Source organism: Xyrauchen texanus, chromosome 36 (assembly GCF_025860055.1).
Source record: "Xyrauchen texanus isolate HMW12.3.18 chromosome 36, RBS_HiC_50CHRs, whole genome shotgun sequence".
Classification (NCBI taxonomy): Eukaryota; Metazoa; Chordata; class Actinopteri; order Cypriniformes; family Catostomidae; genus Xyrauchen; species Xyrauchen texanus.
Genome location: NC_068311.1, coordinates 23,584,635 through 23,656,723, shown reverse-complemented (window position 1 = coordinate 23,656,723; position 72,089 = coordinate 23,584,635). Strand labels below are relative to the sequence as shown.

At 38.0% G+C, this 72,089-nt stretch overlaps 1 protein-coding gene across 1 annotated transcript; it reads left to right on the top strand.

Moving 5' to 3' along the window:
• The first annotated feature begins 44,019 nt into the window (after positions 1–44,019).
• On the top strand, positions 44,020–67,557 carry LOC127630285 (transcriptional adapter 2-alpha-like). Its single transcript, XM_052107785.1, has 15 exons — positions 44,020–44,298; positions 48,710–48,816; positions 48,914–48,973; positions 49,321–49,412; positions 52,191–52,354; positions 53,782–53,870; positions 54,004–54,076; positions 55,300–55,363; positions 57,626–57,669; positions 64,105–64,215; positions 64,525–64,596; positions 65,421–65,553; positions 66,525–66,568; positions 66,915–66,988; positions 67,090–67,557. The coding sequence occupies exons 1-15, from the start codon at positions 44,274–44,276 to the stop codon at positions 67,273–67,275; spliced, it is 1,338 nt and encodes a 445-aa protein (XP_051963745.1). The 5' UTR covers positions 44,020–44,273; the 3' UTR covers positions 67,276–67,557.
• The last annotated feature ends 4,532 nt before the right edge of the window (positions 67,558–72,089 follow it).

Sequence of the window (72,089 nt, the reverse complement as noted above, 5' to 3'; positions counted from 1 at the left end):
GTTAGCGTGCTTGAAATGGATTTAAGTTTTAAGCATTGTTTTTCAACTGTTTGGACCCCCTTCAGGGTCAGTGAATCTAGATAGAGACCTTTGCATGTTATTCGTTCATTCTGTGTGCCATAATACGAGTTGACAAGTGAGTCATTGTGTGTGTGTGTGTGTGTGTGTGTGTGTGTGTGTGTGTGTGTGTGTGTGTGTGTGTGTGTGTGTGTGTGTGTGTGTGTGTGTGTGTCAATCATATCTGTGTATGTGTGTCCTAGACTTTGTCCATGCAGAGAGAAGGTGAACTTGATAACCCTATAATCCTACAAGCATTATAATGGCACACTAGAATGGAGGTAAATACACATGACTGTTATTGTCATTTGAGACAATGTGAACACCTGAATATGTCATCACATTGTATATCTGCAGTATGTGCTGAGTGAAGTTAATGTGCCTTCCTGCAATCACAAGGACCATTCAGGAAGTCTCGAGAGGTCCGGCGCAGCTGTGGAAACCGAGAACAGGAAGTGAGTGATTGATGAAGTGTGGTTTAACGTGAAGAGAGTTTAACATCCACTCATTCACTGCAGCACAACCCATGCACTTTAGAGAACTGTGGGGGCAGCACAGAACAAGACAGGAGAGCTGAGTGGACAACTTTTAAAGTTTTATCACCCATGTCAGTAAGAACTGCCTAAGTAAGATGAAGCTTAAGCAATCATTCTCCTCTTTGAAGACCAGATTGGATGGACTGGCTTTGGAGTAATGGAATGACACAGAGTCAGTGAAATCTCTGAGAGATCAGCACGGTTTCCCAGCCCGTGGTGGTCTGTAGATCACAGGCACTTGTGTAGCTCAGCAAAGACAGGTGCTATGAGTGATAGCTCAGGACTTTGCATGTGCTGCTGACAGGGAAACTCTTCAGCAGAGCAGTACACCTGAAGCAAATTTTGAGGCCAATAGCCCTTCAGTGCATAGACTACAAGATTCTTTGCATTCTGCATTGCTAATCCAGTTTCATAACATAGTGACACATCTGTAACAAGCTCATTACCACCAGTGATCTGAGTGATGACCATATGCTAAGCTCATGACATTAACTACTTTTATCCTCTCTGTCAGACAGAAAACAACCCTCACTAAACAATCTCACACACTCAATCCAGTGCGACCAACGCTTGCAGAGGCAGAATCATTCATAATTACTTCAGGAGTTAATTCATTTACATAAGGGCCGGTCTAGTGGGCGGAAATGTTCTGCCTGTCACAGAGCTGAGGCGAATGGTAGGGACTGCAGCATGCTGGTAATGAGCTCTCTGCTGCGGAGGGATAAGTCAATTCCCCCAATGAAACACTGAAAGACTGGTGACACTCTTAAATGCACCTCATGTGTAATCTTACAGTCTGCACGTGATTTCTCTTCTTTGGGGTGTTGAGAGCGTATAGGCCACAGCTACCAACAGACACGCATGTCTCTGATCTTCTCATTAACTGTGTTAGCATGCATCTTAGATGCAACTTGAAAACAGACTAAAACGTATTTGTTATGGTTTCTGTGCTTGGTTGTGCTCTGTCATTGCACATGATGTCACAGCTGAGGAGGTTTTAATAGTTCATGACTTGGCGAAATCTGAAAGTCAAGCAATGTCATAAGGATGATTCAGAGCCAGAAGAAACAGTATGTGCCAGTGGACAGGGCAAATGAATTATAAATGTGTTGTTTTAAAAAGACTATATGTTTTGAGTTTGCTTGTGGATTAACTCTGACTGTATTGTGGAATAAGATTATCATACTTGATGGTCAGATGCTTCACAAAGTCAGAATTACCCAGCGGATACCTTGCTCTTTCATATTAGACTTCATTAGTTTTATCACATTTACATATTCACTTTGTCTCAGATGTTTCTCCTAAAATACCTTAGGAGAAAATAAATGGACATATATGAGACAATTGTTGAAATACAGTGAGAGTATAAAGCTACAGTATATAATGTGAATTCTGCTAGGTCGAAAGTTTTTCAGCTGAATTCAATCTGTGCTTACTGAAATTCGAACCACTGCCCCCAGTGGTTGAATTTGGAAGTGTAATTTAAAGTGTGGACATGTGTAAGGGTGCTTTCACACTTGGTTCGATTGCTTGGACTAAACTCAAATTCATTTCCACCCCTGCCCCCGCTGGTCTAAGATCACATCATATTATTTAGATCCGAACCGCAGTCCAATTACGTCACAAACGTGAGTACGAGTGGCAAATGTTTACCGCTGTAACTAGGTAACAACTATGGAAGACATCAGCTTCAATTTGTTATTAAAGTATTTGACTGTTTGGATTTACCACCAAAATTTGTATGCATGGAACGGCACTTGCATTTGTCTCCCACATTGAATGTGTCATGATGTAAATTTTTTTTTTGTCTGCTTCAAGCCCGCTGATGCATGCAAGAGATGTGAACAATGTGAGCTGCTCTTTGAAGGGGATTTATTTGGAGATAAGCAGGTATGAAAAATGCATTTCACCATAATAATTGCAACCGGGAGCCTTCAAAGATGCAAATTATCCGTCATCGCAAGTGGTTCACTTCCACAATTTGATACGATTGCGTTCATATCAGCAGCGAACTGTAACAGAGTTCTCATGAACCATAACTTAGACCATCTTTTCAAGTAGATCCGGTTCCGTTGTATGTAGAAAACAAACTGTAGCTCAGATCAAGTCAAGTCAAGTGGTTTTTATTGTCGTTCAACTATATACAGTTAGTACAGTAAACAGCGAAACGAGACAACGTTCTTCCAGGACCATGGTGCTACATAAAACAACATAAGACAAACACAGAACCACATGAGACTACACAGACTAAATAACATACCTATATAACGTGCACGTGCAAATGTGTGCAAGAATGTACGGGACAGTACAATAAATTTCTAAAAGGAACAGGACAATAGACATAGTATGAGACAATGCAGTGCCGACCAGTACACATACTGTATGTAATCAATAGTGCAAAACGATGACACTTTCTAAAAATGCCAAATGTAAACATAACATGCTATGAAATAGTGTTCGATGGACATAGCAGTTACTGAGGTAGCAGCCAAGTATAAAGTGTCAATGAATTAAAGTGCAACTCTGGACATGTGCAAAAGTTGGATGGTGTACACGTGTGTGTATGTGTGTGTGTGTGTGTGTGTGTGTGTGTGTGTTTGTCAGTCCAGTCTCTGTGTATTGAGGAGTCTGATGGCTTGGGGGAAGAAGCTGTTACACAATCTGACCTTGAGAGCCTGGATGCTTCGGTACCTCTTGCCAGATGGCAGGAGGGAAAAATGTTTGTGTGTGGGGTCATCCACTATGCTGGTTGCTTTGTGGATGCAGTGTTTTGTGTAAATGTCATTGATGGAGGGAAGAGAGACCCTGATGATCTTCTCAGCTGTCCTCACTATCCTCTGCAGGACTTTGCGGTCCGAAACGGTGCAAGTCCCAAACCAGGCAGTGATGCAGCTGCTCAGGATGCTCTCAGTAGTCCCTCTATAGAATGTAGTGAGGATGGGGGGTGGGAGATGTGCTTTTCTCAGCCTTCGAAGAATGTAGAGACGCTGCTGGCCTTTCTTGGTAATAGAGCTGGTGTTGAGGGACCAGGTGAGGTTCTCCGCCATTTGAACACCAAGGAATTTGGTGCTCTTGACGATCTCCACAGAGGAGCCGTCGATGTTCAGCGGAGAGCGGTCACTCTGTGCTCTCCTAAATTCAACCACCATCTCTTTTGTTTTGTCCACATTCAGAGACAGGTTGTTGGCTCTACACCAGTCCGTTAGCCACTGCACCTCCTCTCTGTATGCTGACTCGTCATTCTTGATGATGAGACCCACCACGGTCGTGTCATCTGCAAACATGATGATGTGGTTCGAGCTGTGCATTGCTGCACAGTCGTGAGTCAGCAGAGTGAACAACAGTGGACTAAACAGACAGCCCAGGGGTGCCCCAGTGCTCAGTGTGGTGGTGGTGGTGGAGATGCTGTTCCCGATCCGGACTGACTGAGGTCTCCCAGTCAGGAAGTCCAAGATCCAATTGCAGAGGGAGGTGTCCAGGCCCAGTAGGTTCAGCTTTCCAATCAGGTGCTGAGGAAGTATTGTGTTGAATGCTGAGCTAGAGTCTATGAACAGCATTCGAACATATGAGTCCTTTTTATCTAGGTGGGTGAGGGCCAGATGGAGGGTGGTGGCGATGGCGTCGTCTGTTGAACGGTTTGGATGATACGCAAACTGCAGTGGGTCTAGTGAGGGGGCAGCCTCAAGCCTCAGCCTTAATGTGCCTCATGACTCTCGAAGCACTTCATGATGATGGGTGTGAGTGCGACGGGACGGTAGTCGTTGAGGCAGGACACTGAAGACTTCTTTGGCAGATAATTTTGCCTTAGAAGAATTTGATGAGAAATGTTTTAGTTCTTTTAAAAATCTCTGACCTTTGATTGCAGACTTAGGAATTTTTGCAAACGGAGTGACTATTTGCACTAGGTGTAAATATCACCTGCTCTTTGCTCTAACACACACATTTAAACAAACTGCACAACCAGTATAATGATGTAACAATGTGCTTTTTTTGCATGGACAACCTGGGTTCGATTCTGCCTTTTGTGTCACTTTTTACCATCCTTTTTATTGTTTTCAGTCTTAATATTTCCTTTAATAAAACATTTGGCTTCCTTGCAGTGAGAGAAAGGGTTGATCTAGGTGAAATTAACCATGGTTTTACTATAGTAATATTGTAGAAATATGTTTTTTTGTGGAGGCCATAGTTTTACTGCAATTAACAATGGTATTACTACATTAATATGGTGTTAATATAGTAACCATGTTTAATTTTGTGGTTACTATGATTTTACCACAAAATACTGTGGTGATACTATTGTTAGTGTTGTGAAACTGTGGTTAATTTTGTAAGGGAAGATTTGGGTTAGGTGTAGGGGGTAGTGGTTGGTGTAGGGTGTCTGTGGGACTCTAAATAAACACAATAAACCTGCTGCAGTGATCCCACTATACCGTATGTTAGTATTTTAATAAGGTGGGAAAAAAGTATCTGCCACTATATTTGCACAGGGGTTTAAATAGTATCTAACACTATTTTCACTTAGAGCAAAGATGTTTCAGTTGCTGTTTACACTTAGTGTGTCACTATTTTCAGTCAGTGTAAAAGGCATCTATTACTATTTGCACTTGGTGCAAATAGTCTCTGTGTTTTGCAAATCAGAGTATATTGTTGAGATCTCTTCTGAAACTCTGAAAATAATCAAAATGTGAGGATACTTTTTCTCAGGAGAAACATCTGAGAGCCATGAGACTTAAAAAAAGTCTCCATTTGCTCCTCATGTCTTGAGTCATGTTTCCAGTTGTACCACTGGATTAAAGAGTATTTGTGGCCCCAGACAAGTGCTGGATTTACTTTCTGGCCACTCAAGTGGGATCTTGATACACACATACACAAACACATTTGGGTGTACAGCTGCAGCAGTGTTTAATTAGCTGGCCCCTTCTCTGCATGTGATTCAGTGCCGTAGTGAAAATGTTCAGGCTTATTAAACCGTCTAGATTATGTTTCATTTTCAGAAAGTGTGAAACACAACTCTTTAACCACACACAGCTTATGTTTTCATTGCAGTATTGCTGACACGGACGAATCTCACAGGGGCCTTGACTGTTATGAATCATACACTTGAAATTCAACATGTTACAACACGATTAACCATTTTATGTGGCAGCTCATATGCAGACAACTGGAGGGTTAATGAACATACGTCTATTGTATTTCAGAATGGTCTTTTTAAAATTTGGCATCAAACAGGATGCTTTTCACTGAAACTGTAATGACTGTGAATTAACCTTAAACTCAATGTAACACATTATTCTAAAATGACCATGTAGATTCAATGTGTATATGTAGGAGGGTCCTCCTCCCTTCTGTCAGCATCAATACTTCAGCACATGGCCATAAAATATGAGTGCATGATCGAGAGGAGAGACATATAAATGAAACATTGCTGGCAGCATGTTAAAAGGCACACCTGTTCGCTGTTGGACATTGTCACCACTACCATAAATTTACTATTGTGTTTTCCCTCCAGAGTACCTGGTTCCATGATTGTATGCATGAGGTTCAGTACAAGGTGAAGTATCTGGCCCACCTCTTACCTGTTGAAATATCCAGCTTGAACCAGTATGAACCATGCTGGTTTATGCTTGTTGGTCCTGTTCTGGTGCTGGCATCCTGAAAATGTTTTTTTTTTCAACAGGCCTGAAGAAGGCTTGGACACACTGGACTGACCTTCTGGATCACCCTGTCAATCAATGACCACACCGTGGCCCATTTTGTAACTACCCCACTTCAGAACCCATTTCCTGGACAATTCTGTCCCATTCAGCTCCTTTATTTATTTTTTGTAAATAAAAGCTTCTCAGGCACATCTTGACAAACACCACTGTGCCTGTCCTCACTCTATGCTCCCCATGTTATGACATCAAGTTAGAATCAATTTCTGGCCTATAGCTTTCTAATCCAATGTTGTCTCATTTGTATTACATTCAAAGTACAGTTATAGCAAACGTTTTCAAAGCACACACACAATCACAAATTCGCTTTATTAATCTGTATTCTGTTTGCTGACTCCCACAGGGGAACACTGGAAGGCACATTACCTGACCTAATCAGACCTCGCTACCGGTTACCTCAGTTTACCACTAAAGTGTTAAAACTAAACTAGGGTTTCCTGAAGGAATTAACATTCCTGTTGAACTGTACATTTTGTATCATTTTCAACAAAAAATACAACTCGCTTTTAGCGCCACTCTGTGAACATTTCACCTGGAAACTGGAGCTCCCATCCCATGTGCCCATACGTATAACAACACTTCTAGCTTCGCCCAAATACTTCATACAAACATGGAACCAGGTACTTTGGAGGGAAAAGACAATAGTAAATTCAAAAGTGTCAGATGGAATCCGAGAACATGTCCTATGAGAACAGGAAAGATCAATTAACTCAATTAAAAATAGTTTTTGACTGCAGACCAATGTTAGGCATATGTTCAAATATGTGGAATAAACTATAAATTGACTTCTATCAGGAAGACTCGCAGACATCAGTGAAATTTAAGATGACATTTATTTGCTGAATATAAAACAGAAAAGTAATGTCTCTCTTTATCGTAGGTCCCGTCTGGTGGTCCAAAAAAGTTGTCCTCGGAACCGTCATATCCTGCCGGAGATAGGAGGCAGGGAAGAGGAGCCTACCCCATGCAGGACCGGACTCAACTGGTGGTGGTGGGGTGGTGGAGGTTGCCGTGTTAGCACACTGAAACAGCAATGTGATAGATTGTGAGAAGACTTAAAAAGCAATGGCTTACATGTGATTGGCAGGGAATTATCCGGCTAATGATGTATGGTGTGTAAGCTGCTAGTCTTCCCGCTAGAACTAAGCTGCACTTACATTTCTACAGCCACTTTTTGAATTGTCTAATATAGGGATTTCCCAATACCATACTATTTTTTTGAGAATGAGTATGAGTATCGATACTTTTTTGGACTCGCCAATACCAAGTCCAATACCTGTTTTTTTTTTTTTTTTTGTTCTTTCCTGATTTCCATATTATCAGTTTATTTCAATTGTATCATCAAATGGTGTTTAAATAAATCCATTCATTACAACTTTAATCAAATGAAGATGTAACAATCATTTTCAACATAATCTTTTATTATTTTTATCAAATGAAGAGCTTTTATACAGAACCTCACAGCTCAATCCAAAATACAACATAGGAGTTGGTTTTGTCAAATAAAGTGGAGTATAACAGATGTGAGATATTGCTTAAATGTTATACAATAATTATTGATTAATTATTAGTAGAAGTGAATATTACATAACTGTGGCTGTAGTGATTTATTTCTGCTGTAGGTTTTTCCCTTTAAAAATGCTTTTATTTTGGCTGAGCTTTTATTTTGAAGTATTTGTATGTTATGACGGTAGCTTCTCAATCTGGTCGCCACATGACTCAAAGTGGTTATTAAACCGCAAAAGGCTGCTATAATATGTACTCTGCATGTGCATCACGCTACAAAGTGAATTTGCACTCTGCTCGCTGTCATCTGCTTCTAACAAGGTGTGCAATGTTCATGAATCAGAGCATGTGTGCGCTTAGTGATATGCTGGTTTGGGAATCTGCAAAATAAGCAATAAGCCTGAGGTTATGGAGTTCGTACCATGTTTTCGTGAAGTTGCAAACCTTATACATAAATGCTAAGTAAAAATCAAAGCTAAGAATGAGGAAGGAGAAGAAATCGAAAGGGATTGGAGAGACTGTGAGAGTTAGCAAAGATTTCCTTTGGAATCTTAAGCGTCAAATTGCCAGAAAGCACAAGGATGTTTTACGCGAACATTGTAGCACAGCAAAAGGTGAGCTAGTAGGCTACACTACCAATCAATAATAATTTAAGAGATAAGTAGCAAGGTATTTTGTTGTTTTGCAACCATGAGAGTGCAGCTGCCAGCTAGATACAAGCCTGGTTCTGTGGGGGTGTAAACGATAGAGCACCCTCAAATGAATATGTAAGCTTGATAACACTGTAAAATGGAAAAGCATATTTCCTAGAATCCCTGCAAACACATACAAAACATCCCTGCATCAAAACTAATAAACATGTATGATCTTGCAGATTAGTGTATCCTAATTTGCAGGCACAGCATTCTGCTTTCATGCCTCCCTTGTACAATTGAGCATTTGATTGGTAAAAATTTCCACTCTCGCATAGAGAATTTCACAGTGGAATTATCTCACTTAATTGACTGCCCGTTGCTTCCGATTTCTGCTCTGGGATAAAGTGCACATAACTGCTGTTTTTTTCTGGATAACTTAAAGGGTAACTAAACACCTGCTCAGAGTCTGACTCCACCCACTAGAAATATTTGAAAATGCAGGAAAAGTGGGCAGACCCCGGCGGGGATAGAGGGAACGAACCGAGTGCGGGGCTGAGCGGGGGGACTCGTAGTGACGGATTAATTGACAGCTGCTGTCAGACTCTATGTTATTATTATTCCTCACACGGTCGCAAGACGACATGTACATGAATCTGGCCTGGTGAGCTGGAACCTGCTTACGTCAGCTGTTACCGCTTACGTCACGAAGTACCGCAACAGCCAATAGGAAAATTCAACTGCAGTAGCCACCGTTCAACCTGAAGAGGGCAGCACTCAGACGTTTTTACACCATATATTGTAGAATTAAAACACTTTATACACAAATGTCAAAAAAATTACTTGAATCAATGACCAGTACTAATAAAGCCCCATGCTTACAGATCATTAACTAAAAAAAGTTGGTTTAGGGTTTAGTTACCCTTTAATATGTCCTTTAAAACTGAACACAAAATTAGGATGAGAAATTGTTCATTTTAATTAGCAGTCACTAAATCAGTATGTATCAAATCTACAGTGTAATCATTCCATGGAAACAACTGAAAAACAATTATGAATTTAATTTTACATGTAATATTTTCCAGGTACTAGTCCATGTTTTCTTTATTAAAATAAACAAATCTAAAAAAAACTTTAAAGTTGGAAAGGTTGTGTTTTTCAGGGTCTGTTGTGTTACTCAGATCCAGTTTAAACTGAAAAGTGTGAATTTGTGTGTATGCAAGATTCCATGCCACGTCACATATATGTTATCACTTGTAGAAGAGTGTTTGATGACTTCAATGAAGCATTTTTTACGAGCATGAATACAAGTACATGAGTGTGGTATCAGACCTGACATCCCTAGTCTAATTATTGCTTTACTCATCTGCCACAATATGCCACAAATCTAAATGATTTGATTAATTACATACAGTATATTATATGTATCATTATGTGGGTTATTATGTATTATTTATTATATAAAATTATCTTTATTTGGAGGCTTTAGCAAATATTGATAAATGCTATTAATTGTGATTAATTCAAATAATGAATCGTCATTTCATGTAGTTGATTTGATTATACATTTAATCAACTGACAGCCCTACAAATAACACAAAAAATATGGTTATGCATATTTGAATGTTTTTAAGAAAGAAACTCACAATTTAGTATGCCAGTAAATGCAGCAAAGTAAACCAACTGGAATTTAGCATGCTTATTTTACAACGAGTCATTGCTGTCGATTAGAGTCTTTACATTGAGTGATCTAAGTCTTTTGTGTGCCGTTTTATCCCCACTGCAGTAGCTGCATGACCGGAGGCATTATCTAAAGTACTTTTCCATAACAATGCACGCAAATCATTTCTCATCATATAAATGTTGTGGATTGTTAGAGGTATTCAGACAGCATAAGATAAGTCATTTCAGTGATTGTGCTGAATGCTAAGCTTCTTTTCAGTACTCAACATGAGAGAAAAAGAGATTAGATTTTTTACATTTCTTTTCTTTCTCTTTTCTTTCTTTCTTTCTTTCTTTCTTTCTTTCTTTCTTTCTTTCTTTCTTTCTTTATGGTTTGCTGTTGTGCTCACATTTGGCCTGTTTGCAGAAATGTTCATGGTTTTACTCTTGGCTAAGTGATAAACGTGAATCTGTCAAAAATCATATTGTGTTTTTCTCCCTTTGGACCAAAGGCTGTACAGGATATTACAAAAAATGTGGCTATGGGTACAAGAATGAAGGCCATGTGTTCACTGTGTTGCATCAGCCATGTAAGTGAACCAGTACAGCAGCAGTTTAATTTAAACAAACATGACAGTGTCTATTGAGGGAAGAGCCAACGCTCCATCTCCACAGACCTCTTATACACGTTTGCAGACACACTTGACAACATGTGGTTCTAATAAGCTTGTATGGTTTTAGTCAATAATGGCATCAATACACTGTGGTTATTTTCACCACTTTGCTATTAAAACTACATGCTACAATAAAAGCAATGCCTTAATCCCAATCAATGATTATAAGTATGAACAAAGAGAAATTCGCTGCCACAATGCTATGGGCATGGCCAGGACATTGCTATGCAGTAGCTAGAGTGTTCTAGGTGGTCGCAAGGGCATTACTAGGTGGTTGCTTGGATGATTTGGGTGGATTTTAAGGGGCTACTTAAGAGCCCACCCCCAAATCTCTATATTAATCATCCCATAGATGACTCAATCATGGGCGGCACCAGAATTTTTTCATTGCAGTAGCTTAATAGTTGCTATATGACCGCAAGGAGTTGCTAAGCCAATTTTCAACAGGTGAAGAGTTAGTCGAAGCCGAGATGTACAGAGTGGCAATCGTTCTTTAAAAGATCGCCACCAAACCGCAAACACACACACTCACACACTAAGTTAAGGTAATAAGGGCAGAGCCTACTCACCAATAGATGTCAGTCAAAGCAGGACAATGGGTCTGTTGTTGTGATTCATGACGAAAGCGTCTATGATGTCCTCCACATCAAGGGCTCTTGCACGTTCTGCGTTGATGGACAGCAAAGCCAAATTACTATTCCTTGAGCCCCCACTGTTGCTCCTCAAGTAGTTTTGAACACGCCATAAACATGAAAAGCTGCGTTCACATGTTGCAGACGTGACGGGCAGTGTACACGAGATACACAAAAGTCTGTGCAAATCAATAAATGCATCCTTGTATGGCCGGAGAACGGAGAGGATTTCATGTGTGGTGTTAACAGTTTGTCCCTGCTGCGTTTTTAGGTCAAGAAGCCATCAAACTTGGTGAAGTTCAGCATACTGGTTTTCTGTTGTTACCTCATAATGCTGGGCCATGGGTGATAGAACGCTCATCTGAAGGAATGACTTGTTTTGGGGGTTTAAGGCAGATGTGCCCTGTAGAACACCACAAGATTCAGGTGAAAACCGCCTTTTCATTTAATTGACAAGTCTATCAATGACAGAGTAGTAGCAGTTGACTGTACTTCTTTACCGGGTATTTTCTCAACTTAGAGCTCCTTGGTCCATCACTGGTTGACTGACTGATGTCTGATATAGCGGTGAGGATGGGGGCAGCGCTTGTTTCACTGCAGCTCGGGGTAGGGGCTAGCTGGTCCTGCTGTGGGTTAATTGGCGCAGGCACCTGTTCTTCATCATGGTCCCAATCGTGATCCTCACTGTTGCTCTGCTCCTCTTTGTCTACCAAATCCTTGGAGATGGCAGGGTTGTCCGTCTCTGTTGGATTTAGCATTTTACACTGACTTACCAGAAACTTCTCCATTTTCAAGCTCACCTTTCTTTCGCTATCTACATTAGCCAAGTTTACCGCCTCATTACATGAACCTCCCTGGCATACTCTCGCGAGACTGTCTAAAATGTTATAAATAGAATTATTTCTCAACGCTGTCTTTAAGATTTTCAAATTACTTAAATATGTGTATGTGTTTTTTTTTTTCTTGAAATATATATATTTTCTTCTTAACAAAAGCCTTGGGGTTGCTTAGCAATTGCTAGGCCAAATCTTGGTGTTGCTATAGCAACTCCAAGCTACCCCCTGGCGCCGCCCATGGACTCGATGTAAGTCTATAGGTTATATTCACCTTATTAACATCCACTAGGTAAGATCAGCATGATCACACAGGAAGTCGACATGTTGATACTGAATGTTCTGGTACCCTGAAATTGACCCCATTCTGCCAAGTTACTGATAAGCGACATCTCCCATCAGACATTTTTTCATCAATTCAAACGTGTTTTGTTTTCCTGTGCTGTTACTGATCAACATTTGAGAGAGGGGTTCTGGACCCATGGAAACCAAGAAGTAATCGCATTCACATAATCAATTATGAGCGTGATTTGGAGTTTGGATTTTCCTCTAGGATAAAATATTTGCTCCACTGATGGTTAGGTTTAGAGTTGGGGTTTGGGTTTGGGTTAGGCTGTACGGTCAATAAAATATGCATTCTTGTTGACTGTATTATAACGAATGTATTTATAACAAAAAATACAACGCACTTTTGGGGCAACTCTGTGGACATTTCACTCAGAAACTGGAGCTCACACATGCCCATACATTAAACAAGACTTTCAGCTTCAGCCACAGGGGCAGTAGTTTGCATTTCTGTAAGCACAGATCGATTTCAGCAGAAGAATTTTCAACTTACTGTCCCTGAATTCACAGTGAATGCCGTCTGAATAGCACACATTTCCTGAACAAGCTGAACATTTTGAAGTATAATTTATTTCCATAGCACAAATGGTGTGGGTCAATTTATGTGCCAAAATCTGATCCTTCAGGTTAGGGGTTTCGAAAAATCCTGAAGAAAATTGTGCAAATTTAATTATTTTTACACAAGAAGGATGTGATGAGTTGGTAAATATTACATCTGTGTTGTGTTCATAAAGGGTAGCATTCTGACATCTTGTGAGAAGAGAAGAAAGAGCAGGAACTTGTGCATAATTGGACATGCCATCCACATGTTCTGTGTTACTCTGAGAGAATATGTCATCCGATGTGTTTCCTCTCACCCTGACTTACCTCTCAGCTGACTTCACAACCTACAGTGTAAGAACAGAGACTGTGAATCCATTATGGCTGCCAATATTGATGGACTGCACTGACAGGCGAGCATGTGAGCTGGAGTTGATGGGTGCCAGAGTCTGTTAAAGTCAAACACTACAGCTCATCTTTTAAATTTCCATTCAGCACTTACACAAAAACATCATCATCCTTGGCAGTTTAGCTCTTTAAAGGGATTGTCGGTGTGCACACATGTAATGTTTCCTGTGTGGTCGAGGGGTGGTCATGCCAACGACAAAGAATGACCAAAACAGCAAGCAACAGTCATACCAGTACTGAAACAGTAAACATACACAGTTTTAACAAAGCACAGCAGCACCTTAATACACTAGAGCAGAAAAAATCCTTGCCTTACCATTTATATGCTGAAACTTCACTGGGTGCAGAACAATCTAGAACAAATTGAAACAATGCAACAGTCCCCGCTATGCAGGATGAACTTGTTTAGAATGTTGAATCTTAGTGATAATTGCGCTTTAGACAATCTAGACGCAGTGCAAAGAATATATATATATATATATATATATATATATATATATATATATATATATATATATCCTACCGTTCAAAAGTTTTTAAACACTTGACTGAAATGTTTCTCATGATCTTAAAAATCTTTTAATCTGAAGGCGTATGCTTAAATGTTTAAAATTTGTTTTGTAGACAAAAATATAATTGTGCGAATATATTAATTTATTTCATTGTAAAACTAAAATTGAATTAATAAACAAAGTTTTTAATTTTAAAGTAAAATTGATGACTTGGGCCAAATAATAAAGAAAAGCAGCCACTAAGTGCCCAACATAGATGGGAACTCCTTCATTACTGTTTTAAAAGCATCCCAGGGTGATTCCTCAAGAAGTTGGTTGAGAAAGAAGAGTACATGGGTGACTACTTTGAAGATGCTAAAATATAATATAGTTTGATTTATTTTGGATTTTGTTTAGTCAAAATATAATTCCCATAGTTCCATTTATGTTATTCCATAGATTTGATATTTTTACTATTATTCTAAAATGTGAAGAAAAAAACGATTATAATAAAGAATGAGTAAGTATTTCAAAACTTTAAGCATACAGCCTTCAGATCAAAAGATTTTTAAGATCATGAGAAACATTTTAGTCAAGTGTTTCAAAACTTTTGACCGTTAGTGTAAATGTACTGATGATTTTCCATCCCTGGCCAATGCCACACCTCAATGTGTCTACCACTAACCACTGCACCATGCCCCAACCTGTTGTTCCCTCTTAAAAGTTTCCCCTAAAAAAAAAAAAAAAAGAAAATCTTTATAATTTGATTATAAGTGTTAAAATGGTTGTTGTTTACATTCTACAGTCTTGAAAGTATAATGTTTCCACTTGAGTTTTCCATTAGCTGATCTGCTCAATTTAGAAATGTGGTCCTTGGGTAATTACCCTTGGAAAAAGACGTCTGAAGAGATGGCGGCAACCAGTCTGATCTTCTGAGCCAACCAGGGTATTGATCTCTGTTTTAAGTGAGCATACGTGCACCATTGGCAACAAGCAGTTTGTTAATAGAACACTGCTCATTCTGGCAGCCCTAGTCAGGCGGCCCCAGACAGTTTTCTCATCAGTCTTCTACACTGTTCTAGTACAAGTCTGATCTTCACTTTCCAGGACACATGCCTACAAATGAGGCTTGTTGGACCGGTGTGTGAGACATTTTGCTGTGTGGTAGAAAGTGAAAGGGTCAAAGATCGAGACCTTCTTGGTGACTGATGGTGAGTGATGAGCTTCCTTCCACAGTTGGTATAGTTGAACGTGTGTGTGTGTGTGTGTGTGTGTGTGTGTGTGTGTGGTTACATTTCTGCCCTGACCCACAGCAAGTCTCATTCTCTTATCTTTTGCACTTTCTCTGACACATTCATTTTTAAGGAGCAGGTGGCCCCAGAAATACTGCCCATCTTTCCAGCTTCTCTCAGTACTATGGCATTTGTCATTGAACACTTACTGAAATATACAACAGTCATTTATTTTTATTCATATATCTCCCATTTGGTGCAATTGTGTTTAAGAACTGTGATATGATGTATCGAGAAAATAGTCAATTTAGTGGTTGACTTTATGTTGGACCATGCTGTATAAACTACCATATACACCATATGATGCATTTGAAAGTAATAAAACAGTGTAATTTTATATGAACAATGAGGAAGGGATGTATGCAAAGCTAGGCTATAACATGTTTGGTTTTATCGCTCATTAACTTTTTATCATGAGTTTCCAATCAGTCACGCAAGAGATCAACACTCAGTGTACAAAACTCAGCGATGGTGACAGTTAATAATGATTTCTCACTGGAGCAGTTTTGAAGCTTGTAATGGATATATCTTTCTTATTTTTTTACGTATCTCTGCTGTGTGTTATGCTCTCATAGGATTTACAGGTTGCCAGTATGTCACAATGATATTTGATAGTAACAATAGAACAATGCATAACTTGTTTTTAATACAAATAACTGTTATTCACAATAAAAATATTCACATTAAATGTAATTTTAATGTAGTTTTACTGTGTGGGGCATTAAACATATAACTGTAGCATGTAACTTAAAAAAACAAGTGATCAGTATCGGCCAGTCTTAGTGTTATTAGTGATCGTATCAGTAGGGTGACCAGATTCCTGCCTGAGGAAAACAGGATAGCCCCCTTCCAGCAAAAGATACATTTTTTACGATTGTATAATTGTAATTACAATGTAATAACTATTTTATCAGTTGCTTTTGGGCATTAACCATACATTTGCAAATGGAATAGCCAAAAGAACCTTGCTGGGACACAAACATTAAGAAATATTTAATGATATCACATAGTTTTCTTAAAGAGTTGTAAATTATGTGACATCATTATGTGAGTAGTAGTGAACTAATTAATTTATGATCGTAATTTTGCATATTTACCACATCTTTCAATAACACTTTATTTTACTGTGTCCTTGTTATACATATAACATGTATTGACTATAGTAATAACAGTAAATGATGCATCGTTACAAGCAACTAACCCTAATCCAAACCCCAACTCTAAACCTACCGTATGTAAGTACATGTATAATAAATTACAATAACAGTAACTATGTGCAGTTGCCAACTGAAATTAAATTTTTTGACCTATCATAAATCAGCATGATATTTGCACAGATTAGCTATGTATTTAAATTACTATGGACCTTTGTACTATTTTACAATAACATATTGCAACGTTACAATGTAATTACTATTTAATACATTTTTCTTGGGCTTCACCTTAAATTCACAAATTAAACTGCCATAATACCCTTGCTGGGATGAAAATAAGCCCAAAATATTGCAAAGTATAATAGGTTTACAGCATAAATTTGACATTTTATATAATACAAAACAATAAGAGAAACCATATAAAAATGCAAAAGGACATTCATTTGACTCGTTCATTTTAATGTAATTACACTAATGTAATGTGACTTAAACCAACACAGAAGATTTTTGCGAAAATGAATTTAATATTTGATTCACTGTGGCCCTTTTTAATATCATATAGTGACATTGTAGTAACAATGTAATGACTATTTAATCTACTATTATTAGGCATTAATCATACATGTAATGCCAAAATACCTGTGCTGGGAAACAAAAATAAGGACAATTTACGAAGAAGAAAATTTCATTTGTGATCATGTAATCTTGTCTGTTTGCTATATCTCACATATTTTGCAAGACTGCTATGATTAAAAATGTTTTAATCCTCACTAACCTTGAGAAATGAGCTACATAACCTGGGCTTTACTCCAGAGATCTTTCATTTCAAGTTCGAGTCAAGTCTTGAGTCTTTCATCACGAGTCCAAGTCGAATCTCAAGTCACTAAACATCTTTTATACAGTATATATATATATATATATATATATATATATATATATATATATATATATATATATATATATTTTTTTTTTTTTTTTTTTTTTTTTTTTTTTTAAATACTTAAAAATGATAAATGCATGATCTTTAAAAAATCTGGGATACTAATATGATTCTACCTGAACTTCTAAAAATGTATTTTATTTATTTCACTTTATTTTATGATTATGATTTTTTTTGTAATAGAGGTGCCGCAGTCTTTTTCATGGTCAGTTCAACAAGGCTCTGAACGTACACACAAGCAATGCAATATGACATATTTTGGCCAAAAAAATCACAATATTTTTTTTCATATCTTTTGATATCGATATTTATCAAGATATATTTTAATAACATTTAATATCATTAATGGGGCAGAACTGTATTCCACATGTTTGTTAGTCCTCAAGAATGAATTAAACATAACTCCAAAGGGTAAGCTCTCTTTAAAGTAGACTCAGATTATGATTTAATCCTACATAAGGTGTTTAACCTCTTTTGATGGAATTTAGCCAATTTCATTATGTTTGACTCCACTGAAAGACTTTCTTGTGACGTTTCGCAGTCCAGCTCAGTAGTTGCCGGTAATGCAGCATAAACTAGATTGCCAACCGGCAATAAACATCACTAGAAGAAAACTTTGACAGCGCTATGGATTATGATTTTTTTTTTTAACTAATAGTAGGCCTACATAAATAAACTGCACCGTTAGTGTCGGAGTTGATTTTGTGTTCAGCCGACTGCAGTTGTATTGCATTGTCAGTGCTGTCTTGTTTGGTACACAACGACATTAAATTACAGAGCCTGGCTGGTTTCCATGACAGCAGAGCTGCCAGCTTATACTTCCTACCAGGCTGATTTCATGTCTGTGATTCAGTTAGCTAGTTGTGTGTATTACTTTACCGAACTGCTTGCGTTTTTAGATACACGTACCTGTTTCGATCAGCTACACTAGATGTAGAACATAGGCTATATATAGAAAATTACTAAAAAGTTTATCATCAATATCAAAACTTTTTTCCATAAATATCTATATATCGATTTATCGCCCAACCTTTTCAATAGGTATAATTTTGACAAAAATTTCTCCCAGTTGTCCACAAAAAACTTAACGCGTGCTGATTGCAAGACGTTAAAATACAGGACAAATCTCTCTCTCTCTCTCTCTCTCTCTCTCTCTCTCTCTCTCGCACATACACAAATACAGACAGTGAGAAAGAGAGGGAGAGAGGTAGCATATACGAAAACATTAATAAAAGTGTTATGTTTAAATTGAGGCAACCTCTGGTTGGCGTTGGCGATCCTAATGAGCTATGTAGCTACACTACTCAATCTTGGTGACAACACAATATTAGCTAACTTTGTGTGTTAATTAATGTGACTACCCTTGAGAATGTGTTCTTCCAGAAGTTTCTACTTCTGAGGGCACAACCAAATGTGAGCACAAATGGCACGGCAGGTGCCATCATTTTTTCTGGGACTCTCATCACATTTCGGGGTTCACGTGGAAATGCATAATCGAATTCTGTGATAAGGTCCCGATCAATCATGACACATGGGGAAATGTGAAGGTGATGTAATAAAACCATACAAATAAAACACAAATTCTTCCTTTAAGATATTAATAGTTAAGGTTAAAAGACTAGGGTCTTTTTTAACATTCCCGAGTCCTTTCTGTCGAGTCAAGTCAAGTCTGATGTCATTTTAGATCGAGTCTGGAGTCGAGTCTGAAGTCTATTAAAATGCGACTCGAGTGCAACTCGAATCCGTGTCTCTAACGCGAGTCCCCATCTCTGCTCTACTCTACTTCTAAGTTCCTCTAACTTTTTAGCTCAACAGTCCACAATGTACAAAAGTGTTTATGGGGACAAGTTTCTTTTCAAAACATCTCACACAGAGCATCATTGTACAGTGTTAGTTTTTCCCTGATGAGGGTATGGACGGTATCTTATCAGCGAACTTTACTTTGAGAAATGAGACACCTTGGAGCTGAATCGGAGAGTGACATCTGGGCAAATACAACAACTCAGATTGTCTCTCCCAGCTCTCCAGACTGTGTGCGAGAGTGTTCATGGGAATGCAGGCATGTGTGAACGATCACAGACGTCGTCACCGATATGCCTTGACAGTGTTTTGGCAAAACTGTTATGCCATGAGCAAACACATTGAGCTTCAAATGCGGGGGTCTTTGTGCTCTCCGCAGGACCGCTCCTCACTTTTTGCGTTAGCTAGTGCTACAGGCTGTTCATGCAAGCGACGTCTATGTCTGGATATGCTCTCATCAGCCCAGATGTTTTCAGTTCCAGTGTTTCTCATCTATCCCACACTTTAAAAATAAGTTTTCTTTTTCATTTTGCTAAATAATAATAAGTGGCTTGATATGTATTCTCTGTAGTTTAAACAAATCTATAGCGTTCACTTAAAGTCAGGTAAAAAAAAAAAAAGGTCCTGTCTGCACATTGTGTTTAGGGAGAGTCGCCTGGTCACAAGAACTTTCCCTGAATATTTTATCATGTAGGATTGGGCAAGGTGTGGTCCTGTAAAGGACTGTAAATAATTTTTAAGTAATAATAGGTAAGTAAAAGGTTTATTTATTATTTTTTTTACAATTCTGTTAAATGTTAACTATGCTGTTTTATGTTAAATTATGATGTGTTTAAATCTTGGCGCATTAGTGTTCATACTCACTAAGGGGAACCTTTTTCACACTGAATTTCTTTCATACTGAGCAAATGTGCCTTATCTAAGAGCAAATACTTTAGAATGACCAGTATCTGAGATAAGAACGTTTTAAAAAGGGCTAATCATGCCATTAATTCATATGTTGCCAAATTTGCATCCAAATTTGGTTTAAGTTCATTTGTAGCCTCATACTGAATATATGCATTTAGTAGCTTTATTAGATGTGGTTCTATTTACTCATTAAAATTTAGCTCAAATATAATGATACACTTTAATTACATAATCATTATAATCATGTATGTAACTTATATATGTAGACACATTTTGTGCAAAAACCTATTTTAAGAAACTGTAGCAAAATCACTAAATCCTTTCTGCAGTGCCTCCAGTTGATTCACAAAACATATGCCCACTAGTCATAGTTTTGCCAGCATGAGCCGGCCCAATGGCCAAAGGGCCAGCAGCCCTGCAGTATTTCCGCCCTATTTCGTGAAGTATGACACATATTTTCACATACAGCATGAGAAAGTGCTCGGCTCAGTGTGGGAAACGCATATTCCACACCCTGTTGTTGACCTGTATGAACCTCACCACATACACTGATGTCTCAGCATTGCCTGTAGCTAAAGGAAGAGGAAGTCTGACCCGCTCAGCTGACAATGTCAAACACAAACACACACACACACACATATGTATACACACATTTCTAAACTTGGAACACAAATGCAAAACCCCATGGACATGCTTGAGACTGCCCATGTGTTCAAAGTGGAACCTGATACACTTGAAATGACTGTAGAAAGCACAGTAGGAAAAAGGAATAGTTCAGACGAAATATTAACTATGATATTATCTACTCTTCCTCATGTTGTTACAAAACCTGTAAACTGTTATTTTCCCTATGGAATAAACACAAAAGGAGAATTTTTGAATATCTTTTTTACAATATTCATAGTCACAATGTTTGTTAAGATCCAAAAAAAGAACCATAAAAGTAATCCGTTCGACTTTGTGTGAAGAAGATATGTAAATTTAAGTCATAATTCAATGAAAATCTTAGAATCATCAATCTCATAGAATCACGTTACTGTACCAGCATGCATTAGAGCAGGTAAACAGATAACAGAGAAACATCCATCTGGACTGCAATGATGCTGTCCTGAACTGTTTGAGTGTTACTGAATTGAGATGAACAGCGTAGTTACTTTCTCCAGCCGGAATATGAGACAGCGGTACTTCTTTCCTGTGTGTGCAGACATGACATAATAACGCAAGGATGAATGTCACAAACCAGTGGTTTCGTGCCAAATCAAACCCAACAGCTCAAAATACAAATAACTTTTTTAGACATAACATAGTGAATCGTGGTATGTAAGGACATTGTTTTGAACACTGATTATTTATGTACTCAATCAATAATGGCAATTTGTTCATTTTTAACCAAAAAATCTTACATAGTGCAAATTTAAATAATCCATTCCCTCAAGAACCAATGATACAAACAAATACAGCACATTAATAAGAAGTTGGTATGGACTGTATGCAATTAATTAAAAGAATATAAATATGGACTTAAGTTCTATTGTGCATTAAATGTGTCCTTGAAGAATGTCTGGCATATTTCTACGACAATGACACACGCTACTTTTATATGCATGGCAAATGTGATTCTCAACAGTATTTGGATGTATGCTCCTTTAAATGATATAATCATTTTCATCTATTGAGACACAAATCACGGCTATATTAAAAGTGATTGTATCGAAAAACACACTTCACTTCATTTTGAAAAAAAATATTCATTAATTTAAACACGATCATATATACCAACCAAATATATTTCTAAATTAAAATTACATTTCAAACTAAATGAAAATATCATCAAAATAATGAAGTGGTACAAAAAATCATACAAATACAAACACTTCACTCTGTCCAACTTCTTCCACCGGCCCCTTTTGCAGTGACTTAAATCACACAATAAATAAATAAATACCAGTATATATTAGATCATAAATGCAAAAGTAAATATAAACATAATGATAATATTTGAAAAATAATCATTGATTTATAATTATAATTTTTTCTCAAAATAGCTGTCAGTGATTGTCAGGGACTTAATTTAACATTACACTATATTTCAAGAGTTTGGACATGAACTTTATTACCACCTGCTGGTGGAATCTCCAAACTGTAAATGCAGAAACTGAATTTGGTCTTTGTGCTGAGATAAGATGTGGTATTGAAATGTCTTAATGCAACGACCAAATTCTTAGGAAAATAGCAAATTAATTACGCACAATACACCCATAGTTTGAACACCTACACCCACAGTAGGGCAAACACCCCCACCCATGCCCATTTGCACTTTATGCTGGCAAATAAATTGCACTTAGAATTAGTGCTCTCATATAAAATTGGATCAGATCACAAAACTAGAGCCCATAATGTCATTTTGCAAAAATGTCACCACAGTTACGTAATATGCATGAGATCAGGCTTCAAATGATTCCACCTATGCACATGTTAGATGCCAATGACATCAAACATCTTTTGACCAAACATCACTAGCCCCTTTCACACATACAGTCTTTTCCAGAAAATGTACTGAAATTTTCAGGTTAAAGGTCATGTGTGAACACGACCCTTTTTGAAAATACTGATAGATTTTGCTCTGGCAATTTCCCTTAATGAGAAGTTTTGTCATTACTTATTGTTAATTTTCCATATTGATGGTATGTGTGAACAGCACAAATAGTGCATTTACCAGTTAAGGCATCCCAATGATTTTTCTGTAATTTACCTTGTTGCATGTGTCAAAGGGGCTATTGATATCAAACCTGAAACAATATGTCTAATATAGTGCAATAGCTGAATTGAAGTGCCGTGGAGGGGAAGATGTTCAGTGAATAACGACTTAAATTTAAGTTTGTACACATACACAACGCTATTGTATGCTTTCAGAAGACTTGGAACATAGCACTACTATCATTTGGACTAGTTTTATGGCGCTTTCATGTTTTTTGTTTGTTTTTTGTCCTTTTGGAACTATAAGGGGATGTCATTTATGACATGAATGTTCAATTTTAGGATCTCGGAAAATGATCTTTGTTTTGTAAAAATAATCAATAGGGAAGAGAACACATCAGAGTTTTTTCATGTGGTATCATGAAGCGACACATGTTATTAAGTCAAGTGCAGTTTATGCAATGTGTGGGATACATAACTGTCTGTTGTCTGTGTAAAAATCTGACAGTCTTTTGTCCTGCAAGGTGAAGAGACTAGTCCTTTTTAGCTTTGGTCTTATTCATAAATCCAGGAAGACACTCTGACATCAAAGCCAGGATACTCCCTGAAATAAGATACACCCTGAGGAAAAACATGAACATAATTGTCCTGAAGATAGTCACAAAAAGAAGTCAAACTTAAACTCTCTCAGCAAGCTTTGTAACCCTGATTTGCTCAGTTAATCAACTCTCTGCAAATCTCAAGTCACAGTTTTGTTTATGAGATATGAAATCACCACTGGTTTCCTTTTATGGTTTATTTAAAGAGAATCATCCTGTTTCTAGAGTAACTGTGCACATTCTATGATCTGTTCAACAGGGGTTTCAGTCCCAAATCATAAAAAGTAACTTAAATTTCAGACTCACCTGATGAAGATGTAAGTGGTGACGTAAGTGGCTTTTACTGCACTGCTATGCAGTTGCTAGGCTATTCTAAGAGATTGTTCTATTCTAGGTGATTTCTCACCAAGTCTCAATGAATTCCTATCATCCACCAGGCGAAACCCCAAAATCTGGTCACTTAGAAAAGTAATAGCACACCTCTCTTGACCAAGCTGCACTAAGTTTATACTTAGGGCAAGGGGTTTGTTCAAATCCCAAATTCAAAGTATGAGCAATAGAAAAGTGGCGCTTGATAAGGTATAATAAAATACATTTAACTGACTAGGAAAATATTTATTTAATGAAAATAAATCAAATATGTTGGCGTGTAATTGCAGAATGTTTGCTGTTGACAAAGCCATTACTAGTAGTATATTAAAGTGCTCAATCTCATCATCATTTGGCTACTAAAGGCAGGCAGATGGACTCTGAATGACTCTAGGGGATGATGCACACAGATGACTCTCACACTCAGCAATACTGGAAATGAACAATTGCCCAAGACACTCTCATATTTTACTCTTCAGTGCCAGTATATCAGTACATCTAATTATAATCTCCTGCAAAAGGTGTCAATAGATCATTTTTTCTAAAGCTCCTGTAAGAATAAAAGCAGCACAGGAGGCATTGACAGTGATGAATAAAATAGAGACAGCATCAGACAGTACAGTAAGTAATCTCTGGCATAGCTCTGGCTAATTCTGATGAGTTCAGTTGTATAATGACGTTTCCCACATGTATAAACATTTACACACAGAGACTCAATTCCCATACAACTCATGCTGTGCATTAACCAGAATGCATACTTTAATTAGACCCATTGGCCAGATGGACTTTCATTAATAGAGAGTGAAATGTGCCTTTACTGTGCACTTAATGCAATTATAGCTGACATGAGTGCTTAATCAGAAATTTGGCACTGGTACACTGACTGTAAACATTTAAAGGAGTAGAACACTTCAAGGAATAATTTACCCAAAAATGAAAATTCTGTTCATTTACTCACTCTCAAGTTGTTCCAAACCTATATGCAGAATGAAAACCTCAGTCACCACTCTTTTTTCTATACAATGAAAGTGAATTAGATTATCAGATTATCAACCTAAATTTAAGTCTGTTCCTCAAACAAAGTTATTATATGGCTTCATAATGCTTGGAAATATAACTCAAAAATAATATAGACTACTTCTATAAGGCAAATTATTTTGTTCACAAATAGGGAATCTTGCATATCCAATTGCCAAAATGGCTTAACATTTACATAAATACATCAAAAAGACATCCTGGCAAAAAGTGTGCGTAGTTTCCAACTGACCTCATTCATCAACAAAACCTAAAGACTGATCAGTGCAGGCAGCAAGCCGAATGCATTAGTGATGTCATAGTGGTATTACGCATCATTGGCGAGCACCAGAGCTGCTGCGGGGAACCAGTGATGCTCAAGAATAGAAGGCAATGAGATCATAATCAGGGATAACATATGATCAGATCTCTGTCACTATTCAATACCATGCTTGTTGACACTGAATGCATAGTATGATGCATACTAAGTAGCTGTGGAATCAGTCCTCAACGGACGGCTCTGCCTGATGTGCCTAAAGATACAGGACTGCTAAATTGGCATAATGCAAAAGAGTGTGAAGATATAGTTATTTATTGCCTCTGGCAATATGGAAAGAGAAGCTGTGATTTATATTACTTGGATAACAACATCCATTTTTTTTTCTAGAACAGCATTCAAAATAGCTGATTTGACTCTATGTTCATCAGCATTATGCTATTTGGCCAAGACGGCCTAGGCACACTTAACAAGTATACGCTCGGTGCACATGGTTTGTGCAGTTACCCAGCTTTGTGGGGGATTGTATGTATGTCTAAATGTGCAGCAGCATGTCGTACAAGCATTATGCAGCTTATCTTGTGTTTGTCTAATTGTGCAGCACCATGTCCACATGCTTGACACAGTATGTATGTGTATGTTCTAGCAATAGCAAGTCTTCATACACGTTCTGCAGCTAGTCCACCAAGACCAAAATACCATCAACATGTGATACCCACAATAACATGCTAAATCTTTCCGAAAGCTGTCATGACTGAACTGTTTTCATTTCCAAGATGAATTAAACATGCAATATAATGAGGAATATGCAATGTAATGATGTCATGTGAAAGCAATATAGTTACTGTTTGAAATGTTTATCATTGTATTATGTGCTATGTTTCACATAAAAACATTTTTTAAATAGTTGTCAGTGCATAGTGCATACTGTGCAGTATTCAGTAAACTAATTTTCAGTTCTGAACATAGCCTCTGTTTTGAAAAGAGTACCCACAGATACATATAGCAGATGCTCCCTTTTAATCTATGGGGCCCCGTATTTAACATCTGGGGGTGCCAGAATGGAGAGAGGGAGAGGACATTGTTCTGCTGATGCATAATGTGGCACACTTCTTGTATGGAGTGACCCCAGTCTCTCCCAGTTTTAGATCCAGACAAAAGGGCCCTGGCCTCTCTGGCCCATATCAATAGATTATTTTTTAAGCAGAGCGTGGGCCACAAGGTGACTGGTCCACAGCCCTAAGGCACGGAGCCCCACTGCTCTGCCGTATGGGCCTCCACATGTCTCTCTTCAGACAGTTTGCACCATTGCTTTTGTTAGTGGCTCCACGTGTATAATGGGTGCAGCAGCCACTATTCAGAGTATAGATTTTATATGTCACAGTGAACTGTAATTCTGGCACGCAAGATTGTTAAGTGTCCTTTTGAGATCAGTTGATGCATGAACAGATTTCAATGCAATAAATAAAAAGCTGAACAATGGTTAAATGTTTCTTTGTAATATGTGGTTTATCTACAGTGATCCATGAACCAACGTTTGCTGGGATACATCAGATGCATCTCACAACAATGTTTAAAACCAATGGTAGGTTTAATTTAAGTTGAATCTGTCATAGAGCTGTTCAGATTGTAGTCCTAAAACGCAAGAGGATTAGAATTTTCGAGCCATGGGTTCCCTCTGGATTTTTAAATGGATCAAATATAAGTCATAAATCGAACTGTACTATTCTAAAAAATGCATTGGAAATTCCTGATGGAACCCATGGCAAATTATCTTCCCAGGTTGACTAACAAATTGATGTCATTACGGAACAGCTAGTATAGTAAATCAGAGACTAGTCAGCAAGTAGAATAGAACAGTTTTAATATATAGGGTATGCTAACAATGGCTAAACTAGAGTAGAATTTATCTAAACACCACAGTTTCAGTGCAAACAGTAATTTACATGGGAGTTATTGCACACATGTCTCTTGGGAACCTTTGAATGGAAATCAATAGCACAGCTCTAAGATCATACAAAGTGGCAGCTGGCACAACTGAGATTAAACTTCTCCCTAAGGACGTACCAGAATCCCAAAGAGGCTGTCTGGTGCATCCTCTTCTCGAGCTGCTCCTCTGTATCGCCCTCTTGTGGTGGGAAGAGTTAGATGAAGACCTTGCCATCATAATGGGATTATAGCCATAATTTGAGGAAACCCCTAACCTCAACCCTCTGTTTATGCTCTTGAGTATGTCTACAATGTAAAATAAACATGCATTATTGTTGTGACCTGCTTTGTCTTATGTTTCACAGTGTACGATCAGCACCTTGTGGTGTCACATGGGAATCTCTCTGGATTAAATTGAAAGCAAAATTATAAACCATTTCCTTTGTTTCTATCTGAAGATAACTGGTATCCACTGCAAGCTTTTTGTTTGCAGAAATATACCATGACAGAACATCATTTCCTCATTATGCATGCATGCTTTAAACTCATTTAGCAAAACAGGAATAAGCCAGTTTCACATAGTTTCTGCTGTCCAATTACAGTTACCCCAAGGACTATCAGCTGTTATGAGAGATAGATTTTTTTTGCAGATGGCATATTATGTAAATGTGTGTATTTTCACACAATATTCTATTTGTACTTCCCACCAAAAGGAAATGAAACTATACTTTTCAACAAAGTGAGAGAAAAGTATGACTGATACGAGTCAGCACTATTAAGTGAAAAGAGATGAGCGCAGCTTTTGAACGTAGTACAACCTGGATGCTGCGCTCTTGCTTACTCACGTTTTAATTGTGCGACACAAAAGTGAAACAACAGTATGACACATGGGAAAGTTCGAAGAGAAAGGGTATTTTTCATATATACAAACTATGTGCTAAATGGAAAGATATGCTCTGTGGAAAGTTGAAGTTAAACAAACTATATTAGGAAACTTACTTACACATTATTGAGGTCTGGTGTAATGATTAACAGTTTTGATGACGTGCGCTTTTTTTGTCTGGCTTTTATACATTAAAAGTTATTTCTGTTTTGAGGACCTTGATGAACTTGATCGTTCTGTTTATTGTGCCAGACTGTGATGACAAAGTGTGAACAGTATTTGACCTTTATGTGATCAGTTGATTGTCGTAGGTTTGCCGATCAACCTGATTGTAGCAGGAAGTAAAGCCAATGGCATGTCCCTCAGACATGAGCAATACAGTCATATATGGATTGGAATGTTGAAGTCATCTTAAGGTGTATTTAGTAATTATAGTAATTGGTTTAAAAAAAAAAATTACATTGCTGAAGAAATCAAGGCAGTTTCCTTTTAATCTTTTTAAAGATTCAAGATTTCAAATCAATTTGGCAAAATCAATTAGCAAAATTTCACCCCTGTTTTGATTCTCATGTTTTTTGTCTTTCAGGTGCCAGTCCAGTGTGAAGACACTGATAAAGTACACAAGATTGTTATGGATTATCAGAATAGAGAAACAAATTATTAGATCATACACAGTTTAAAAGTTATAGAGGTTGTGTTTTCTCTTTGCAGATTTCAGTTCAGTGTCAGGATGACAAATACGGGTTTTATGGTATGGTGATTTTTGGTTATGAATCCTTCCCCTTAAGGAGGTGTACTCCATTCAACATGGCAAGGTAAACCTTTGAAATGGTACTGATGCAACAAATAAAAATATAGTATCAAATTTAGATTTTTAGCCTTTTTAATTTTGTATGATCCCAAATATTCAAGCAAAATTCTGTATTGTTTCCTCAAAATCATTTTTAGGCCTCTATCGGGTCTTGGACATAATCAAAACAATGGTGAGTAATACTGTGATTGCTATGGGGCTAAGGCTTTGAATAAGCCCCTAATAGACGTGGTCACATTTACCATTGCACGGCGAAATTCCACAGACAAAATACAGTCATCTCACTGGTAATGTGAGCGATTGTGAATTTCGCGTGATGGACTTTTGGTGGTGTAGAATTTCCCAGGTGAACTTTAACAGGTGAATTCACCACGTTGACCAATGGACAAGGATATAATTTTAGTGTCAAGTTTCTTTTTAATTTCACTGTCACATACTATAAGACAATATAAGACTTGGCAATTATTTTTTGCAGGTTACATGCGCACATCTTCACTGGCAGAATTTCGCAGTGCAAAGGCAAATGTCTTCGCACTATTACCCTAAGTATAAACTTTAACACATAACTTGCCCCGGACATGAATGATACCTCAAATGATGTGACTTAAAGAAGTCTTACTTCAATCCGGTCTCATGACAAGTCAAAATAATAGAATGAGATGGCGAAATTTTAAGAAATCCACTTGGCTGGTACAAATAACAATGTTATTATGTTTTTTTCCCCTACATGTTATCCCTTGACAATATAAATAATAGTTTCATGATAAACTGAACAGAAAACACACAAAAATAAACACAGAGCAGCTGCATGTCATTCTCTCTCTCTCTCTCTCTCTCTCTCTCTCTCTCTCGAACCGTCGTTACTGGCCGCCATTATCACCAGCCCCGCCGTCCTCTGCTCTACACTCCTTGTGATGTAGAGTGACGTAGAATTACGTACCCCCTCCCTCTCCCGTCTGCCGGCAGGTCATCCCCACCTTGAGAGGAGAGAGAGAGAGGTGAAAATAAAACTCACTGGTTCTCTGATGCGCGTCACATGGTCCCCGATCACTCCTCCACCCTCTCAGGCAGATAGCAGCCGCTCCTCTCCGGGCAGACTGGAGTCAGACCAACCCCCAGTGGACAGAACGCCCCTCCATGTACTTGGCGACCCGTGGGACTCTCCTCTGCCCCTTGCAATGGCCCTACCGCTCCAGGTGGTTGGGGAGTCGCTTCCCTCCTTCCCTCTCGACCCCTCCGTGTTTCTGGGGGACGGCAGGGCACTCCTCCGCCCCTGGCAGTGGCTCCATCGCTCCAGTCAGTCGGCCGCTCTACAGTTATTGATATACATCACTCATTTGTATTGCATGAAAAATATGGAACGAATAAGCAAATTTATTCACAGACATTTCCTTTCCAATCCAATAAAGTGTTGGATAGGAGGCAAGCTAAAATTTGATGCCTGTATTTTAATGGACCTGAGCCATATCTATAGAGACCAAACTATCATAGAGACTTGGGCCTGTAACTTAAGCAACCACCTAGCAACAGCCAAGATGGATGTTTGTGTCCCATATATATTAATTTTATGAATTGCACTTATCATGAAGTACTTCTACACCTACATATTCATGTAGGTATCTAATCAGCCAATTGTGTGTCAGCAGTGCAATCCATTAAATTGTGCAATCCATTAAATCATGCAGATACAGGTCAGGAGCTTCAGATAATGTTCACATCAACCACTGAAATGGGGAAAAAATGTGATCTCAGTTTTTCGACCGTGGCATGATTGTTGGTACCAGAAGAGTGAGTATTTTTGTAACTGCTGATCTCCTGGGATTTTCACACCCAACAGTCTCTAGAATTTACTCAGAATGGTGCCAAAAATGAAACACATCAAGTGAGTGTCAGTTCTGTGGATGGTGAGCAGAATAGCATCTCAGAATGCACAAGTCGAACCTTGAGGTAGATGCAGGCGCGTCACTAGACCCCTTTTACTGGGGCACTTGCCCCAGTATAAATCTGCTGTGCCCCAGTAAAAGCTCAAGTTTGAATTTTAACAATTTACTTTATTTATCAGTGCATTCATTTAGATTGATAATTCCGGAAAAAAGAAATGGATCTATCTAAATGCAACACAGTAACCCACCCAATGCTTGTAAAAGCAACGCAGTTTAACCGAAAATAAAAATCTGATGCATGCTTGCAGAAATTCATGTCCGTGCTGCATGCGCCTGTGCGCTTCCTATAACGGTTATAGTGTAACCAAAGCCACTGCAGCGCGCGCACAGTCACACACACAAGTCCAGGGGGTGGTTGCACCAGCTATACATACGTTACAACTTAGCCTAATTGTGGCGTAAATGGGCACTAAGTAACAATTTACAAACTACTAAATATTTGAGTGCTGTACCATTAAACTTAGGTTGAACGTAACCCTGCGTATAAACGAAATATTTACGACCAAGAGTAACGGTTGGAATTAAAAAGCAGACTCACTTATGACATCAATATGCTCATGTTTTGCGTGATAGTCATTAATCATTTATATATATATATATATATATATATATATATATATATATATATATATATATATATATATATATATATATATATATATATATATATATATATATATATATATATATATATATATATATATATATATATATATATATATATATATATACATATATACATACATATAAAACTTTCTTTTAAGCGGCTCTTCAGCATGAAACCGTTCAAACGGTGCAGTTTTCAGTGTGCGTCGTCCGGTGTCAACATATACGAAATATATAAGATATTAAAATGAATAAATGTCTATTTTTCTAGTCTGTTGTATTAGCATTTATTTATCACCCATTATTTATTTTAGATACAGTTCCTATATATTGTTATTTACACGGGGCAAATATACTATTTATTAAATATTTTATTACGTATCATATTTTAATGGGGGTATAATTTATTAAAGCTGACAGTTACACAAGCAGACAAGGTTTGAACATTAACCGTAGCGAGATAAAACTTAAATTCACGGCTTTTTAACACTTCTGTGTATAAATTTGAAGGCTTTTTATTAGATCATATTAGGCCTACTTTATGGAGAGTTTACAAACTACTAGTTAAGTCTTGCCTTAAGAACAGGTGGTGCAACAAAATTAAGCACTGACTTAGTTACAAACTAACTAGTAAGCCCTTAATGTGAACTTAAAATCCTAACTTATGTGAGAACTTACGCACCTTTGGTACAATACCCAGGTGTCAGCACACAAGTCAATTGAGTTAGGATATGAAAACACGATGAAAATAAAGTAAGTTTCTAAATAATACTGATAGTCTTATTTTGACATATATTATTGGCTCCTGTATACAGATGGACATCAGAAAATTATTTCGACGAAGCAGGGATAGGAAACAGAAAGTAGAGATGAGTTTGTGGGAGGTAAACAAACTACATCCTCAGCCATCAGAGTCAGGTTTCATACGTTAGATGAAAAAGCATCAAGTCTCAGGAAAACCTCTGTCAAGTCTCTGGAATTGCAGAGAAAATAAAAAAAAAAATTTTGTTCTGTAGTACTGTCTTTGATTATGATAACATTGAATCAATCTTTCAGATATGAAATTAATTTAATTCACTAGCGCTAGTTTAGGACACTACATAAACAGTTGGCAGTAACTATGGCTGCTGTGTGCTAATTTCCTAGCGACTTTAGTTTGGCTTCTTTTGAGTTGTTTTAACATCAGTTTAAACTTACACCAATTATGTTAGCTAGCTAGTTATTAATTTATAGAAACACTTCTGCATTTATAAAGCTAGCTTCACACGCTAGCAACCAAACTCAGCCAGTTTAGCTACCAACTCTGCCTAGCGACCAACTCTCTGCTCATTCTGATGTCTTTTTGTCTAAAGCCATTTTGCCTGACGTTGGATAATGCAGTTCTTGACTAGACTTACTTGACAGAAGTTTTCTGATATGTAATGTGTAATACAGAAGAATGCAAATGTGCAAGAAAGTTTTCTCCGGTTTTGTTATTTGCATATACATTGTATGCATTTTATGCCATAAAAAACAGAAACTTGTTTTCTCTTTAAATTAAGTTTATTTTGCTTACCCCATTGGCAGATTTTTTTTTTTTCTTGTTCACTAAATTTAGTCAGATTTATCTTAAAACAAGACTTAATATCTTATCCCATTTTGCTTGACAAGTAAATAAATCATGTTTTAAGAAAGTTTAGATAAATTGACAGGAAAACAAGACAAAAATACTTGTCTAGAAAATCATTTTTTGCTGTGTGTATATTGTTATTGTATCAAGAGTCACTCACAAAAGGCTATATGCTTGATGTAGGTGTCTCGCTGGATCTTCTGGCTGGAAAGAAATGGCCCAGAGCTGATGGATCGTGATGAACGCTACAAAAAAGAGATGCATGTGCATCCAAAGGGAAAGAAGAAAAAGCTAGGAGAGGCGAAAGAATTCACTGACCAACATCTGTATTATAGCTAAAAACAACACTTAATTTATGTAAATGAAGCATGATTCTATAAGCTTTTACATTTATAAACGCTAACTTTCTGTACTGTAGTAAAGATGCTTGATCCTCTCATAAACCATTCTTCATGCTTAAGTAAAGAATTTGTCATCAATGACTGTAAATACATAAAATCATCATCTTAGTTAAGAAAAGTCAAGAACTAACACAACATAAAAATGCACAAAATTTTACACAAAATACATACAAAAAATTCAAACATGATGTTCATTCATGATGCATGTTTTAAACTCATTTTGCAAGACAAACTCAAACCACAGTTTTACCATTTTTAACTGTTCAGTTACCTAGGGCATTACATGCACCCATGAAAAGCATTGTAAGTTATTGTGAAAGTTAGATTTGTTTTGCAAAAAGGAAGAAGGTGTAAAGGAAAATGTTTGCAGCTATGTGTGGAGTTTCACACAAATATACTCACTGGACTTCAAACAGAGAGGTAGACCACAAGGAAACAAAACTAACAAAGTGAGTAACTATTACGACTGTTATGAGTCAGCTTGAGAATGTGAACATACAAGGTGAGCAGCTTCTAAACACAGAACATACTGGATGCTATGGTTGTACTGTAAGACAGCAGCTTTAATGACACGCGCAAACGCTGCAAATGAAAGGGTATTTTTGTGCAATTTTATATTCACTACATGCAAAACAATAAGATTTGTTTTTGTGGAAAGCATTAGCTGAAGCATTCCATATTCTGAAACTTGTTTTGAATTGAATTTTCATGTACTGATAAACAGTTTTGATTGCATTTTCATGCTTGTTGTTAGCATTAGCTTTTGTGTCTTGTGGCCTAGAAGTTATTTTCATTTTGAGTAACTTGATGATATCATCTCATTGACTGTGTCAGACTGTGGTGAAAGTGTGTAAACTATATTTGAACATTATCCGGTTAGTTATGTACAGTATGTTTATGGTGATGGCATTTGCTAGTCCACCCCATTTTAGTCATAATATAGTGACCAAAGACATGTCCCTCAGATAAGACCAAATGCTGTGCAATTCACTGGGGATTTTTGGGATAGTTTAGCAGTAATTGTGGCATTAATGTTGAAATTCAGAGGTAACAAAAATTCCAGGCTGCATTTCTTTGGCCTCTCATCCACACTAGAGCGTCATTTTCCTCTACCGAATATGGAGACTTTCGACTCTCTACTGTACACTTTGGGAAATATGTTTTCAAACTAATTAGTGTGGACATGGCCTGGGTCTAAGCATTATTGGATGCATTACTAAATGATTTCTTGCAACAAAAAAAAAAAAACAAACAAAAAAAAAACTAGCTTAGACCAGCATGAATTTCCATTTTGCTTAAGAGTATTTTATGCTGGTCAGTGCTTGTCTGGTGCTGAACATGCATGACCAGCATAGTCACAGTGTTCACAAACAAAACTTAGCTGAGGAAGTTGACCAGCAATTATAACTTTTATTGTACACAATATGAGTATATTTTTTTTCTCCTCAATTTGGAATGCCCATTTCCCTATGCGCTCTAAGTCCTCATGGTGGCGTAGTGGCAGAGGACAAATCAGTTGCATCCATGTCTGAGACCCTCAATCCATGCATCTTTTCACGTGGCTTGTTGAGTGTGTTATCTCGGAGACATAGCGAGTGTGGAGGCTTCACGCTATTCTCTGCGGCATCCATGCACAATTCGCCACGTGCCCCACCGAGAGCAAGAACCACAATCCTGATAGGACTGGTAGTGGCAGATGTAGAGTGAAATTACCATATTATGTGAAATATTTGAGTGCTTCCAGCTGTTACAAATGTGACAGGCCAACAGGACTTTATTAGCATATATATATATATATATATATATATATATATATATATATATATATATATATATATATATATATATATATACAGTGAGGAAAATAAGTATTTGAACACCCTGCTATTTTGCAAGTTCTCCCACTTGGAAATCATGGAGGGGTCTAAAATTGTCATCGTAGGTGCATGTCCACTGTGAGAGACATAATCTAAAAAAAAAATCCAGAAATCACAATATATGATTTTTTAACTATTTATTTGTATGATACAGCTGCAAATAAGTATTTGAACACCTGTCTATCAGCTAGAATTCTGACCCTCAAAGACCTGTTAGTCTGCCTTTAAAATGTCCACCTCCACTCCATTTAGTATCCTAAATTAGATGCACCTGTTTGAGGTCGTTAGCTGCATAAAGACACCTGTCCACCCCATACAATCAGTAAGAATCCAACTACTAACATGGCCAAGACCAAAGAGCTGTCCAAAGACACTAGAGACAAAATTGTACACCTCCACAAGGCTGGAAAGGGCTACGGGAAATTGCCAAGCAGCTTGGTGAAAAAAGGTCCACTGTTGGAGCAATCATTAGAAAATGGAAGAAGCTAAACATGACTGTCAATCTCCCTCGGACTGGGGCTCCATGCAAGATCTCACCTCGTGGGGTCTCAATGATCCTAAGAAAGGTGAGAAATCAGCCCAGAACTACACGGGAGGAGCTGGTCAATGACCTGAAAAGAGCTGGGACCACCGTTTCCAAGGTTACTGTTGGTAATACACTAAGACGTCATGGTTTGAAATCATGCATGGCACGGAAGGTTCCCCTGCTTAAACCAGCACATGTCAAGGCCCGACTTAAGTTTGCCAATGACCATTTGGATGATCCAGAGGAGTCATGGGTGAAAGTCATGTGGTCAGATGAGACAAAAATAGAACTTTTTGGTCATAATTCCACTAACCGTGTTTGGAGGAAGAAGAATGATGAGTACCATCCCAAGAACACCATCCCTACTGTGAAGCATGGGGGTGGTAGCATCATGCTTTGGGGGTGTTTTTCTGCACATGGGACAGGGCGACTGCACTGTATTAAGGAGAGGATGACCGGGGCCATGTATTGCGAGATTTTGGGGAACAACTTCCTTCCCTCAGTTAGAGCATTGTAGATGGGTCGAGGCTGGGTCTTCCAACATGACAATGACCCGAAGCACACAGCCAGGATAACCAAGGAGTGGCTCTGTAAGAAGCATATCAAGGTTCTGGCGTGGCCTAGCCAGTCTCCAGACCTAAACCCAATAGAGAATCTTTGGAGGGAGCTCAAACTCCGTGTTTCTCAGCGACAGCCCAGAAACCTGACTGATCTAGAGAAGATCTGTGTGGAGGAGTGGGCCAAAATCCCTCCTGCAGTGTGTGCAAACCTGGTGAAAAACTACAGGAAACGTTTGACCTCTGTAATTGCAAACAAAGGCTACTGTACCAAATATTAACACTGATCTTCTCAGGTGTTCAAATACTTATTTGCAGCTGTATCATACAAATAAATAGTTAAAAAATCATATATTGTGATTTCTGGATTTTTTTTTTTAGATTATGTCTCTCACAGTGGACATGCACCTACGATGACAATTTCAGACCCCTCCATGATTTCCAAGTGGGAGAACTTGCAAAATAGCAGGGTGTTCAAATACTTATTTTCCTCACTGTATATATATATATATATCTCTATCATTTAGGTATGTATATATTTATACATGTATATATATATTAATCATCTACATCAGGGAACGGAGTTTGCAATAGTAACCTAGACGTTCCCCGTCTGTCGTTCACTCGACGTTGTGTCTAATGATGCGACACTAGGGGTCCCTATTCAATAACACCCTGCACTGAACCATGTACATGGGTATCAAGGAAGGCGTTCTTTTCCAACTCCTCAAAGACCCTGTGGAGACCACAACCTGTCCAGGCTAGAGGGAGGTAAAGTGTGGCAAAATAAGTCACATGGGTTTTCAGACCACATGTGGAAGTGGTGTGGTGGTAGATCCTACCTGCTGAAAGGGAAGAGTTGCTACAAACACGGCGACCGGGGGGCAGGGGGGACTGCCCAAGGGAGACGTGGGTCCACCGGTAGGGGGGACCGTACTGTGGAAAATACACACTGAGGGATTAACCCACGAGGGCCCATCCTGTGGAGCACCTATTCCAGTACAGAGCAATTAGTACCCTTAGTGGGACTTCTTTATATATATATATATATATATATACACCGATCAACCACAACATTAAAACCACCTGCCTAATATTGTGTAGCTCCCCCTCGTGCCGACAAAATAGCTCCAACCCGCATCTCAGAATAGCATTCAGACATGATATACTTCTCACCACAATTGTACAAACCAGCCCATCTTGCACCACCAATCATCCATGCAATTATCTAATCAGCCAATCGTGTGGCAGCAGTGCAGTGTATAAAATCATTCAGATACTGTTCAGGAGCTTCAGTTAATGTTCACATCAACCATCAGAATGGGCTGGTTTGAGTATTTCTGTAACTGTTGATCTCCTGAGATTTTCACTCACAAGAGTCTAGTGTTTACTCAGAATGGTGCCAAAAACAAAACACATCCAGTGAGCAGCAGTTCTGTGGATGGAAATGCCTTGTTGATGAGAGGTCAACAGAGAATGACCAGACTGGTTCAAATTGACAAAGTCTACGGTAACTCAGATAACCACTCTGTACAATTGTAGTGAGAAGAATATAATCTCAGAATGCTATTGGCGCTGTTTTGGTGGCATGAAGGGGACCTACACAATATTAGGTAGGTGGTTTTAATGTTGTGGCTGATCAGTGTATACAACCCTGTACACAAGGAAAGAGGAGTTTGAAACAATTGTTTTTAAACTGAAGAAAAATGTGAGACAGAATCTGCCACAGCAGTTTGTGTATTAAATTAAAAGAATGCATTTTTATGTAATTGATATAGCTAGATGCTAACACTTACAGTGCATGCAAACTCAAAAAGAGGGTGACAAGATAGCATTCAATATCAAGAAGCATTTATATGTGTGCACTCTTAAAGGAAGGACCGTCACTGGGGTGGTACCCTGAAGGAGACCTTTTTTGCACATAATTAGAATTTATTACTCGCTTTGGGTATATTGTAGCATAAGGAGAGAAAAAATTCTGTGTAGGAACATTTTTGTTCACAGAGGAACAAAACATATAAATGTATATTTAAAGGTACACATTAGGTGACCAGGGGGTCAAGGTTTGGATGGTTAGCTTTAGCAGTTAGCCCCTGCTGGTACTGGTTTATTGTAACTAAAGAATTTCTTTGCATGCGACATATAAATTGGATACATTTCATTATATTATAGAAGTTGTCTGCTGCAAGGAGTTTTAATACACAGCAGAATGATCAGTGACATTGCATTTATTGCTCAGAAGCTGGTTGCAACAAACCCTTTAGGTTACCGGTTTTCTCAATCGATTTGGCACATTTACTGAAACAAACTAACAATTGTCAAAACTCTAAGTACAACCCTCACATCACGTGATACATTCAGCACACCACTCTATGTGACCTGCAAAAGATGATTACTCAATCAAAAGCATTAACTCATTATTCAAACGTAAATAAATCCATCAATGAATAAATCAATGTCATCAAAACAAAAGGTTTCTTTATCATTGCTTAGACCAAGAAAAAAATGCAAAGACATCTTGTCAAATGACAGAGTACTCTGAAAGTGAGATAGTTACCCACTAATACTGTAATATTGTCCAATTGCTAACATTTTATATGTAGGCAGCTGAATTGTATTGATGTCAAAGAGTCATGCACACACTATACTTTCAACAAAACATTTATTCAAACATTTCTCATCATTTTATGTACACACTTTTCAGCCAACCGAAAATACATAAAGAAAGCTTGTATAGTAAAAATATATACAACAGCAAAATTCAAGAACTACAATATGTACAAGAAAAAAGAAAATATGCTGCAAGTTCATCAACCCCATGGGTCTTCCAATCTCTCCTCTCTGTCTGGCCACAACATTTCATCTACATCACACCTGATATCCTCCATTGCAATGCAACGAGGGAAAAATCTTATGGCATGATGCAGCCACCCCTACAACAATCTGCTGTGATATCCAATCTTGACCAGCAACCATTGCACCCAGTAAGGACAACTGGTCATGAGGCTGGTGATCATAGACCTTCCATCTCCATGTAGAAAATAACTTCCTAATGGGATTTAGGAATGGGGAGTATGGTTGGAGAAACTCCATAAAAAACGTGGGTGGACAAACCATTTCCTGACTGTATTTGAACGATGGAAACATTGTCCCAAACTATATTGGCAAGTCATTTCTTACCAACCCCCTCTCGTTCTCGGGAATGAGATCCCTGTAAAGAGTTTCCAGAAAATTGAGGAGACGTTGTGTGTTATAGAGCCCAATGATGGGAATGTAGCTGAGTACACCATTCCTACATATGGCAGCACACATTGTAATGTTCCCTCCACGCTGGCAGGGCACATCAACAGTGTCTCGGTGACCAGTAATGTTACAGCCACATCTCCTGACTTTGGTCAAGTTGAATCCTGCCTCATCAACATACACAAAAATGTGTGGGGATTCATCAGCCTCCGGCTCCATCACTCTCTATAAAAGATAGTAAAGCAATTTAGGAAATAATTTACAGTAGACATTGTAAATCATACAGTTACACATATCCCACATTGTGTAACATACTCTGCATATACCGGTTGTACTTGTCAATACTGAAAGACAAGGAGATTACAGCACTGTGTAGTGTACAATGATGAATTCTTACCTGTACATACATTGCTCTAAATTGTGAGGAAATTTACTTGTTCCCCATCTAGCCTAAGTCTATCCATCTGACAGCTATTACTACGACACCACATAACTATTATGTGTCTAATACAGTATATGTGTGACAGGTTATTGTGATTGTTGGTTGTTCTATTTAGCATGAAGGGATTTACACAATGACCATTGTATAACTGCATTTGAGAGTAATATCATTCAATAGCAAATCAATGCAAACTATTTTGAGCTGCAAGGCTTACTCAATGTGCCAAAGCAATTATAAATGACTATAGTCATATGAACAAATGAACTAATGTTCATACAGTTTGACGAAGTTTAATAGTCATTTAACGATTGTGCCAAAGCGATTGAGAAAAACTGTAAGTAACCCCTTAATCATCATTGTAAATACTTCATGTACTGTCTAATAGCTGAAAAACAAATCTGCAGGGTTTGTGGCAAACTGAAACTGGGAAGGCTCGATTTATTGGTGCAATGAATGCAAATATTTTAAACAAATCAGCTGGTTTTTCCAAGGAACTGAAAAATAGGAAAGAGTCACATCCCTGATGCTTTCTAATATTCTTAGGTGCAATAATCAGATGTGCACTGGTATGTCAGACTCTATACATGCTACAGTGTTCAGTGGTTGTAAGAGTACTAAAGATTTGTCAGTCAGAATTGTTTTGTTTGTTTTAAGTTAATTGGTTATAAAGAGTTAAAAATCACAAGTGATAAAACATCTGTTATGTAAACTGCAACTACAACTAGGAATAGAAAGTGCACCAGATACAGAAACGAGAACTCACAGATGCAAAGCCTGATGTAAGATGTAGGTGAAAGCACCAGGACAAATTACTCACTTTATTCTATTATTTGAGTTTATTTCATTAGAATTCGATTTGAGAAAATAACTTTGATGCCAGTTGTAAAACAGATATTCATTGCTATCTTTCAAAAAGAAAAGAAAAAAGAAACAAGTAAAAGTTAAATTTGGACACCCAAAAGTCATGCACAACATGATGTCATACGTATTATGTATGTACTTCCGCAGCTGTTTTATGCGTGGTCCAGAATGGCTATTGCAGCTGACCAAAACGTAAAGGTAATGTTTTAATACAACCTCCATAAAGGCCTTTGCTTTTCCAAATGGAAGAAAAAGGTAAAATCAGAATGTAGAGTCCTGCATTTTGTTTGCTAAAGTAAAGACGACAGAGGTCAGTTATTTTGTCTTACCAATTAGCTTTACGAGTCTGTTTATGACTGGATAGCCGCCTGGACACTGCTTGCGTACAAAGCCATTGCAAAATTATAGATTATAATCACAAGATTTAAATAGCATTGGCACTTTATTAAGACCATAAAGATTTCCATATTGAAGAAAAGTATAGTTTCCCATATTCATATTCAATTTCGTAGCATTCTGAAATAGACAAGTCTGTTTTGATGACAGAGAGTGGCACTTCTTCTTTCCAATTAGATAATGTTGATATTTTGAACGGTGTGTATGTTATTCATTTCCATGGATTCCATACATTTAGCTAATCCAGTAGTTAATGTGTATAGAATGGAATTGCAGCAATCATGGAGGAATGAATGTTTTGTTAGTCTTTAATAATCTGCCCTCACTTTTTTGCTTGGCTTTTCATGTCTCTTAAATAGTAGAGCATTGCATTTTAAAATATCTGACTTTAATCGACATTTATGTATCATAGTCAATCTCAAGTTAAAGAGAAAACACAAAACATTTACTGCAATGAGATTCTATTTTTAGCTTTAAAAATATATTTGAGGCAATACACAACTACTGCATTAGTTCTGAAAAACAAATATAAATTCAAAGGCAACTGTACATAGAGTACAGTATATGTAGTGTACCTTGTTTTATTAAAGGTATCTGTTGAGTGGCAGGATAATCCCTATGGAGACAATGCTGTGGTGGTGTATGGAGAAATATCCTATCCCTTAAGGAGGTTTATTCCTAATATGAATGGCTACCAAAGATACATTTCTATGTAAGCCTTTATAATTCATTGAAGGAGTCTGTCTCTCCTTACCACTCTGATACCATTCTGCAATGTGTTTGCAAAAGGAAATAGAGGTAAGGTAACAGGGTGCAACCTATGAAAATAATTATCAACAGACAGGACATTCTGGATGCAGAGAACAGGAATAATGGTAAGATTTTACACTCACTTGATATGAGAGCCTGAAGAGATGGACAACACAAGGATGAGGAGAAGAATATCCGCCTGAAGGGGAAAAAGAAAAAAAACTGGAAAAAGAAGGCGGAGAGGCCATTAAATTCTTTGAAGAGCAAATGATCTGACCGACATGCTTTAGAGAACATTCATTCAGAATGTGTTTGCATTGGATAAAGCTCATTGTGTTTTGCTCTTTTTCTTACAGTTTTTTTTTTATTATTATTGCTTTACTACTATTTACACAAGCAAGTGGTACATTTCCAATGTACTTAAAAATGCACTTTTTTTCAAAAATGTCAGCATATTTATTATCTGTTATGTTAGTGCAATACACAAAATCACAATGTGTTATTTTCACTACACATAATACATGTGTACATACATAATATATCTATATACATTTTCATTTACAGTAACTGCCTTTCATAATGCCATTACTATCACACTTTTCATTTGCATCTCTTCTCATTCAGTTTAATACGTTTGTCTATCATTTAATCCAACTGATCTTAATGGTTAATCTATTAATCATTTGGTATGTCTATAGATTTTCATCTGGTCTGATTATTGTGTGTTGGTTAGGTGTAAACTACAGTAATTGAGAAATAATTCTCTACATGGAGGTGGAAGGTGTATGATCGCCAACCCCATGAGCACGTCACCCTGCATAACTGCAGAGCAATGTCAAGCCTGGATTCGTCAATCCAGAAGGTTTTTCCCACCGTGCATGAACAACGAGGATATTCACCGTGATGTTGATGGAAATGTATGGCCAAATGTTGAAGACAGGCTTGATGGTAATTACTGTAATGTATTGTGTATTTGTGATTTTCTCTATTTAAAGTAAAGTTTTGAAAAATCTTTGCTTCACATCAGCAGTGTTGTAAAAATACAAAAAAATAATAATAAAATAAATCCTGCATGAATGACTTTTGATGTGTTTCTCATCAAATATTACTTGTTGTATAAATATGGATTTTTTTATGGATTTTGTCAATTTGGTTGTATAATGTAAGTGTAATATCTATTGTGATGACTGTGTATATTCCAGTACAGTAACATACATTCAGCACCAAGTGTGATTTAAAATATGCATCTTGCGTTGTTTTCTGTTTTATTAACTGATTGGAAAAAGTACTAAATTGAAAGGTCATACTGTTCTGTTTGGTGATTAAACCAAATGTTCTTTTTACACGTTACAATAATGTTGTGTTTTAAAACAATGATTATGTGGAAAGAAAATATTTATAACTGTAATGAAAGCATGAAAACAGGTTTTGAAAGAATGACTAGCTGTGTTACAAGTGAGATCAGTTTGGGTTTTTGTACCACTTTTGAAAATATTACCAAAGTGAATAAAATAAAACATTCTTATTCTTATTGAATTTTCACTAACTAAAGAAGCTAACTTTTCATTACCTTCAACTACAGTAAGTCTGAATAATAAATGTGGTATAAACAAACATCTCAGTAATTGTAGGTAGGCTGTTTGCACATATAGATAGAAAGACTTGAGCTCTGCCTTGGCACGTTCATGAGGTTTGAGAGAGGTAACGACATTAGATTTGCAAACAAATGTGTTGGCTATTTTTCAATAAATCAGTTGATCTACTGCACAAAACTAGCCTGAATAATTAATTCACCGATAGTTCCGGTGCTCAAGCTCAACTCAATGACATGATGCGTTCGCAGCAGTAAACAGCTCTCTGAAATATTTGATGACCAACAACTTGAATTTAGACCTTTCCCTCATACAAAACTGTAAAGCATCAGTTAATTGACAAATATAAAAAAGGATTACATTGCATTGGAACCTCATCTGAATTTGACACCAATTTGAAGACCATCGTTGTGGGAATATTTAAAAAGATGTGTTAATTGTGTTTGACTGAGCACGAAGGTGCCGCAGAGGGGCGCTGTAGCAAAAGCGGTCAACTCTACTTGCTCATAACATGTCCAATGAACACATCCGCACAAACCCGCAACACTGAAATGTGTTTACATGCGCTTTAATGTGCTAAATATTACAAACGATCATTGTTTTTATTTATTACTACAGAAATATGAGGTTCCGTTGGGCTTTATTCATCTAAATAAATCTGTAGAAATCTTAGCTGCTCTCAAAACAACTGCAAACAAGAGGAACATTTGAGATTTAACATTCTCAGAGTCTGATCGAGCATCATTCAGACAACATCATTTGCAGTATGGATCGTCTGGCATCTTTTGGAAGTAAGTAGATTTTCCATTATCACCAAAAATAGCTTCATATCCAAATAACGTGCTTTATGTAACACGACAGCACCAATGCAATGGCAAACATATATGGTAGTCATTCATTGCCATGTATACGTTGAAGTACCACGTACATACCAACATATAAGAATATGGTATAGATCCGTACCATACATATCAAAGTGCCATCTAAATATTATAATGTAGAAATATGGTATAGATCAGTGCCATGTACATCAAAGTGCCATCTAAATGGTATAATGTAGAAATGTGGTATAGTTCAGTGCCATGCACATCAAAGTGCCATCTAAATGGTATAATGTAGAAATGTGGTATAGTTCAGTGCCATGCACATCAAAGTGCCATCTAAATGGTATAATGTAGAAATGTGGTATAGTTCAGTGCCATGCACATCAAAGTGCCATCTAAATGGTATAATGTAGAAATGTGGTATAGTTCAGTGCCATGCACATCAAAGTGCCATCTAAATGGTATAATGTAGAAATGTGGTATAGTTCAGTGCCATGCACATCAAAGTGCCATCTAAATGGTATAATGTAGAAATGCGGTATAGTTCAGTGCCATGCACATCAAAGTGCCATCTAAATAGTATAATGTAGAAATGCGGTATAGATCAGTGCCATGCACATCAAAGTGCCATCTAAATGGTATAATGTAGAAATGCGGTATAGTTCAGTGCCATGCACATCAAAGTGCCATCTAAATGGTATAATGTAGAAATGCGGTATAGTTCAGTGCCATGCACATCAAAGTGCCATCTAAATGGTATAATGTAGAAATGCGGTATAGTTCAGTGCCATGCACATCAAAGTGCCATCTAAATAGTATAATGTAGAAATATGGTATAGATCAGTGCCATGCACATCAAAGTGCCATGCACATCAAAGTGCCATCTAAATAGTATAATGTAGAAATGTGGTATAGATCAGTGCCATGCACGTCAAAGTGCCATCTAAATAGTATAATGTAGAAATGTGGTATAGTTCAGTGCCATGCACGTCAAAGTGCCATCTAAATATTATAATGTAGAAATGTGGTATAGATCAGTGCCATGCACGTCAAAGTGCCATCTAAATAGTATAATGTAGAAATGTGGTATATATATCAGTGCCATGCACGTCAAAGTGCCATCTAAATAGTATAATGTAGAAATGTGGTATAGTTCAGTGCCATGCACGTCAAAGTGCCATCTAAATGGTATAATGTAGAAATGTGGTATAGTTCAGTGCCATGCACATCAAAGTGCCATCTAAATAGTATAATGTAGAAATGTGGTATAGTTCAGTGCCATGCACATCAAAGTGCCATCTAAATAGTATAATGTAGAAATATGGTATAGTTCAGTGCCATGCACATCAAAGTGCCATCTAAATGGTATAATGTAGAAATGTGGTATAGTTCAGTGCCATGCACATCAAAGTGCCATCTAAATAGTATAATGTAGAAATATGGTATAGTTCAGTGCCATGCACATCAAAGTGCCATCTAAATAGTATATTGTAGAAATATGGAAGTTGTTCTGTACCATGTAAATTCGTGGTACAGGAATATTGTAAAAGGTAATGTATGTGTTCAGTATATCAAATGACCACGTTGTTGCCATCTGATAGTACTGCCAGAGAAGTTTTGTAAGGGATATACAGTGAGGAAAATAAGTATTTGAACACCCTGCTATTTTGCAAGTTCTCCCACTTAGAAAACATGGAGGGGTCTAAAATTGTCATCGTAGGTGCATGTCCACTGTGAGAGACATAATCTAAAAAAAAAAATCCAGAAATCACAATGTATGATTTTTTAACTATTTATTTGTATGATACAGCTGCAAATAAGTATTTGAACACCTGTCTATCAGCTAGAATTCTGACCCTCAAAGACCTGTTAGTCTGCCTTTAAAATGTCCACCTCCACTCCATTTATTATCCTAAATTAGATGCACCTGTTTGAGGTCGTTAGCTGCATAAAGACACCTGTCCACCCCATACAATCAGTAAGAATCCAACTACTAACATGGCCAAGACCAAAGAGCTGTCCAAAGACACTAGAGACAAAATTGTACACCTCCACAAGGCTGGAAAGGGCTACGGGAAATTGCCAAGCAGCTTGGTGAAAAAAGGTCCACTGTTGGAGCAATCATTAGAAAATGGAAGAAGCTAAACATGACTGTCAATCTCCCTCGGACTGGGGCTCCATGCAAGATCTCACCTCGTGGGGTCTCAATGATCCTAAGAAAGGTGAGAAATCAGCCCAGAACTACACGGGAGGAGCTGGTCAATGACCTGAAAAGAGCTGGGACCACCGTTTCCAAGGTTACTGTTGGTAATACACTAAGACGTCATGGTTTGAAATCATGCATGGCACGGAAGGTTCCCCTGCTTAAACCAGCACATGTCAAGGCCCGTCTTAAGTTTGCCAATGACCATTTGGATGATCCAGAGGAGTCATGGGAGAAAGTCATGTGGTCAGATGAGATCAAAATAGAACTTTTTGGTCATAATTCCACTAACCGTGTTTGGAGGAAGAAGAATGATGAGTACCATCCCAAGAACACCATCCCTACTGTGAAGCATGGGGGTGGTAGCATCATGCTTTGGGGGTGTTTTTCTGCACATGGGACAGGGCGACTGCACTGTATTAAGGAGAGGATGACCGGGGCCATGTATTGCGAGATTTTGGGGAACAACCTCCTTCCCTCAGTCAGAGCATTGAAGATGGGTCGAGGCTGGGTCTTCCAACATGACAATGACCAGAAGCACACAGCCAGGATAACCAAGGAGTGGCTCTGTAAGAAGCATATCAAGGTTCTGGCGTGGCCTAGCCAGTCTCCAGACCTATACCCAATAGAGAATCTTTGGAGGGAGCTCAAACTCCGTGTTTCTCAGTGACAGCCCAGAAACCTGACTGATCTAGAGAAGATCTGTGTGGAGGAGTGGGCCAAAATCCCTCCTGCAGTGTGTGCAAACCTGGTGAAAAACTACAGGAAACGTTTGACCTCTGTAATTGCAAACAAAGGCTACTGTACCAAATATTAACATTGATTTTCTCAGGTGTTCAAATACTTATTTGCAGCTGTATCATACAAATAAATAGTTAAAAAATCATACATTGTGATTTCTGGATTTTTTTTTTTAGATTATGTCTCTCACAGTGGACATGCACCTACGATGACAATTTCAGACCCCTCCATGATTTCTAAGTGGGAGAACTTGCAAAATAGCAGGGTGTTCAAATACTTATTTTCCTCACTGTATCTGCTAAAATACCATAGTTACTCCAGTCATTGTTATATCTGTTAGATTCATAAATTAAGATGTGTCACTGACCAAATAAGATTGTCCAAGGTGATTAAAAATGATAAATATTTTTAGAATCTAGTTTAAAACACGTCATGTTTGTAGAAATGTAATCTGCCTGTCAAATTTGGTTTCATAAATTTTTTGAAAAAACATTTATAGCATTTTCGGAACAAATATTTATAATTTACTGACTTTAAAAATGCTGTGTTTTGGAACCTAAAAGTAGCCTTAAAGGTATTAAAATTCTTTCTTTGCACTGCATCTTGAATACATGAGAGCTTACACAACTTATTTATTAAAAACAATTTTTTTCAAGTTATATACAGTGTATATATAGAAGCATGCAAAAGTTTGGGCACCCCTGATCAAAATTTCTGTTGCTGTGAATAGATAAGCGAGCAAAAGATTTCCAAAATGCTTTTCGTGGCCAGCTAAGTGTCTTTCAATTCTTGTTTGGGGGATTTTCACCAATTCTTCCTTGCAAAAGGCTTCTAGCTCGGAAATGACTTACTAAAATCTTCAAGTTCTCGCTTAAACTAACGTATTCAATGTAGAAAGTGCTTAATCTTTTCTGCTGTTTACTTTACCAAAAAAAAAAAAAAATTATAATTCAGTGTGCCAACATTTCTTTTTTTCAAGAATTTCAGCTTTTGATGAGACTTAGATTTGTTTTTACTGTCTCCAGGATCCGGGACCTTTTTGAAAAAATATAAAAATGACTTTGAGAACAAAAGAAATTGAAAACAAGTTCATAGAAGAGGTGTTCAGGTATTTGTTTTGTGTGAATTGCATTTTCCATGTATTTTTTTTTATAATTAAGCCTAATAATTCAGCACAAAAACATGAACGTCACATCACTGACCAACATGGTCTGCTTAAAACAGTGTTTGAAGAATCTTTCAGTTATTTAGTTTAATTTCATTTTTGACAGCAGTGGTAGATAAGATCAAGTTACCTCAGTTAATGTGATACTAATAACTGTAATATGGTATTTGCTGGAAACTGGTTAATGTGGTTCATTTTGGATACAGGATATGAGTCTGTTGAGATGCCTGGGTAACTTCATCATGTGAATACTGTTTATGGCTTTACAGGTGATCCTTTTGATAAGCCTCCATGTCGTGGATGCTCTTCATATCTAGTGGAGCCATACATTAAATGTGCAGAATGTGGACCTTCACCTTTCCTCCTCTGTCTGCAGGTGGGTCATTGGGTAGATTGTGCTAGTACTTAGTGCATATCAACTGTTATTCGATATTTTAAATATGTTATATGTGATTTTTATCTTTCTGCCACAGTGTTTTACCAGAGGATACGAGTATAAAAAGCACCAGAGTGACCACAAGTATGAAATCATGGTAAGAGAGCACTTTGGATTAAAATAATCACTAAATAAACGTATTATTATTATTATTATTATTAAGACTTATATTAAAAATCAAATTTTAAGATTTATATTTATGATTTATATGTAGATTATTTTGAATTATGTATTATATTTAATTATTTGATATATTTGTTTAACAATTTTGAATATTTATTTAGTTATAAATACATAGTAAGTGAGACATTTGAAAACTGTTTTATTAATTCTCGAAAAATGTGTCATTTTTTGTCAAATACATTTTTGATCAATTCCTACAAAGCTTGTAGGAAACCGTCCTGCCTACAGAAATGACACATCTTTTGATCTACTCTTTTCTAGACATCAGATTTTCCTGTTTTAGAGCCTGGCTGGACTGCTCAAGAGGAGATGGCTCTGTTAGAAGCCGTCATGGACTGTGGTTTTGGTAACTGGTCAGTGTAGTTTCTTTACCTTCTAATGTCAAACTCAGTTGTATCATTTCTATTGCAGAGACTGTATGAATGCATGTGGAAGATCTCACATTAATATCTGACCCTAAAATGAATCGTATTGGAGCAGCGTTCATTTTTACAATGTTTTTTGTTTTAGTCATAGTTCTAGTCTTTGATGAAAATTTCCTTTAAATTTAGTCATATTAATTCATTTCTTTCAGTTTTTCTCTGATTAAAATTGTATTCAATTTTAGGCAATGAAAATAACATATTTAAGTTGTGAAACCTGAGTTCCAGAAGTAAAAGCATACAATGGATTTGCTGAAGTATCAGCAATATAAATAAGTAACTATATTCTGAATTCTTTATGCTTTACAGACTGTTATACATTTTCTGTGTTTTAGCCAGTTCAGGTTTTGTCAGCGTTTGAGTGAGGTAATTAATCAGTTTAAGGAGTTAGATTTTCCGTTGTTCAGCTCTTTGTCTTCATGTAGCTCAAGCAGGGATATACTCAACATAATGGAATATTGGATTAACCTTCCTTTACTGTTTGGTCATTTTTTACCAAAATCCATATTTCAACCAAACAAATTGTCTAAAAGTCTATCTGAGCAGTACAAGACTTAGTGAATTTTTCTCCATTTGCCATCTGAACACACACAAAAAACTGGACTTGATTCATAATTCTATCCATCCATCCATCCATCTTCAACCGCTTATCCGAAGTCGGGTCGCGGGGGCAGCTGCTCCAGCAGGGGGCCCCAAACTTCCCTATCCCGAGCCACATTAAGCAGCTCTGACTGGGGGACCCCGAGGCGTTCCCAGGCCAGTTTGGAGATGTAATCTCTCCACCTAATCCTGGGTCTTCCCCGAGGCCTCCTCCCAGCTGGACGTGCCTGAAACACCTCCCTTGGGAGGCGGCCAGGGGGCATCCTTACCAAATGCCCAAACCACCTCAACTGACTCCTTTCGACGCAAAGGAGCAGCGGCTCTACTCCGAGCTCCTCACGGATGACTGAGCTCCTCACCCTATCTCTAAGGGAGAAGCCCGCCACCCTTCTGAGGAAGCCCATTTCGGCTGCTTGTACTCGTGACCTAGTTCTTTCGGTCATGACCCAGCCTTCATGACCATAGGTGAGGGTAGGAACAAAAATTGACCGGTAGATCGAGAGCTTTGCCTTTCGGCCTAGCTCTTTTCGTGACAACAGTGCGATAGAGCGAGTGCAATACCGCCCCCGCTGCCCCGATTCTCCGGCCAACCTCCCGCTCTATTGTCCCCTCACTCGTGAACAAGACCCCGAGGTACTTGAACTCCTTCACTTGGGGCAATACCTCCTTCCCTACCTGGAGTACGCACTCCATCGGTTTAATGCTGAGAACCATGGCCTCAGATTTAGAGGTGCTAATCCTCATCCCAGCTGCTTCACACTCGACTGCCAAGCGATCCAGTGAGAGCTGAAGGTCACGGACCGATGATGACATGAAGACAACATCATCTGCAAAAAGCACCGAACCGCACACCTTCCCCACCCCGACTACGCCTCGATATCCTGTCCATGAATATCACAAACAGGATTGGTGACAAAGCGCAGCCTTGGCGGAGACCAACCCCCACATGGAATGGCCTCCATTTTTTGCCGAGGACTCATAATTCTAAGTTGTTGTAAAAAAAAAAAGAGAGAGACACCATTGTTGTTCACAGTCAAAATTGACCGACCATAAGAAATGAATGGGAAAGACTAAAAAACAGAGCAATTTTTTTTGTCAAGTGCAAAATATAAATCAGCCACAATGCAGAAAAAAAACACAGAAATTAAGGGGTTTGACTTTACAAAATGCAGAGTGCAAAACACATACATGCACACAAATGAACTGGTGAGACTATAACAGAGCCGTTTTCACAGTCATTTTTGTTTATTTTCTTGACCTTATTATTCATTTACTTTGAGTTAATACATTTTGATGTTTGAAATAAATTATTGGTAACAAAATCATTTTATTTAACACCAGGTCCGGTTTGACTGTAAGCATAATGTGACTTTATTAAAAAAACTGACACATCAAAACAGAGAAATGCTAAACTATGACAAATAATAGTTTGATAATGTCTAAATACATAACTTGTGATCAAATTTAGAATTACTACACAGTAAATGAAATACTAGAGAACACTGCAGCCATCTATTATTGTCATAACATAATATTTCTCTAAAGTCATGTTTTTTAACTTTTTTCACCAGATGGTAGCAATACAGGACACATTCTAATATTGTCTTCATGTTTCAGCTAGGCTTTTAATGTGGTGAAGTTACATAAATTAGCTAATCTGCGTATGCAATTGAATGGTGAAATTAAGAAATATATATGTAAGTAAGACTAAAAAACATAAAATCTCAGAAAAAGTGCATAATTTGATAGTTTTTTACTTCAGGAAAGAAGAAATGTTATCAATTCTTAAAATAAAAGAAATGTTTTGTGTCCGGTCATAAATGACTGCGAACAGTAACATACTTGGTCAGAATTGGAGGGTTAAATGAATCAATTCTTTCTAGATATTTCTTCTCGATGTTTCTCACATATGTTGCAGTTTTATTTTCTTCTCATCATATTTTCGTCAAAAGAACGTTTTAATTTAAATCATTAAATTATCGTCATGATGCGTATTTATTGTCTTGTCATTGTTCTCGTTGACAAACTAAAAATACATTTTGGTCATAAATTGACGAGATTAACACTGTGTTGGAGGATAATGTCCTTGTACTCTGGGTTATTTTTCAGGCAAGATGTGGCTTATCAGATGCGCACCAAGACAAAAGAAGAATGTGAAGGCCACTACATGAAGAACTTCATCAACAATCCTCTCTTCTCCTCCACTCTTCTCAGTCTCCGACAGATGGAAGAGCATCTATCCCGAACAGCTGACACAGCCATTGCCTTTAAGCGTAAGTGAAAACCTGTTAACATTAAAACCGCTCTATGAACAACTACTGTTATGTAAATTCAACTTTAAATGTAGACAAACAAAAGGCTTAAACAAATTGCAACTCTTATTAGATGGTATAAGATTATCAATAAAATGTCTTTAACATCTGAGGCCATTGATACTATCTTTTTAAACTTGTAATGAGATTAATGGGATACAAGTTATTCGATTCTGTCATAATTTCTTTCCAAACTGTATGGCGTTCTTTATTCAGTGAATTTGCCACATTTTGACTACCATATTTGAATGTGCATAATAGTGAATTCGATTTGTGAGCTATGGCATAGGGCAGACTTGAAATATAGTGCAAAAGACTTAAAGGAGACCCATTATGCCCCTTATGACAAGATGTAATATAAGTTTCAGGTGTCCCCAGAATGTGTCTGTGAAGTTTCAGCTCAAAATACCTCACGGATAATTTATTATACCATGTTATAAATGTCTCTTGGGTGAAATCAAAAACACGGATTTCATGTGTGTCTCTTTAAATGCAAATGAGCTGCTGATCCCCGCCCCCTTTCCGGAAGAGGACTGTGCCTTTACAGCTGGTGTTTTGGTTCTACAGCAACAGTGAATCAGAACCTATATGACTGACAGCTTAAATACCGGAGTTCAGGCAGGGCTGGACTGGGAAGAGAAATCGGCCCAGGATTTTACATGGCAACTGGCCCAATAGTTGTGGAGAGAGAGGGCGGAGTCACTGCCCTTTTCTGCATATCGCGGCGCCGTTTTGTGGTCCGTGCTGCATAACGCGGTGGCTCATTTTAGCTTATCACGGCCCATTCGGTCTGTTTTGTGGCGACCCACCGGCCCCAAAGTGCGTCGGCCCATTGTGAAAATGCCGGGATGCCAGATTGTGGATGGACTTTTAACATTATATGGTGGTTGTGTACACACACTGCCGACTCACATTTATGTACAAACACCATGTAAAAGTGAATGTTGCATAATCGGTCCCCTTTAATGACTACTTTTATTGTGCTTTCATTGTGCTTTTTTGTCCTTTTTGGAGCAACATGAGTCAATGCTGATAGAACTTTTTAGTATACCCAATGAACTGTACAGTTGAAAACTTCCATGAATAAAGTGTAGCCTCCAGCAGTGAGAGATGAGCCACAACCAGACCATATATTGTGCAGAGGAAATCTGTTGATGTTATAATCTGTTGGTTGTTCAGTGTGGCTGCTTCTTTTTGTCTTAAGCTAAACAACACCCTGCAGGCACTGATTTATCCGCCCACGCGTGACAGATAAACTGCACAAATACTAGATGTGATCATCTGATTGATTTTGGTTCTGAGATAGAAAAGGTTACATTGAATGAATATTAATGAATAACTTTATCGGGTAATAGTGGTTAAATGTTGTTGGCTTGGGTTTCTTTCAGCCACAGATGACCCTCCAAGGCCTTTGTTTGACTCCCAGCTCTCCAGAGATATGGCTGGTTACATGCCAGCTCGAGCAGACTTCATGGAGGTGAGTTACCTGTTGTCATTGTGTTGTCTTAGGAAGCAATCTGTTTTTATATAACATGGTAAGTAATGTAATAATTTGTAATGACTTTTTACAGTTTATTTATTCAGCTCATTGTCTCTCTATTTATAATTAGGAGTTTGATAATTATGCTGAATGGGATTTGAAAGATATTGACTTTGTTGATGATGACTCAGATATTCTTCATGGTAAGTGCCACAATGCCAAAATATGAAATAACATGCAGTGCTTTGCTAAAGCATTTAGATCCTTAACCAATTCTCTCATTTTACTGAAATGAACTTTACGTGCACAAAATGTGGTTCTCTGTTATATATTTGAATTTCTAAACGTTAAGACGCAGAATTACTTTATTTAATATGATGTTGATAAATCTTAGAAAATCTTCACAAAAAACAAAAACAATTCTGAAAGTATACGTTTACTGTACACATAACAAAATCTCTGATTGGAAAAAAAATGACTTGCATTTATATACAAACTCCATGTAAAAGTGAATGTCGCATAATAGGTCCCCTTTAATGACTACTTTTATTGTGCTTTCACTGTTCTTTTTCGAGTAACATGATGATGAATTTTTTAGTATACCCAATGAACTCGGTACAGTTGAAAACGTCCATGAATAAAGTGTAGCCTCAGGCAGTGAGAGATGAGTATTTGTGGTCTGTGAATGTGTATAACTACCACATTTTCAGGAAAAGAACAGTTAATTATTATTAGGACATTATTATTCAAGATCAAAATCTTTATTAAGACTAGCGAGCATTACGATAGTGTTAAAGTAAACAGACTAAAGATCTATCAGTCAACCATATCAAGAAATCTGTGTGACCGAAAAGGTTTTACATTTATTCATTTAGCTGACGCTTTCATCCAAAGAAACTTACAAATGAGTAATGCAGCATGAGTGATTCCTCAAAGGTTGCGTAATTGCTCAGAGACGTGAAAGTGAGAAATAATAGTGAAAGAATGGATGAAGAGATTTTATTAAAAACATGTGTAGGTCAGATTCAAAATTCAAAGCATAATGTGAGGTGCAAATGTCCACGATTCAAACCTTTGAATAGCGCTAGCCAACTGGACCAGCATCCAGCCCGCCAATCACTTTTATTTGGCCCTCTGTTTGATTTTGAACATCTAAAGCTGTCATTGCTGGGTGACTTTAGGGAAATATAAAATATGTATGGATTGAAAAATTATTATGCAAACAGCATATTTCAGTGTTTTACTCTTATTTTCTAATATAAAGCAATTCATTTAGATTAATTTGGTTAATTTAGAGATATTTCATTAAAATTTGAAAAATTGAAAATATTTTTGCAAAGCTCTCCACAAATGAATAAAATCACTGTACCGTGTATGCAGAGTTCTTGTTAACCTTGTTAACTGTGTGTTTTGTAATTTGATGCAGCACTTAAGGTTGCTGTTGTGGATATTTATCATTCAAGACTGAAGGAGAGACAGAGGAGGAAAAGGTATGTTGGAAATCACACATGTTGTACTGCCTTAGAACAACCAATAGTGGGCAACACTGGTCTGCTAAATAACATGTACATGTTGACAAAATGATTTATTTTTCCATGTGAGCATCTGTATTCTCATTGAACAAAATATAATAAATATCATACTGTTATCATAAAAACCAATTGAAGAATGAAATCAAATTATCACATGCACGTGAGAAAAGCTGGAATGCTTTGCTGGAGTTCGTTTGCGAGTGTGTTGCAATGTAACATAATCCGTAGCAACAGATTTGCATGCCTGATTTTCAAAACAAACACACAGACAGCTCTAGTAGTAACGGATCTGTGTGTTAATGCCCAATAATGAGTCCTGGCTGCCGTGCAAAGAGCTTGTGGTATGTGTGCGAGCATGAGTTGCAGCTGCTGTCTGACTCTTGAGTTCTCCTGCAGAACAGGACATTTACAATCTGCTTCACACAACATCTGAGACCAGACCTCATTCTTCCCGAACACATGCTTTTAATAACACATAGCCCCGAGCTCATAAAGCCAAGCATGGTTAAAAAAAAACCTGGTGCACAATGTATGATTTTTTACAGTTCTCTACAATTGCTGCTTGTCAGACTTTATTATCCTAGTGAGATCTCAGGTTAAAGCAATGACACACGGTTTGACATTATGTCAGACTGTGAGATACACATCGTAGCCAAGACTTTGGTCCTAGTCATCCCAATTGACAACGTTGAATAGGGGTTTTATCTCACCAGGCCTTCGTAGGAGCAGTCACACTGCAATGCTAAATTTCTGACCATGTGCGTTTATCTAATCTAACACGATTATGCTTAACCCTTTAAGCTCAGAAGGAGTTTTTAAAGATTTCCTGTTTCAGTGGCATACTGAAAATTAATGGCTTATAATTCAACAAGAACAAAAAAAACAAGGAGAGTCAACTATTTTTATCATTGTAAAGAAAACTTCAAAAGAATTTAATGATATAGGTTATGATAAATTCTGAGACTCCCAGAAATGTGTGTGTGTGTGTGTGTGTGTGTGTGTGTGTGTACTTTGTTTATTATTTGGCATCAAATATATCTGGGTGTAAATAAGGTCACACAGTGTGTTTTGTACCCAATCATGTCACCTGTAACTGAGAAAAAGTTTGTGTTGATACGACAAAGCAATCAAAAGTTATAGCATTGCAAAAATAAATGTATGCTATTGTCCAAAACGTCTCCCAAAGCCTCTCCAAACAAATAAAACCTAATAATCGTACATAAGAACAAATTACACATGCAAACACAACAATGACTAAAGGTTTGCATAGCACGCAGATATGATATTAATAATGAGATTTCACAGAATCCGTGCCATTTGACTCAGTCTGCATCATTGAGTCTGTCATTTACTTGGTGCCATCTCCTGGTGACCAAATGTAACAGTCACCAATCACATGTCTCTCTAATGATGGATGATGATTTTTGCAACGTTCTGAACCCAATCCGATTGGTTTAGCGTTCCATGATTCTACATAATTTTTGATGACATCATCTGATCCAGGAAAGCTAACATGTCTTCAGACAGATTGCAAGATTTTGAACATGGTTTTTGTTTATGTACTCACTCAATAATTAACATTCGTTCATTGTAACCAAAATAAATCTTACATAGTGCAGCTTTAAAGTATTTAAATATTTGTACATATCGGAATGTTTTGCAATAAATGTTAAATATTTTGTTTCTATACTTATATACACAACCTATAATCAATAGTTTTATTTATTCATATCTTTTTTTAATTTAATTTCGTAATGCGCAATGCTTCATTGGATTGTATTTAGTACCTTTGTGAACAACGGTTAGTGCACAGTCTTGTACCTTTTGTCTTTTTTGCTTCAAAGCAAATATTTAATGTTGAAATTCACCTCGGCGCTCGTTGCTTTGGTTCAAACTCTTTTATGGTGGATTTTATGAAAAGCCTATGCAAACAATTAATGGGAAAAAATACTTCCGTAACCCACGTGGCTGAAAATGTAGGTGGGCGCTGTTGTGCTCTATAAGCCATGAGAGACTGTGTGTTGCAGTGATTTTACTATGGTTAAGAGGTGGTTTTAGGCATGATAGGAAGCAGCTTTGTTTCTAATGATTTCAAATCTGTGCTTCATGCTTGTCTTATTACCAATCACAATTTTGAATGAGAATGTGTTGGTTTTCTAGTTTTATTATTGGCTTATTGGTAGCTTAACATTTGCTTCTCACATTAAATTGTCTTTTAAGGATCATTCGAGACCATGGGCTCATCAACCTACGCAAGTTTCATGGTAAGATTTTTTTTTTTTTTTTTCAATTATTATTATTATTCATGGTATTGCATTTTAGTTCTAAGAACATATCAGAATAATATATATATATATATATACACACACACACACACACACACACACACACACACAGTAGTGTCCAAAAATATTGGCACCCTTGGTAAATATGAGCAAAGAAGGCTGTGAAAAAAAAATCTACATAGTTTGATCTTTAATTTAAAAAATTCACAAAAATCTGACCTTTAATTGAAATAAAACAATAGAAACTGTGGAAATATCTCATTATTAAATATTTCCTCCAAAACACATTGGCCATAATTATTGGCACCCTTTTATTCAATACTTTTTGCAACCTCTCTTTGCCAAGATAACAGCTCCGTGTCTTCTCTTATAATGCCTAATGTGGTCAGAGATCACCTGGCAAGGGCTCTGAGATCATTCCTCCATAAAGAATCGCTCTAGATCCTTCAGAGGTCTGTTTTGGTGAACTTTCCTCTTCAGTTAACCCCACACATTTTCTATGGGGTTCAGGTCAGGGGACTGGGGTGGCCATGGCAGAACCTTCATTTTGTGGTCAGTGAACCATTTTTGTGTTGATTTTGATGTTTGTTTTGGAACATTGTCATGCTGGAAGATCCAACCAGGGCCCATTGTGAGCTTTCTGGCAGAGGCAGCCAGGTTTTGATTTTGTATCTGTTGGTATTTGGTAGAGTGCATGATGCCATGTATTCGATGTACAGGACCTCTGGCAGAAAAACAGTCCAACAACTTTAAAGATCCAGCTCCACATTTTAAAGTGGACATTGGGTACTTAATCTCTGTGTATACTAAACCCATCTCTGGTGTTTGCTGCCAAAAAGCTCTTTTTTTGTTTCATCTGACCATAGAACCTGGTCGCATTTGAAGTTCCAGCAGTGTCTGGCAACCTGAAGACACTTGATTTTTTTTGTTGGGTGAGAGCAGAGGCTTTTCTTCTTGAAACCCTCCCAAACAACTTGTGGTGATGTAGGTGATGTCTGATATATTTTTTGAGACTTTCTGACCCCAAGTCCCAACTAATTTCTGCAATTCTCCAGCTGTGATCCTTGGAGATTCTTTGGCCAATTGAACCACCACTGTGTGTGGAGACAATATAGACACGCGTCCTTTTTCAGGCCGATTCTTAATATCTCCAGTTGATTGGAACTTGTTAATTATTGCCCTGATGGTGGAAATGGGCATTTTCAATGCTTAGGCTATTTTCTTTTTTTGTGAACCTCAACCACCTGTTGCCACACATCATAACTATATTCTTTAGTCTAACCCACTGTGATTGATGATTAAGGGAATTTGGCCTGTGTGTTACCTCATATACCCTTATACCCCTATGTATACCATATACCCCTGTGAAACAGGAAGACATAGCTGAACAATTTCATGTTCCTTGTCACCCAGATGCACTAAAAAACTTAAAATATGAATGGGAATATACTTCAGATATATTTAACTCATTAGAATTTCTAGAGGTACCAATAATTGTGGCCAACATGTTTTGGAGAAAATAAATTTATTTCATAATGAGATATTTCCCCTCTTTGAATTGTTTTACTTCAATAAAAGGTTATATTTTTGTAAATCTTTTTAATGAAAGATCAAAAGGATAAACAATGCAGATTTTCTTTCACAGCCTTCTTTGCCAAGGGTACTGATATTTTTAGCCACTACTGCAGTGGTTCTGAAACTGGGGACCGCCACATGGCGCCAGTGATCGCACTCTCAGGATAAGATTTAATCAGCAGACTCCAGCGGAATTTTGGCCCACGGTTGAAAAGAAGTACAGGTTGCTCTTCAGGCCATAAGAATATTGTTGCCTTTCCCAACCACATATCTTTGTGAGACATCTATCTCAGCCATTTTGGCAATAAAGACAAAATGCAGGGCACGGCTTAATGTGGAAGATGACTTGAGAATTTGCCTGTCACGGATAACACCCAAAATTGATAAGCTCTGCAAAGAAAGGCCGTCCCACCCATCCCACTAAGACAGGCTATGCGCTTTTGTACTGTAGTTGTTATTAAATTGATTTTCCTGCATTGCATAATTTATTTTATATTTTAAAGCTATTTCTTTTTCAGTAGACATTTCTATTTGTTTTATGGCAACAAAAAAACAAAACAGATACGCAGTCCAAGTTGCAAACAAAACCACTGAGCCACTTATATTTTACTACAGTGCTTAAAAAAGCTTATTTTATTACCACATCAAAATTTAACAGGTTTAATGCAAATTCTGATTAAATGTATGTAAATTAAATGTTCAATATTCATCTACTATGGAAAGATTACATTTATGTTCGATATTATTCACTTTTGATGTACTTTTCCAAAACAAACATTTCTGAAAGTATCAGTTTCAACACAATACTATTTCTGTTTTATGACAATCTGTTCCATTTTATGAAATATAGAATTGATCATAAATTCTGTGTAATCAAACATTAGAGAAATAGGACTACGAACAAACAGAACTGATGTTTCAGCATTGTATAATTTAATGTTTTTGGTTTAATTCAAATTGTAAGTTTGAGATTGTTTTGTGTCATGAATTTTCTTTGGGGAGCCACAAAGGGATGCACCCTACACAAGGGGGGCCTCACTCTGAAAAAGTTTGAGAACCACTGCACTACTGTATATACCCAATATATATATACCCATAATTGCAAAATAATATGAACATAAACTCTCTACACAAACCAGTCTCTTATATGTGGAATTGAGCGATCTGGTAATATTCCCCATACAGGTATTTACAGGTTAGTCTCCCTACACACAGACTTGAAGTCATTGCCACAAAATGAACCTCTCTGACCTCCAATAACTGAAGCAATCCCAAAGTGAATCCCAGAAGAAAACAGCAATCCCATACTAAAACCCACCAATCCTAGCATAGTTTTTAGTGACTGTGATTGCTCCCCTATGAATAGTTTACAGTGAAATTAACATTTCGACTCTAATGATAAAGGAGATTGCATCTTTTATGAGCCTTTATTGGTCTGTCTCTTTGGATTTGTTGTGGCTTCTCTCGGTAAACAGAAACCTGTCCCTGACTATATCCCCTTGGACATTTCTGTAAGCAGTCAGTTTGGGTAGGAATACACTTATCCAATTATGTCGCATGTTCTCCCGAGTCGTATTGAGTGTTTATGTGTGAGGAGAGCTTTAAAGGTACAGTTCCCCCCAAAATGAAAATTCTGTGTTTATTTTCTCGCTCTTGTTCTGACGAACCTGTATGACTTTCTTCTGCTGAGCACAAAAGGAGATTTTAGATATTTATGTGTGGAAAAAAGATTAAGGCTGAAAGGTTTTGAGTTTCAAAGAAGAAAGAATGTGATATGAATTTGAAACACATTAGGTTAAGCAAATGATGACAGAATTTTTCTTATTGGCTGAGCCGTTCCCTCAAGAAATTTTTGTTTAAATAAACAAAAGCTCCCAGCGACGCTCCTCATCTTCTTGCACTCAAGACAAAACAGAGTCGATAGGAACAGTGGAACGGCAGACTTGTTGCCATGGAGACTGCAGGAGTGTGTGTGGTTAGTGATAATGTAAGCAGTGACCAAGACCTGATGGCTCACAGTGGTGTTGTTTTATCCCCAATTCAAGAGAGCAAGACAGCTTGACCTGTCTGTACACACAGCAGCCTGTCTCACATCCCATCAGCCACTGCTGTGGGCAGGACATAGAGATTTCAGTTCAATAGAGCTTGAGTGACGTGTGTTGCCATGTCTGCTTGCTTTTCCTAAAGTCGTTTAGAAGCCACTGGTTGACTTTTTGGGAGCTTTTCAGTCATATTGGAGAGCCAAGTATGTTTGGTTTTGACTCACAACAGGAAACATTTTATAAAAATGTAATGTCCACAAGATGGGTTTAGCTAAAAACAAAGCAAAAAAAACAAACAAGAAAAGTAAGAAAAATATTTACAAAATATTAAGGGGCAAATTCATTAAACAGTTGCATCACTTCTGCATGTGGTATTTTGTGTGTCTATTTGTGTGTTTTGGTATGTATGGTTTACGTGTATGTTTGTGTGTGTGTGTGTGTGTGTGTGTGTGTGTGTGTGTGTGTGTGTGTGTGTGTGTGTGTGTGTGCACGTGTATTTCTCTGTAACATCATGGAAAGCTAGCGGAGGCAGAATATCACACCTCACGCTCTCCCACATAGCAGCTTTTTGCTTCTATATCTCTTGCTCAGTAACGGCAGAGCTAATGGCTGATAGTGCTGCTCATTGAACCCGTCAAGAAACCATCAGGGAGGCTTTTACTGAGCTGCCAGGCCCAGCTAGAATCTCCATAGATTGCTGTTTGGCTTTTACTTTTTAAAACGCAGCCAATCAAAGCTTGCTTTGACGTTAGTGGCATGTAAGCGCTGTTCCAGAACATAGTGAGCTGCCTACCTAGACATCGTTTTTAGGCATCATCGGCATGCTCCTAGCATCTCCTAACATGCTCCTAAAAGCTTTTCCAAAATGCCAATGCCTTGCATTAGCCAAATTCTTAATCTAGCATTGTGTATTCTTTGTATTTAAGACAATCTCAGAATGCATTCTGTCGAGCCTGCAGAAAAAAAATTATGTAAGGGAAATGTTGACTAGACTGTATATATACTTCTACAGTGAGGGAAAAAAGTATTTGATCCCCTGCTGATTTTGTACATTTGCCCACTGACAAAGAAATGATCAGTCTATAATTTTAATGGTAGGTTAATTTGAACAGAGAGAGACAGAATAACAACAACAAAAATCCAGAAAAACGCATGTCAAAAATGTTATAAATTGAATTGCATTTTAATGAGGGAAATAAGTATCGACCCCCTCTCAATCAAAGATTTCTGGCTCCCAGGAGTCTTATACAGGTAACGAGCTGAGATTAAGAGCACACTCTTAAAGGGAGTGTTCCTAATCTCAGATTGTTACCTGTATAAAAGACACCTGTTCACAGAAGCAATAAATCAGATTCCCAACTCTCCACCATGGCCAAGAGCAAAGAGCTATCCAAGGATGTCAGGGACAAGATTGTAGATCTACACAAGGCTGGAATGGGCTACAAGACCATCGCCAAGCAGCTTGGTGAGAAGGTGACAAGAGTTGGTGCGATTATTCGCAAATGGATGAAACACAAACAGAACTGTCAATCTCCCTCGGTCTGGGGCTCCATGCAAGATCTCACCACGTGGAGTTTCAATGATCATGAGAACGGTGAGGAATCAGCCCAGAACTACACGGGAGGATCTTGTCAATGATCTCAAGGCAGCTGGGACCATAGTCACCAAGAAAACAATTGGTAACACACTACACCGTAAAGGACTGAAATCCTGCAGCGCCCGCAAGGTTCCCCTGCTCAAGAAAGCACATGTACAGGCCCGTCAGAAGTTTTCCAATGAACATCTGAATGATTCAGAAGAGAACTGGGTGAAAGTGTTGTGGTCAGATGAGACCAAAATCGAGCTATTTGGCATCAACTCAACTTGCCGTGTTTGGAGGAGGAGGAATGCTGCCTATGACCTCAAGAACACCATCCCCACCGTCAAACATGGAGGTGGAAACATTATGCTTTGGGGGTGTTTTTCTGCTAAGGGGACAGGACAACTTCACCGCATCAAAAGGACGATGGACGCGGCCATGTACCATCAAATCCTTCCCTCAGCCAGGGCATTGAAAATGGGTCGTGGATGGGTATTCCAGCACGACAATGACCCAAAACACACGGCCAAGGCAACAAAGGAGTGGCTCAAGAAGAAGCACATTAAGGTCCTGGAGTGGCCTAGCCAGTCTCCAGACCTTAATCCCATAGAAAATCAGTGGAGGGAGCTGAAGGTTCGAGTTGCCAAACGTCAGCCTTGAAACCTTAGTGACTTGGAGAAGATCTGCTAAGAGGAGTTTTGTTATGACAAAATCCCTCCTGAGATGTGTGCAAACCCGGTGGCCAACTACAAGAAACGTCTGACCTCTGTGATTGCCAACAAGGGTTTTGCCACCAAGTACTAAGTCATTAATACAGTAACATTAATAGCTTAGCAACATGCTAATGTAAGATTTAACATTAAATTAAAAACTAGTTCGAAATGTCAACATCCGTTTCATACTGAAAAGTATCAGTAACTATAGTTCAATGTAACAGTTAGCTGTTTTACTCTGTATATGTATATTTAATGCTTATTAGTGTCTCCCTTTGTTAGCTTAGCAACATGCTAACATCAACCTCCTTTGTAATTAATTATCATGTTTCTCATGAGCATAATGGTGGTGCGCAGAGTTGTTGCCAATGGTAGAGTGTTTAAATACAGTCAACTGTGGTTTCATTTCAGTGCTGCTTATGTAGCAGCTTTGTAGGTTCTGAAACCAAGCGCTAATGTTTTCTTTATTTGTTCATCAAATTAATTGTGTGCATCTTTTTCACAGTGCTGGAAAGGCATTATCCTAAGGAGGTGCAGGACCTTTATGATGTCATGAGACGCTTTGCCAGGGTGGTGGGACCAATCGAGCATGACAAGTTCATCGAAAGCCATGCATGTGAGTATTCAACACTCTATATACCAAGATATTATGATTTTATCATTCCTTTCGTAGGTTAATCTCCAGACTAGGTCTAAGTTTTCTTTCTCAGCTGACTCGAGATAAGTCTGGCCCCGTACTCTGTTGGCTAATGAGTGTGTGGAGCACAGATTGGGTTAAATTACAAGCCCCCCAAGTCATTGACTAATGCTGTGTCAGAGTTCTGTGTATCTGTCCCAGAAGTTTGAATAAGTGTGGGTGAAAAGTTCACAGCTCTATCTGCTCTTTCTCTCTCACTCTCTCTTTCTTTATGTCTCTTATTTACAGTGGAGTTTGAGCTGAGAAGAGAGATCTACAGACTGCAGGAGTACAGGAGTGAGGGAATTCAGTCCTTCTGTGGTAAGACCAGCTAGAGATGCACCTTCCCTCACTGACACATTATGGGAACCAACCTGAATAAAAAGGAGTTTAGATAAAAATATGATTTTACAGGTTAATTCATGGGTTTTTCAATTGAAAATCTTTACCCAGGGTCATTCTAAACCCTGGGTTAATGTAATCTTTGGTTATCTTGTTCCATGATTCACACTGTTCATACTTTACCTTGGGCTTGTAATCTTTTTCTAAGCAACTGGTTGTAACATTCTACCAAATCCAAACTTGACATTTGGCATCACAAAAGTGGTGCCTGCCATGAGCAGAGTTCTATAACCAAGGGTTATAAGTGGTGCCAACCCTCTTTTAAAAAACTTTCCTTATCTTGGGGTTTAAAATTTGTGTTAAACCAGGGTTAAAATTGGCCTGGTGTTAAAAATGATGCTAACTACAGAGTATTAAAACCATAAAAAGGTGCCTACTGTAGAGCAGTTTTATAAACCAGGATTAAAAGCTATGCTAATGTTCCTTAGCCCGGGTTTAAAACTGGCCTTGTATGGATTAAAATTATGTTGTCCCAGGGTTAAAAGTGTCCTTAACCTGTTGTTAAATTGGCCTTAAACTGAGGTTAAAAATTATGCTAACCCAGGGTTAAAAATGGCTTTAACCTGGGGTTAAAATGTATGTGCATACAGAGTATTTCACTATAAAACTGAGAGATCCATCTGAATAGGGATCCCACTAACTACATTTAACTTGTTTTTTATTATTATTGTATTAATAAAGTGTCACATTTAGAGAGTTTATTGCTTAGAGCTGATATGAAACCTGTCGTCTCTGGATTTCAGGTGCTAAGGTTTACGAGCGTGTGAAGCGGATGCGAGAGGATGAGCGCAGGAAGAGGAACATGTTGTGTGACGTCCTGCAGTACATTCACGACTCCCGCACATGTCAACAGTGGCTACACAAGCAGGCTGCCATGTAAGCCCTTCATCATCCTCGTCTTCACTCCTTACACTTTTGAACACTTTATACATCTCCCTCATTTTCAGTAGAATTAATTCAGCTCCCACCACTTACCATAGGACTGTATTCAAGATTTTGTGAATCATTTCAGCCTTTATAATCTCTTGCTAAATATGCAGATATATGTTAGTCATTTTGGTTGTATTTATATGTTGTCACAACACTCAAGTGGGAGAAGTCAGAGCTTTCATAAAATTCAGTATTTCCTAGTTATAATTATGAGTTCAACAGACGTGAACGGTTTGTATTACTCAACTTGTAATTGCTGTAATTCTGACATGATGTGATCGCACCGTAACTAAAAGCGATGATGCATGTTCAAGCATCTATTGCATTGCAATATTTGCATAATTAATTTGTATTTGTCTTTGGTATCTTACATCTTTTTGTCTATTTATAATTAGCCATTTAAATTGATAAATTGATGTAAGATACAAAAGACCAATCTGAACCCAATATACACAGAGAGAGAGAGAGAGATTGATGATCAAACGCCCTCTCAATCTCTCCCTGTATGTGTATTTTCGGTTCAGTCATAATCATTTTACATAATCAACTATTCTTTTGATGTCTTGCAAGAACTGGTATTTCCCTCTAGAAATGCAAATCCAGTATATAATCCATTTAGTTTTTTGTGTGATTTAGTGTGCAGTGTATTCTTACAGCCCACAGTGTATTCTCATTCAGACAGCTTGTGGAGGTTTGTGCTGTTGGATTGTTTGTGTTTTTGAAGCTGTGTGCTAGCTTAAAAAAATAGTGTGTAGTAATTCAGCAAAAAGTAGACAAACTGCAAGTGACTTAAGATTCAGAGTCTCTCTTTTGTGTGCTGAGAACCCCCTAAGACCTAGCCAGTCTTTTTCAAGACATTTTGAAAGCACTGGTTAGGTAATGTTTTGTTGATGACTGACTGTGTTCCTCTCTTACAGCGATGCTGGAATAACCCCTGTGGTCACCACCATAATTACCTCAGGTACAATGCTGCTTATTTCCACTATTTTTCACATTCTGTCGTCTCTTCTCCCCTCCTCTAAGCCCTCTTTATCCTTCTCTGTTATGTCCTTTTCAGCCATGTAGCCACAGGCTCAAAAACACATTAAAAAAAAGGAAGCCACACATAATGTCTTCACTCATATCTGCTACTCCTGACAACTATAACTAGGCCATATTTGAAACCATATAACTATGTACACAGTTGATCACAATCTTGGGCTTTTTATAGACATACCTTGTTAAAGATGAAGTGTTTAATTTCTGCATCACCATCAAAATTATTAAATAAAATAATTACGGTACTCTTTTGATCTTTTAATCCACAGGCAGAAGAAGTGCACCTCCTCTCAACCTAACAGGGCTTCCTGGCACAGAGAAACTTAATGAGAAAGAGAAAGAGGTTTGGCAAACACGACTTTACTACCAGCGTGAGCTCATTTTGCAAACATCTGCCTCATTGATATAATATATCATAAACGATTCTCTCATCATTTTCCTCAGTTATGTCAGGTGGTTCGTCTGGTGCCTGGGGCGTATCTGGAGTACAAACAAGCCTTGCTGAACGAGTGCAGACGGCAGGGGGGTCTGCGACTGGCACAGGCCCGATCGCTCATTAAGATAGATGTCAACAAGACACGCAAAATCTATGATTTCCTTATCAAAGAGGGCTACATCAATAAGGCTTAGGTTTTATTAAACTGCTCCAAGGACATCTGATGAAGAAACAGGCTTATTGTAGATCATTCATGTTCAGAATGAGCAACAAATAGATTTTAAGTGTACTGGTTCTATGTAATGTGTTCCATGTAATTAATTCTATGTTGAAATGCACCTGTTTATTATTAAAACACTGGGTGCTTCTTTACTGTTGTGTTTAATACTATTGTGTTTTTTGTTGTGCTCTTAGACTGCTGCTGTTTATGCCAAGGATAATCTGACTCCTTGGCACTGTAACATTAAAAAACAATGATTTAATTTCCTTTTGTTGCATACGTGTTTATTAATTCAAAAATACATTTTTTATCTCTGGAATTGTTGTGTCTACAGTGCATGGCAAATATTTTGAAACTCCTAACACTTAATATTACATTTTGCCATGGAACAACAATTGCCTTGTCTGCTGCTTTCGACACAGTGAACCACCAGATTCGTCTGTCCACTCTCTCTGACCTGCGCATCACAGGAACTGTGCTTGGATAGTTTTAGTCACACCTCACAAGAAGATCCTTCAAGGTCAACTGGAAAGGAGAGGTGTCCCAGTCACACCTGCTGACCACTGGTTTTCCTCAAGGATCAGTGCTTGGACCTCTCCTCTTCTCAATCTACACAACATCACGTGGACCTATCATTAAGGCACATTAAGGTTTTTCCTACCACTGCTATGCAGTTGATACACTGCTCTACCTTTCATTACAGCCTGACAACCCCACCATTTCAGCTCTAATCTCTGCTTGCTTCTCAGTATTATCGCCCTGGATGAAGGAACGTTACCTTCAGCTCATCCTTGCCAAAACAGAACTCCTCATGGTCCCAGCCAGCCAGTCTGTTGATTAAATCCTCTCTATTCATCTTGGATCAACTACGCTAAAGCCAGTCAAGACAGCCTGGAACCTGGGTGTTGTGAGGGATGACCAGTTTAAATGCCAACATCTCATTAACCACCTGGTCTTGCAGGTTTGCGCTTAACAGCATCAGGTAAATCAGACTGTCCTGTCTGTATATGCTGCACAGCTCCTGGTCCAAGCTCTGGTCAATTCAAGACTGGACTTCTGTAATGCCCTGTTGTCAGGCCTCCCAGTTAGCATGATTAAACCACTGCAGTTGGTCCAGGACGCTGCAGAGCATCTGGTGTTCAATCAGCCAAAGAGAGCTCACCTCACCCTTCTGTTGATTTCACTCCACATTTTGTCTCTGGCCTTCATGACAGCCAAAGGAAACAGTCTCTTATTTCAATTCACTCCTGTAGGTCTATGTCTCAACTTACTCTCTGCGGACGATGAACGAGAGGCGTCTGGTGGACACGTCGCAAAGTGGCACAAAGTCCATTTCACGATCTTTCACTCTCTCTGTTTCTCTGTGTTCCTCCACACGATCTGCTGATCTCAGCATTCAAGAAACAGCTGAAAACACGTCTAATCTGTGAGCGCTTATCCAATCAACACTAAATTAATTTACTGTTTAACAATTTAAAAAAAAATCCTTGTGTCTCTTTCTTCTACGCTAGCATCTAGAGGTCGACCGATAGTGGATTATTCCGATACCAATAACTAAGGTGGTAGAAAAGGCAGATAACTGATTAATCAGCCGAAAAAATTAGTCGGCACAGACATGGAGGCCAGAGAACAAAGTGAATAAAATCCCAGATGTAGTTTATTTTCAACCAATAATAATCAGAAAAAAGAAGATTGGGTACATAACATAGGATTTTTAACACTAAACAATTTTGAAATGCTGGAGACTTGGCTCTGTAGAAATGCTCATTTTCTTATGATTATTAGTCCCAGGTGTTCCTTGTTTTCTCAGTTGCCCCTTGTGTATTTAATCTCTTGGATTTCCTGTGCACTTTGTTAGTTGTTACCATTCATAGATGTAACGGTTTGTTCTGTTTTCATCTTTCATGTTCTGTCTATGTTTATTTTGTGTTTTTATTAAATAAGCCTGCATTTAGATATTCTTTCTCTCAACTCCTTCCTGCAAACGTTACCAAAGAACTAACCATCACTGTGGATCTAGCGGCTTTACAACTACAATTTCTTTACAATTGTTTCTCAAACAAGGTGACAATACCATTGAGCAGTATACTGAGCATTTCTGCAGTCTTGCCCAGATTTTCAATTGGGTAGATTTTGTGTTAAACGTGTGTTATTGTTTTGGACTCAACGAGCCTGTGAAATCCTGTCTGCCTGGTGGCAGATGTGAACTTTCCTTGATTATGCCTTGAGGCTCACATTCTCTTGGTATGACCGTAATCCCTCGCCGCTGTCAGCACCCATGCCTGCCACGGGCCAGCACCTGAAGCCTCGACCGTCCATGAGCCAGCACCTGAAGCCTCGACGGTCCCAGAGCCAGCGTCCTTGGGGTTTCCCAGTCGCTGCCAGTGCTCCTGAACACTGTGGTCATCGAGGCGGTCCAGTGCCCCGAGGCTGTTGACGAGCCGGTCCAGTGGCCCGAGTCTTCCATGCCTCTGCCCCGAGGCTGTCCGTTCCCCCCGAATCTTCCTCGGCTCTGCCTCTCGGCTGTCCAGTGCCCCTCTAGTCTTCCTCATCTCTGCCCCTGAATCCTACGCTTCCCTGGCCTCTGAGCTCTGAGTTTCCTAGCGTCTTGCTCCCCGAGTCCGCAACTGCTCAGCCCTCTGAATCCCCAGTAGCTCTGACCTCTGGGTCCACAGCTGCCATAACCTCTGAGCCCTTGCCTACCATTAGCTCCGCCCCCTGGGTTTCATGCTTCTGTCTCGAGGGGCTCTGACCCCTGTTCAGTGCCCCAAGCCTGTCCTCTGCTTCCGCCTCCTGTGGCTCTGTCCCCAGGGCTTTTTGGTTTTGTGTTTGTGTTAACGAGCTTCAGGAGCTGCTCCTTAGATGGGTGCTCTGTCACGATTACCCTGGTGACCACTAGGGGTTGCCATGTATGTTTATTGGTCCCTGACTGTCTTGTGTTTTGATTATGGGTTTTGCAGTTCTTATCATTGTCTTTGTTTGATTGGTTCTTGTGATTAGCCCTAGGTGTTCCTTGTTTACCCCATGGGCATTTAATCCCTTTACGAACAGTTTGTTCTGTTCATGTTTTAGTTTCCTGTGTTTATTTTCCTGAGTTTTCATAAAATAAGCCTGCATTTAGATCCTCTTCTCTCGACTCCTTCCTGCAAACGTTACACTCCTCGTCAAAGTCACGTTTTTCTTTACATGCCTTTGCTTAAATGTAAAAAAAATTTATTATCAAATGAACATGGAGGAATAAACTATCGGCATAGATTTTTGATGATAACTGATAGTTCCAAAAAGAAACTATTGGCCGAATAGTTTCGGTAAAACATATATTTATCTGTATCTCTACTAGAATATTTACTACTCCAGCCACTTTGAGAACTTGGCAGTGCCATAGTGAAGATATTGTTGACTTTTGTATGACAAATTGCTTATGTATCTCATTTGTAAGTCGCTTTGGATAAAACCATCTACTAAATGCAAATATATTTTGTCCTGCACCGCTTGTGCCATAGGCATAAATGGTACCTCAAATTGTGCAGCTTATTGTGGAGAGGTGCGTTATAACTTTTCTAATAGATCAGACCATTTTCAGCTGGCAAATGACATTTTGTTTTTTTAATCCAATTAGACGTGCAGACAGTGAAGTATAGGGCCCAACCTTTTTGTGTAACAATTGTATTGGAAGGACCTAATATTTTAACATAAATATTAAACTTAAAACTTTCAGATGTGAAAAGTGTACTGTGAAGAATGAGAATGATGTCCTTTCAAATCTCTGGTTACAAAATTTTCATCACCAACTGAGTGTGAAATCTATTACAGTCGCCTCTCGCTCTACTGGAGTGATGTGACGTGGGAGAGCTGTGACTAACACTAGAAGCTTTAGCACACAGAAGGCAGCAGCAGCCATCGGGCTTTAGCAAGCTTATCACAACAGCGTAGATAAACTTCAGCACGTGTTAGCCACCTGACTAATGCTCCAGATCCCACCTTTGATGATAAGGCACTGCCCAATTGAGAATAAGCCCCATGGAGAAATGAAGGCCTGTGTGATGGCTGAAAGGCATGGAGTTTGGAATTGATTATTTTTATTTTATGTCCTAATTCCTGTAGGTGAAGCATGGCGGTCACAATATTTGGTTTATGAATCTAATTTTCAACTGATGTAGCAGCTCAGATTGTTTGTGAAATTATGAAGGAAGCAGGAACTCTTTTGGTGCAGTGCCTTGTTTTGTCCTAACAGATTGCACATGTTCAGATATTCAAACTTTTCGTCTAGATGTGCCAGCTCCGTGCATCAAGCTGGATCTTGATGGGATTTGGATTGCCAAATACTTCTCTTTATTGGCCAAGCATGCACGTTTAATGGTTTATGCCAATAATCTCAAGATGGCCAAATAGGCCAATTTTTCGATCTGGACAATATGGGAGATTTTAGTCACATATATGGAGGTTACAAGTAGTATTATGCATATTCAGCATTGACTGCATGTGGTGCGCATGACAAATTTGAAACCATTAACTTTTATGTATTGCAAATTCATTTTGTATATAATGTAATGTAGTAGAATGAAATGTAATAAGACTATTGCAAATGAATATAATCTCATTTGACATTCTAGGTAGAAATACTGCCAAAGTAAAAGGCCATCGGAATGGAATGGCATATCATAATGTTCCTGATCATAATGTGAGCTGGGCATAGAGCGGTCGTGTATGAGTGAGCAAATGACCGTTGACTGGCAGCAGAGTGAAAAGAGAGATAGCAGACTGTGGTGTCAGCTCGCTTTGTGGGAG

Excerpts from the sequence above, each read along its gene's own strand:
- LOC127630285 (XM_052107785.1), top strand. The coding sequence starts at position 44,274 with ATGGATCGTCTGGCATCTTTTGGAA. Across the intron at positions 49,413-52,190 it reads GACTGTGGTTTTGGTAACTG|GCAAGATGTGGCTTATCAGA; the intron begins GTCAGTGTAGTT and ends GTTATTTTTCAG. Across the intron at positions 65,554-66,524 it reads CTACACAAGCAGGCTGCCAT|CGATGCTGGAATAACCCCTG; the intron begins GTAAGCCCTTCA and ends CCTCTCTTACAG.